This window comes from Bufo bufo, chromosome 5 (assembly GCF_905171765.1).
Source record: "Bufo bufo chromosome 5, aBufBuf1.1, whole genome shotgun sequence".
Lineage (NCBI taxonomy): Eukaryota > Metazoa > Chordata > Amphibia > Anura > Bufonidae > Bufo > Bufo bufo.
In genome coordinates, this window is record NC_053393.1 from 531238511 (window position 1) to 531310599 (window position 72089).

General features: G+C 44.8%; 1 protein-coding gene across 1 annotated transcript; it reads left to right on the top strand.

The window, feature by feature from the left end:
• Positions 1-4090: 4090 nt before the first annotated feature.
• ASNS (asparagine synthetase (glutamine-hydrolyzing)) lies at positions 4091-55400 on the top strand. Its single transcript, XM_040431221.1, has 12 exons — positions 4091-4214; positions 7142-7398; positions 16946-17183; positions 21910-22095; positions 23368-23469; positions 29031-29158; positions 34604-34730; positions 43505-43611; positions 46888-46988; positions 49200-49281; positions 49365-49520; positions 55083-55400. The coding sequence occupies exons 2-12, from the start codon at positions 7150-7152 to the stop codon at positions 55284-55286; spliced, it is 1680 nt and encodes a 559-aa protein (XP_040287155.1). The 5' UTR covers positions 4091-4214; positions 7142-7149; the 3' UTR covers positions 55287-55400.
• Positions 55401-72089: the final 16689 nt, after the last annotated feature.

A 72089-nucleotide genomic window follows, 5' to 3' on the forward strand; every position in this document is an offset into this window, starting at 1 on the left:
CAAAATGGTGCGAGTTTCACTGAACGCATCTGGACCTAATCCGTCACGCTCGTGTGAAAGAGGCCTAAGGGGTTAACACTGCGGATGAGTGGGAATAATAGACCAGCCGGAGGGAGGGGGGGCCGGGTGTATAAACCTCCCCCCAGAAATGATGAAACTCTTGACTCAGGTGTCGTGAGCCAGGCACAGAGCTCATGTAACGCCTGCTGCTATTGGTCATGTGTCCAGTGCTGGGCGGAGCCACCATGCCCCGCCCTCCATGTGTGCTGTTACCAGGAGTCATCCGTCACATCACAGTGATAGGCTGAGATACACTGCCGGCAGACTGTACCACAGGTGATAGGCTGAGATACACTGCCTGCAGACTGTACCACAGGTGATAGGCTGAGATACACTGCCTGCAGACTGTACCACACGTGATAGGCTGAGATACACTGCCGGCAGACTGTACCACAGGTGATAGGCTGAGATACACTGCCTGCAGACTGTACCACAGGTGATAGGCTGAGATACACTGCCTGCAGACTGTACCACAGGTGATAGGCTGAGATACACTGCCTGCAGACTGTACCACAGGTGATAGGCTGAGATACACTGCCTGCAGACTGTACCACAGGTGATAGGCTGAGATACACTGCCTGCAGACTGTACCACAGGTGATAGGCTGAGATACACTGCCTGCAGACTGTACCACACGTGATAGGCTGAGATACACTGCCTGCAGACTGTACCACACGTGATAGGCTGAGATACACTGCCGGCAGACTGTACCACAGGTGATAGGCTGAGATACACTGCCTGCAGACTGTACCACAGGTGATAGGCTGAGATACACTGCCTGCAGACTGTACCACAGGTGATAGGCTGAGATACACTGCCTGCAGACTGTACCACAGGTGATAGGCTGAGATACACTGCCGGCAGACTGTACCACAGGTGATAGGCTGAGATACACTGCCTGCAGACTGTACCACAGGTGATAGGCTGAGATACACTGCCTGCAGACTGTACCACAGGTGATAGGCTGAGATACACTGCCTGCAGACTGTACCACAGGTGATAGGCTGAGATACACTGCCTGCAGACTGTACCACACGTGATAGGCTGAGATACACTGCCAGCAGACTGTACCACAGGTGATAGGCTGAGATACACTGCCTGCAGACTGTACCACAGGTGATAGGCTGAGATACACTGCCTGCAGACTGTACCACAGGTGATAGGCTGAGATACACTGCCTGCAGACTGTACCACACGTGATAGGCTGAGATACACTGCCGGCAGACTGTACCACAGGTGATAGGCTGAGATACACTGCCTGCAGACTGTACCACAGGTGATAGGCTGAGATACACTGCCGGCAGACTGTACCACAGGTGATAGGCTGAGATACACTGCCTGCAGACTGTACCACACGTGATAGGCTGAGATACACTGCCTGCAGACTGTACCACAGGTGATAGGCTGAGATACACTGCCTGCAGACTGTACCACACGTGATAGGCTGAGATACACTGCCAGCAGACTGTACCACAGGTGATAGGCTGAGATACACTGCCTGCAGACTGTACCACAGGTGATAGGCTGAGATACACTGCCTGCAGACTGTACCACACGTGATAGGTTGAGATACACTGCCAGCAGACTGTACCACAGGTGATAGGCTGAGATACACTGCCTGCAGACTGTACCACAGGTGATAGGCTGAGATACACTGCCTGCAGACTGTACCACAGGTGATAGGCTGAGATACACTGCCTGCAGACTGTACCACACGTGATAGGCTGAGATACACTGCCTGCAGACTGTACCACAGGTGATAGGCTGAGATACACTGCCTGCAGACTGTACCACACATGATAGACTGAGATACACTGCCTGCAGACTGTACCACAGGTGATAGGCTGAGATACACTGCCTGCAGACTGTACCACAGGTGATAGGCTGAGATACACTGCCTGCAGACTGTACCACACGTGATAGGCTGAGATACACTGCCAGCAGACTGTACCACAGGTGATAGGCTGAGATACACTGCCTGCAGACTGTACCACAGGTGATAGGCTGAGATACACTGCCTGCAGACTGTACCACAGGTGATAGGCTGAGATACACTGCCTGCAGACTGTACCACACGTGATAGGCTGAGATACACTGCCTGCAGACTGTACCACAGGTGATAGGCTGAGATACACTGCCTGCAGACTGTACCACACATGATAGACTGAGATACACTGCCTGCAGACTGTACCACAGGTGATAGGCTGAGATACACTGCCTGCAGACTGTACCACACGTGATAGGCTGAGATACACTGCCTGCAGACTGTACCACAGGTGATAGGCTGAGATACACTGCCTGCAGACTGTACCACACATGATAGACTGAGATACACTGCCTGCAGACTGTACCACAGGTGATAGGCTGAGATACACTGCCTGCAGACTGTACCACACGTGATAGGCTGAGATACACTGCCTGCAGACTGTACCACACGTGATAGGCTGATATACACTGCCTGCAGACAGTATCACACATGGCTTAGATGCACCACCTCTTCAGACAATATATTGCATAAGCATAAATACAATATCCCACAGTCTGTATCACACATGGCTGGCTTAGATACACTGGCTCAGCCGCACAGTATCACACATGACTGGCTTAGATACACTGGCTCAGCAGCACAGTATCACACATGACTGGCTTAGATACACTGGCTCAGCAGCACAGTATCACACATGACTGGCTTAGATACACTGGCTCAGTAGCACAGTATCACACATGATAGGCTTAGATACACTGGCTCAGTAGCACAGTATCACACATGACTGGCTTAGATACACTGGCTCAGCAGCACAGTATCACACATGATAGGCTTAGATACACTGGCTCAGCAGCACAGTATCACACATGACTGGCTTAGATACACTGGCTTAGTAGCACAGTATCACACATGATAGGCTTAGATACACTGGCTCAGCAGCACAGTATCACACATGATAGGCTTAGATACACTGGCTTAGTAGCACAGTATCACACATGATAGGCTTAGATACACTGCCTTAGTAGCACAGTATCACACATGGCTGGCTTAGATACACTGGCTCAGCAGCACAGTATCACACATGACTGGCTTAGATACACTGGCTCAGCAGCACAGTATCACACATGACTGGCTTAGATACACTGGCTCAGCAGCGCAGTATCACATATGACTGGCTTAGATACACTGGCTCAGTAGCACAGTATCACACATGATAGGCTTAGATACACTGGCTCAGCAGCACAGTATCACACATGATAGGCTTAGATACACTGGCACAGCAGCACAGTATCACACATGACTGGCTTAGATACACTGACTCAGCAGCACAGTATCACACATGACTGGCTTAGATACACTGGCTCAGCAGCACAGTATCACACATGACTGGCTTAGATACACTGGCTTAGTAGCACAGTATCACACATGATAGGCTTAGATACACTGGCTCAGCAGCACAGTATCACACATGATAGGCTTAGATACTCTGGCACAGCAGCACAGTATCACACATGGCTGGCTTAGATACACTGACTCAGCAGCACAGTATCACACATGATAGGCTTAGATACACTGGCTCAGCAGCACAGTATTACACATGATAGGCTTAGATACACTGGCTCAGCAGCACAGTATCACACATGATAGGCTTAGATACACTGAATCAGCAGCACAGTATCACACATGATAGGCTTAGATACACTAAATCAGCAGCACAGTATCACACATGGCTGACTTAGATACACTGGCTCAGCAGCACAGTATCACACATGACTGGCTTAGATACACTGGCTCAGCAGCACAGTATCACACATGACTGGCTTAGATACACTGGCTCAGCAGCACAGTATCACACATGGCTGGCTTAGATACACTGGCTCAGCAGCACAGTATCACACATGATAGGCTCAGATACCCTGCAGGTTATATAGGCGCACAGACTGCAGCCTTCTTGAAATGAGGCGGTGACTGGGAAAGTGAAAGCCTCTGAGGCTGCCCCCAGTGAGCACTGCCCTCCAATCAGGCCGCCTGCCCTGCACTCAATGGGATTGATGCTTACAATGGGTCATTAGCATAAAGTGTCAGTGCAGGAGCAGCGTGCAGCAGCTGGGGACACCTTCCAGACATCTGCCAGTGCAGCAATCCCAGGGACCGGCCATTGGAAAAGGTGATGTTTATTATAAGCTTATAATTGTCCGCTCCTGAGGCGGGGGCTCCTGGCACAGAATGTGGAGATTACACCACATTCTGTGACAGGATGCTTTTTATGAACATGCAACATGTCATAGAAGTGATGCACGTAACGCGTCAGCCCTGTTAATATGTAGTGATGGGCAAGACCGGAGTCTTGGAGCTACACCAGTCCTGGGAGTAGTAGAGGCGTTCTGGCAGGCAGAACTTTGAGAGTTGTAGTCCTACTGCTGTTGGGGGTCCACACCCTGAGACATGTACAGTCGTGGCCAAAAGTTTTGAGAATGACATAAATATTGGAAATTGGAAAAGTTGCTGCTTAAGTTTTTATAATAGCAATTTGCATATACTCCAGAATGTTATGAAGAGTGATCAGATGAATTGCATAGTCCTTCTTTGCCATGAAAATTAACTTAATCCCAAAAAAACCTTTCCACTGCATTTCATTGCTGTCATTAAAGGACCTGCTGAGATCATTTCAGTAATCGTCTTGTTAACTCAGGTGAGAATGTTGACGAGCACAAGGCTGGAGATCATTATGTCAGGCTGATTGGGTTAAAATGGCAGACTTGACATGTTAAAAGGAGGGTGATGCTTGAAATCATTGTTCTTCCATTGTTAACCATGGTGACCTGCAAAGAAACGCGTGCAGCCATCATTGCGTTGCATAAAAATGGCTTCACAGGCAAGGATATTGTGGCTACTAAGATTGCACCTCAATCAACAATTTATAGGATCATCAAGAACTTCAAGGAAAGAGGTTCAATTCTTGTTAAGAAGGCTTCAGGGCGTCCAAGAAAGTCCAGCAAGCGCCAGGATCGTCTCCTAAAGAGGATTCAGCTGCGGGATCGGAGTGCCACCAGTGCAGAGTTTGCTCAGGAATGCCAGCAGGCAGGTGTGAGCGCATCTGCACGCACAGTGAGGCGAAGACTTTTGGAAGATGGCCTGGTGTCAAGAAGGGCGGCAAAGAAGCCACTTCTCTCCAAAAAAAACATCAGGGACAGATTGATCTTCTGCAGACAGTATGGTGAATGGACTGCTGAGGACTGGGGCAAAGTCATATTCTCCGATGAAGCCTCTTTCCGATTGTTTGGGGCATCTGGAAAAAGGCTTGTCCGGAGAAGAAAAGGTGAGCGCTACCATCAGTCCTGTGTCATGCCAACAGTAAAGCATCCTGAGACCATTCATGTGTGGGGTTGCTTCTCATCCAAGGGAGTGGGCTCACTCACAATTTTGCCCAAAAACACAGCCATGAATAATGAATGGCACCAAAACACCCTCCAACAGCAACTTCTTCCAACCATCCAACACCAGTTTGGTGAAGAACAATGCATTTTCCAGCACGATGGAGCACCGTGCCATAAGGCAAAAGTGATAACTAAGTGGCTCGGGGACCAAAACATTGACATTTTGGGTCCATGGCCTAGAACCTCCCCAGATCTTAATCCCATTGAGAACTTGTGGTCAATCCTCAAGAGGCGGGTGGACAAAAAAAAAAACACTGATTCTGACAAACTCCAAGAAGTGATTATGAAAGAATGGGTTGCTATCAGTCAGGAATTGGCCCAGAAGTTGATTGAGAGCATGCCCAGTTGAATTGCAGAGGTCCTGAAAAAGAAGGGCCAACACTGCAAATACTGACTCTTTGCATAAATGTCATGTAATTGTCGATAAAAGCCTTTGAAACGTATGAAGTCCGTGTAATTATACTTCACTACATCACAGAAACAACTGAAACAAAGATCTAAAAGCAGTTTAGCAGCAAACTTTGTGAAAACTAATATTTGTGTCATTCTCAAAACTTTTGGCCACGACTGTAGAAGGCGAGAGCAGCCGTAGGCGGGTAAGTCGGTTCCCTGCCGCTGTCCGCAGAATCTGGGTACTATTTACGGGCTGTCGTGGCCGTAAGCACATTGAGACTACCTAAAAAAAAGGCTGCAAAAATCCCTTGCCCCCCCCAGTACTCCACGTTTAAAGGAAATGTCCAGAATCACTTGAATGGGACTGAGATGCAATACCACAGGCAGCCTGCGGACGAGAGTGGCGCTGTTTCTGACAAAAACAAAACAGTATTACAGTCTTATTAGGCACTTCCTCCCTTTGCCTCCATGCCCAGCACTGTATGGTACTGCCCTCTCTACCCACCTGGCGCACAGCAGGTGACCACTTATAGGCACTGCTCCATGCTACAGATATAGCTGGGCCCTAGGCTGCTGCCTATTCCGTCTGCCCCTCATTCTGTCTAGGATTGTAACAGGCCCTCTGACCTCTCCACCATGGCGACACAGGGCATACAATTCCCAGATGGTGCCATACTGCACCCATATAGTGCTCAGTTAGCGCCATACATTGTCCAGGTACAATTTCAATACTGCATATAATTTGTGTTATATAATGTCAACATAAAGCCAAACAGCTACCCACAGTCTCATTCTGCCCGAATACCGCCATGTGGTGCCCACTGTGGGCCAAACAGTGCTCATAGATTGCCATGAGTCTAGAAAGAGTGCATGCAGGGCTCGTCTAGTGCTGTTTGTATACTGCCAAATGGTGCCCATATAGCATCATATAGTGTCCCGATACTGTCACACCGTGCCCAGCGAGCCACACATAGCTGAACGTATATTGTCTGACTGTGCCCGCATAGTACATACAGATACAGGGCCGTATAGCGCCATATAAGGTGCACATAGAGCCTTACAGTGCCCATATAGTGTTATATGATGCCAGTACACAGAAAGCGACACAATGTCAGGAGGCTGTGCCTGATAAACAAGTGGGGGGGGGAGGCCGGGAGTCAGACCCCCACCGTGCTAGGTCCTCAGTATGATAGTCCCGGAATACCCCTTTATAGTACAGATAAATGGTGACCATTCTATATGTGACCGCTTGTCTCCCCTTCAGCCTCCAGGATGTGCGGTATATGGGTACTGTTTGGCAGTGATGAATGCCTTTCAGTGCAGTGTGTCAGCGCCATGAAAATCGCACACCGCGGACCTGACGCATTTCGGTTCGAAAATGTGAACGGATTCACCAACTGCTGCTTCGGTTTCCACCGTCTGGCGATTGTGGATCAGTTATACGGCATGCAACCGCTGCGGGTGAAGAAGTTCCCTTACCTATGGCTGTGCTACAACGGGGAGATTTACAACTACAAGCAGGTACCTACCTCCACTGATAAGTGACTTCTAGGTGATAACATAGGTATATATCCTCTATCTATCTATCTATCTATCTATCTATCTATTATCTATCTATCTATCTATCTATCTATCTATCTATCTATCTATTATCTATCTATCTATCTATTATCTATCTATCTAATATCTATCTATTATCTATCTATCTATCTATCTATCTATCTATCTATCTATCTATTATATATCTATCTATTATCTATCTATTATCTATCTATTATCTATCTATCTATCTATCTATCTATCTATCTATCTATCTATCTATCTATCTATCTCATATCTATCTATCTATTATCTATCTATTATCTATCTATCTATCTATCTATCTATCTATCTATCTATTATCTATCTATCTATCTATCTATCTATCTATCTATCTATCTATCTATTATCTATCTATCTATCTATCTATTATCTATCTATCTATCTATCTATCTATCTATTATCTATCTATCTATCTCATATCTATCTATCTATTATCTATCTATTATCTATCTATCTATCTATCTATCTATTATCTATCTATCTATCTATCTATCTATTATCTATCTATCTATCTATCTATCTATCTATTATCTATCTATCTATCTATCTATCTATCTATCTATTATCTATCTATCTATCTATCTATTATCTATCTATCTATCTAAAAAAAAATGTAAAAATGAAAAGAATGGCAGCACCGTAACAAAGTAACACAGAGAACAGCAGAGGTTAAAGCCTAAAGGCCTCGGATTATAGTCCAACTAATCAACAAATAAACAATCAGCCGATCTCTCATAAAGCAAAAAGGTATAAAAAGAGGAGTTTTATTCCCCCATGTGGACGCCACGTTTCGGCTCAAACACTAGAGCCTTTCTCAAGAAACATGTAAGCTGCGTACGACATATGTAATCATAAAGCGCATGTGCAAACAATAATTCATCAATCAGCATCATTTCATAAATTTAATAAATTACAGATGATATAAAGTGCAATCAAAAGCATAGAAATACATAATTGGGTATATTGAATAATGCTCCATGATTACAAAATCCACGTGTTAAAGGTAATACATATACGTGATACATATACGTGATACAGTGCAGTTTCATTGATTTGGTCCCCGATGAATAATAATAAAGAAGATCTGAGAATAATAGTGAGGAGTGGGACTCACCCAGGGGAAACCACACGTGTAATCTCGCCAAATATCGGCGTTCAGCAGTGGCCACCTAGTCAGAAAGCACGTATACTCACGAGATTTGCGCGTACAGAATAGAAACTCCAGCGGCCATATTGAAACAGGGAAGGGCATCCCAGCTCCCACACAGACGCAGAGAAGCTATGTAGCACACAGCGACATCCCGTGTGGGGCTGGGTAATGCAATATGTAGCAGGGCTTTTAAAATACAGCATAGCCTTTAAGATCTTTAAACCTATGGATCCAATCAGTGATCTCCCAATGAGGCCATAAATCTCATGTCAGACGCCTATGAAAGGAATGGGAGCAACCGAGCATGCAAAGGATGCAAATACCCGCGCCCATGGTGAGGCACAGGCACCATACTCCCACATAAGTGGTGCCACCCAGCTCCACCATCACCATACCAATAATGCCAGCATCTCACAGCATATATCACACATATGAAGTAGGCCGAAAAAAAAAAAAAAAAAAAGGGAGATTTCTCCAGTTCCATAGATACTCCTATAAACTGGCCAACAATCATGTCAATAACAGTTCATAACGTATAGATGGATCCCCGGCGAGTCCAGCTTCACAATCATCAAAATGCATGAAAGATGAAAAAGAAAGAAGAGAAACAAAAAAAAAGAGAAGAGAAATTTTTTATAAAAATGACCTTGGTACTGGAGAAACATATTGATGTAGTTGGTGTTGCTGAGACATGGCTGGAGTCTTCTCGTGATTGGGCTGTGAATCTTCAAGGTTTTACACTCTTTAGGCTCCATTCACGCGTCCGCAATTCTGTTCCCCATTTTGCGGAACGGAATTGCAGACCCATTCATTTCTACAGGGCTGCACGGATTTCCGTTCCCGAAAAAAATAGAACATGCCTTATTCTATTAGTGCCGGCGATGTGCGATCCGCAACATGAGGAACGCACATTGCCGGTATCCGCGTTTCCGCAAAACACACACGGACGTGTGAATGGACCCTTAGAAACGGGGATAAGGGCTAAACGTGGTGTATGTCTGTATCCAGGAGTGATAGGAAAGTGAGTGTGAAAGAAACAATTGTGGATGAAGGTTGTGAGGATGTTGAAACCTTCTGGGTGGAAATTCAGAGGGAAAAAAATAATGAAAAAATACTTCTTGGTGTGATCTATAGACCCCCCCCCCCCAATATCACTGAGGAGATAGAAGATCAACTGTATGTGCAAATGGAGCGGGGGCGCAGGCTGGCACAGTGGTCATAAAGGGAGGTTTTACCTATCCAAACATAGATTGGGAACATGGTTCTGCCTCTGCTGCAAAGTCAGGAAAATTCCTCAGCTTTTTGCAGGATTGTAGAAGATCCTGCTAGGGGCGATGCTCTTCTGGATCTAGTCATTACTAACAATGCAGAGCTTGTAAGAAAGGTCACTGTCCATGAAAACCTTGGTAACAATGACCACAATATAATTACGGTATATTCCAACTAAACTGTAAAAAACTAACTTAGGTCGGTAGGGCAAAAACACTTAATTTCAAAAAGGCGAATTTCCCAGGGTTGAGGGCTGCACTTCAGGACATAGACTGGCAGCAACTATTGTCACATAATGACACTAAGGCTACATTCATACGTCCGTAGAATGGGTCCGGACGTTTAAAAGCAGACATAGCATTACTTCAGGAAACACACTTGACCAGGGCAGACTTTTCCCGCGTGCAGCGACTATGGTTTGGTCGTGTGCTGGGATCGTCCTCTAGGGGCTCCAAAGGGGGAGTGATACTCCTGCTCCATAAAAATCGGAGGATCAGGGGGAAATACTACTACATGTTCACCTCTGTTCCCCGTCCAAAGTATTTATAATATTTTTGAGGACCTGAGAAACAGGCTAATTAAAGACCCAGTACCTCTCCAAATAGTTGCGGGAGATATGAATACGGTGATGATCCACGAGGAGGATAACCGTAGTTCCCTAGGTCGGCAAATAATACCCAGACATAGAGACAGAGCTTTCAAAACATTGTCCTCTGAAGCTGGTTTACATGACTCATGGCGTCAGTTCCACCCGGAGGGAAGAGAACTCATTTCTCAGCAGCACATGTTTCCTGGTCACGCCTAGACTACGTTTTGGTGACAGAGGGCACTATTCAAATAATGCTCTCTATAGGCATAGATGACCTAGTCATCTCTGATCATTCCCCAGTAACTATGGAAATTGCAGATAGTACCCAAGAGGGACAGACTTCATTTGGAGATTTCCATCCGATTTGGCCTCAAATGAAATTTTTTTCAGAAATGCTAAAACATTGGTGGGGGGAATACTAGGATACCAATTCACCCTCCTGCGAGCCCCAATTGGCCTGGAGAGCGGGGAAAGCGGTGATACGGGGAAAGATCCTGTCATACACAAAGGGGCTAAAAAAAATAACACTCAAGAAACTAAAAGAACTAACTAACACTCTAAGGGATTCTTATACAGAATTTCAATTGCGCCCATCTGCTCAATCTAAACAAAAATGGAGCAAAACTAAAGCGAAACATGATGAATGGCACAGACAAAAAGAGGAGTTAGATGGGACACGGAGGGAAGCTCGTTTAATCAGATTCGGGAACAAATCAGGTAAACCCTTGGCGTCTTTAGCAAAGGGGATGAAATCCTCTTCATTAATCTCTTCATTAAAAAATACACAAGGTATACTCTGCCATCAACCGAAAGAAATAATTGAGATACTAAGAGATTATTATAAAAACCTTTATACAATGCCAAAAGAGGGTTTTAGGGAAGGGAAATTATGGCTAGAAAGTCTCTTAATGCCCCGAGTCACACCTGAAGATCTGACATCCCTGAATCAACCCATCGCTGAGGAGGAAGTGCAGAGGGTAATCCGCCAATCTGGAAACGGAAAATCTCCTGGACCAGACGGCTCTACGAATGAGTTCTATAAAATGTTGGCCCCAAAAATCTCTTCAGTCCTTATACAACCAAATACTACAAGGCCAACCAATACCACACGGCATATATCAAAGTACTCTCAAAACCGGGCAAAGACAGCACTTTGGCATCATCCTACCGCCCAATCTCCCTCATAGACAGTGATCTTAAATACCTCTCAAAAATATTAGCAGACATAGGAGATCGGCTTTCTTACCTAAACTTATAACCTCCCACCAGGTTGGCTTTATACAAGGTAGAGCAGCGCTTTATAATATACGCAAGGTACTGGCTGTGCTTGACGAGATCAAAATACGTCCCCTCCTCCACCCATTTCCAGCTCTCCTCGCCATAGATGCGGAAAATTAGTTTGATGATGTGAGCTGGGGATGGCTGAATGAGGTATTAGACATCATGGGCTTCACGGGCCAATTTAGAACATATATCACATCCCTCTATTGCCCCCCCTTAGCTAGGATCTCCACAAGCTTTTAGCTTACAAAAAGGCACTAGACAGGGAATGCCCCCATTCGCCATTATTATTTAACCTAGCCCTGGAGCCACTTTCTAAAGCCATAACTCTTTCTAAACATATCGAAGGTATTGCCATTGGGAAACAGGTGCTCAACCACGCTTTATCTGTTGATGATCTGTTGTTGTTTCTAGCAAATCCCCATAGGGACCTTCCAGCTTTAGTCAAACTTCTCTCCCAGATGGCTCAATGTCAGGTTTTAAAGTGAACATGTCCAAATGCGAACTACTTGACCTGTCGACATCTCAATCCTTTCATAAAAGAAAATTTCATGACATAACGGGCACCATAGCGACCCAAAGTATTAAATACTTGGAAATTCGAATAGGAAGGTCTCCAGAATCCCTATATACACTAAATTACCCCCCATTATTAAAAAAAATATTCTCACTACTTGAATCCTGGCCTAACCCGCCAGTTTTATTCCTGGGAAGATGTCACTTACGGAAAATGATGGGTTTTAGTAAACTCTTATATCCCATGCAAACCTTACCAATCCTACTGAAACATGCTGATATCCAGTTACTCCTAAAGGCTTTTCCATCATTTGTTTGGCAGTCCAGACGATGCAGAATATCTGTAACTACATCGACCAGGCATTGAAGCAGAGGTGGCATGGGGCTTCCTAATATCAGAAACTATAACCTGGCAAGTTTACTGAGACATGGTCTGGACTGGATAAATAAATGCTCATACTACTCAGTACTATCCATTGAAGAGGAAATGGCTAGACCCTGGAGCTTGAATGCTATCCTACATACTAAATACACAGTCTTACCTGGCCAGATAAAACACAGCGTATTGCTAAAGCGGTCAGAAGGCTATATAATCTCCCATTTTTAATATGTAAAAGAATGGCGCTATGGAAACATCCGGAATTCCATGCAGCCTCTATAAACAAACAGTTTCAGAAATGGCCAGGGAAAGGTATAGATGAAGTTAGGCACATCTGGAACCAGATAAAGCGGAGATTCCACACCTTTCAGGAAATGCAAAATCTATATCATTTGCCTGCAGATCATTTCCTGGCATACCATCAATTTTGGGTATTTTTGCGCCCCAGAGTGAAAGATTTGTCGCCAGAATTCTCTGCCAACCCCTTTGAACCTTTTCTATGCTCTTCTAGAATCAAAAAAGACTTGGCAACAATATATGGCTCCCTGAGAGAGTTAAGCTTCCAGGAAAGGAGATCCTTCCTTGTTCAAGACATGGCTTAAAGATTTCCCAGACCTAAATCTCCCGGACCAATTATTGGAGGGATGGGCCCTAGTTCCAAAAATTGTGAGCAGCGAGGTTTGGAGGGAGACTTATTTTAGAATAACACATAGAGCTATATATGGTTTCCATGCTCCACGTGATGGAATAACTCACTGTCCCAAATGCCAGATACCTAACACAGATCTAACTCATGGGCCCGAGGGTGCAAGTCTTCTGGCAGTCCTTCCTATCCCTGATGGAAACCAAATGTCACATAAAACTCCCAATGGATCCAGCGACTCTTCTGTTTCATACAGGGAGAAGTAAAACTAAAATTTGCAGCAGCATTCCATGTAATTATCCTGGTAGCTAAAAGATGTCTCCTAACCTACTGGATCAAACCAGATACCCCACCGCTGAAGGAGATTATCCATCAGACGACAAAGGGCCTTACATTAGAGCGCATTGAGACAGAGTATCGCAGATCGACATTAACAACCTCCTTCTTTAGAAATGGAGAGAATTTATGGTAGCCTTCTCCACTGAATCCGAAATGTTGGTGACTAGCCGCCCATTTCTTCATACTGAGTGGTAGGCAAAGTTGGGGCCATCAGACCCATGGTACAAGATACACAAAAAACAGGAAAATAAATAACTCAATTAACAAACAAATCAAAATATTTTATTTTCTTTAGGTTGACCGATAGACTGCACAAGATTACATTTCTTATACTTCTTTACACCTTTTGCATTTGTCTCTACACCTGAGATGAAGGGGGGATGAGGGAGGGATTTAGAGGGGTATGTTATGTTCTAATGCTATATTGTAAGACAAAAACTGCGTTGTATGATTGTGTACCATTATATGACAAAAAACTAAATAAAAAGATGGTTTATAAAAAAAAAACGGTAACGGTGTGTCTATCACGTGGCATCACTAGAAAAGTGAAGAAAGGGGGACATCACTCCAAAACTGGAGAGACGACCCTTAACTGTAGGGAAACCAAACGGTTGGACAACCCCACAACTGCAGAGCGCCCCCCTCCAGGCTCCCTAATATACACTCATACCTAGCTTGCACCACAATGTCACACCACCTAAGAAAAATTATGTGAAAGAGTGTCGCCCCAGTAATGGATATTTCCTCTGTCACCTCTATCAAAAAGAAGGCACTGTATATAAAAAAACATTGATATTTTATTAAGGCTGCATTCACACAACTGTATTTTTTTTTTCAGTGGGGCCACAAAAGATGCAGACATCACACTGTGTGCTGTCCGCATCCGTCGTTCCGATCCACGGCCCCACAAAAAAAGATAGAGCATGTCCTATTCTGCGGACGAGAATAGGCATTTTTGTCATACGGCCGGCTACATTCACACGGCCGTTATCTGTGTTTTGCGGATCTGCAATTTGCGGACCGCAAAACATATACGGTCGTGTGAATGTAGCCTAAACCGCATAAAATAGTGTCAGTCTCCCGGCGAGTCGAATGATGTCAAGATACATCAGCAGATACCGAGATTCCCGGATCGTCAATAGGACAATAAAGGAGGAGTTGTACATTCAGGAACATCCTCAATACACCCAGAGAGCACAGACCAATGGTGTATAATGATAGAGCCGAGACGTAAACTATACTCATTGTGAGTGGAAATGAGAGGAATGCCAGATCCAAGAGGGGGTCCAGCTGCCCATTGTAACGTCTGCCGTCTACCGAGAGAGAGTACTTTGGGTTTATGTGGTTGTAATATTGACTTGGGATAACCCCCCTTTCGAAATGTATGAAATATATTATCCAAGATACTCATCAAAGTCCTGTCATCTGACACAATACGTTTCCCACGTAAGAACTGACTGTACGGCAGATGTCGAATCCTATTTCTAGGATGAGAACTGTCGTATCTAAGCATCAAGTTCTTATCAGTTTGTAATCTGCCATTCAGTATCCTTACAGCGGTATCAAGAAATTCTGTGTGACTGGAGGAATGTGCGACGGTAAACTTCACCCCAGGATCAATGTCAGGATCAAGTATGAAAAGAAAGCAAAGATTCAGGGGTCCCCAACCAAATGAGGAAGACTATCAATTATCTATCTATCTATCTATCTATTATCTATCTATCTATCTATCTATCTATCTATCTATCTATTATCTATCTATCTATCTATCTATCTATCTATCTATCTATTATCTATCTATCTATTATCTATCTATCTAATATCTATTATCTATCTATCTATCTATCTATCTATTATCTATCTATCTATCTATCTATCTATTATCTATCTATCTATCTATCTATCTATCTATCTATCTATTATCTATCTATCTATTATCTATCTATCTATCTATCTATTATCTATCTATCTATCTATCTATCTATCTATCTATCTATTATCTATCTATCTCATATCTATCTATCTATCTATCTATCTATCTATCTCATATCTATCTATCTATCTATCTATCTATCTATCTATTATCTATCTATCTATCTCATATCTATCTATCTATCTATCTATCTATCTACCTAAAAATATAAAAAATCTAATGGAAAGCAGCACTATATAAACAATAAAAAAGATATGCAGGGCACCAGCCACAGGGGAATAGACTCTAATATTTCACAAAAAAAATAAAAACTGTCAGCACTTCCTGGAAGTTAGTGAACAAAACCCGACCTTCACCCATGTACTACTAGCCTAATACATGGGAGAATAAAGGTCACTTTCTGTTCACTGAATTCCTGAGTGCTGCCAGTTGTTATGTATCCATCTATTTATCTATCTATCTATTATCTATCTATTATCTATCTATCTCCTATCTATCTATATATCTATCTATCTATCTATCTATCTATCTATCTATCTATTATCTATCTATCTATTATCTATCTATTATCTATCTATCTCCTATCTATCTATATATCTATCTATCTATCTATCTATCTATCTATCTATTATCTATCTATCTATTATCTATCTATTATCTATCTAATATCTATCTATCTATCCATCTATCTATCTATCTATCTATCTATCATCTATCTATTATCTATCTATCTATTATCTATCTATCTATCTATCTATTATCTATCTATCTATCTATCTATCTATCTATCTATCTATCTATCTCATATCTATCTATCTATCTATCATCTATCTATCTATCTATCTATCTATCTATCTATCTATCTATCTATCATCTATCTATTATCTATCTATTATCTATCTATCTATCTATCTATCTATCTATCTATCTATCTATCTATCTATCTATCTATCTATCTATCATCTATCTATTATCTATCTATTATCTATCATCTATCTATCTATCTATCTATCTATCTATCTATCTATTATCTATCTATCTATCTATCTATCTATCTATCTATCTATCTATCTATCTATCTCATATCTATCTATAATCTATCTATCTATCTATCTATCTATCTATCTATCTATCTATCTATCTATCTATCTATTATCTATCTCATATCTATCTATCTATCTATCTATCTATCTATCTATCTATCTATCTATTATCTATCTATCTATCTATCTATCTATCTATTATCTATCTATCTATCTATCTATCTATCTATCTATCTATCTATCTATCTATCTATCTCATATCTATCTGTCTGTCTATCTATCCATCCATCCATTATCTAATGTGTATTACTTGGTATCTTGCAGCTGCAGAAACATTTTGGCTTTGAGTACCAGACTATGGTGGACGGGGAGGTGATTCTCCATCTCTACAGTAAACTTGGCATTGAACAGACGGCCGCTTTGCTGGACGGGGTTTTTGCGTTCACCCTCTTGGACGTAGCCAATAAGAAGGTCTTTCTGGGAAGAGACTCTTATGGAGTCCGACCGCTGTTTAGACTGCTCACTGACGATGGCTTTTTGGCAGTTTGCTCTGAAGCGAAAGGTACCATATAATCCACCCAAGATTTTTCACAAATATTAAGGGATTCCTCAGTTTTATGTCATTAAAACTTGTCACCAAAAAATGGAATGCAATCCGACAGCACCATGTTGTAGAGCAGGAGGACCGATCAGATTGATATATATATATATTTAGGGGAAAAGATTCTGTAAAATGTATACATTTATATCTGTGCTTTTCCTACTTCCTGTGAACAGCATCAGTACAGGGAGGCGGTGTTAGGACACAGGGGCAGACTGGGAACTTAAAGTGGCCCTGAAAAAAAAATAAAATAAAAGTGGCCCCATTTTGTAGACAGGTACAAATTAACAGAAGGCAAGGTAACACAAGTAGCGGGGTCAACAACACCATAGTGCAAAATACCATCCCAGCAGAACCAAATAAGATGGTGTAGAACAATATGGGTGTATGGAGTGGGCTCAGCAGGGTGTATGGAGTGGGCTCAGCAGGGTGTATGGAGTGGGCTCAGCAGGGTGTATGGAGTGGGCTCAGCAGGGTGTATGGAGTGGGCTCAGCAGGGTGTATGGAGTGGGCTCAGCAGGGAGTATGGAGCGGGCTCAGTAGGGTGTATGGAGCGGGCTCAGCAGGGTGTACAGAGGGGGCTCAGTAGGGCGTATGGAGCGGGCTCAGCAGGGTGTACAGAGGGGGCTCAGTAGGGCGTATGGAGCAGGCTCAGCAGGGTGTATGGAGCGGGCTCAGTAGGGTGTACAGAGGGGACTCAGAAGGGTGTACAGAGGGGGCTCAGCAGGGTGTACAGAGGGGGCTCAGCAGGGTGTACAGAGGGGGCTCAGCAGGGTGTACAGAGGGGGCTCAGCAGGGTGTATGGAGTGAACTCAGCAGGGTGTACAGAGGGGGCTCAGCAGGGTGTATGGAGTGAACTCAGCAGGGTGTACAGAGGGGGCTCAGAAGGGTATATGGAGTCGGCTCAGCAGGGTGTACAGAGGGGGCTCAGTAGGGTGTATGGAGTCGGCTCAGCAGGGTGTACAGAAGGGGCTCAGCAGGGTGTACAGAGGGGGCTCAGCAGGGTGTACAGAGGGGGCTCAGCAGGGTGTATGGAGCGGGCTCAGCAGGGTGTATGGACCGGGCTCAGCAGGGTGTATGGACCGGGCTCAGCAGGGTGTAAGGAGTGGGCTCAGCAGGGTGTACAGAGGGGGCTCAGCAGGGTGTACAGAGGGGGCTCAGCAGGGTGTATAGAGTTGGCTCAGCAGGGTGTACAGAGGGGGCTCAGTAGGGCGTATGGAGCGGGCTCAGTAGGGCGTATGGAGCGGGCTCAGCAGGGTGTACAGAGGGGGCTCAGTAGGGCGTATGGAGTGGGCTCAGCAGGGTGTACAGAGAGGGCTCAGTAGGGTATATGGAGTTGGCTTAGCAGGGTGTACAGAGGGGGCTCAGCAGGGTGTACAGAGGGGGCTCAGCAGGGTGTACAGAGGGGGCTCAGCAGGGTGTACAGAGGGGGCTCAGCAGGGTGTACAGAGGGGGCTCAGTAGGGCGTATGGAGTGGGCTCAGCAGGGTGTACAGAGGGGGCTCAGTAGGGCGTATGGAGTGGGCTCAGCAGGGTGTACAGAGAGGGCTCAGTAGGGTGTATAGAGTTGGCTCAGCAGGGTGTACAGAGGGGGCTCAGTAGGGCGTATGGAGCGGGCTCAGTAGGGCGTATGGAGCGGGCTCAGCAGGGTGTACAGAGGGGGCTCAGTAGGGCGTATGGAGCGGGCTCAGTAGGGCGTATGGAGCGGGCTCAGCAGGGTGTACAGAAGGGGCTCAGTAGGGCGTATGGAGTGGGCTCAGCAGGGTGTACAGAGAGGGCTCAGTAGGGTGTATAGAGTTGGCTCAGCAGGGTGTACAGAGGGGGCTCAGTAGGGCGTATGGAGTCGGCTCAGCAGGGTGTACAGAGGGGGCTCAGTAGGGCGTATAGAGTTGGCTCAGCAGGGTGTACAGAGGGGGCTCAGTAGGGGGCGTATGGAGCGGGCTCAGTAGGGCGTATGAAGTGGGCTCAGCAGGGTGTACAGAGGGGGCTCAGTAGGGCGTATGGAGTGGGCTCAGCAGGGTGTACAGAGAGGGCTCAGTAGGGTGTATAGAGTTGGCTCAGCAGGGTGTACGGAGGGGGCTCAGCAGGGTGTATGGAGCGGGCTCAGCAGGGTGTATGGAGTGGGCTCAGCAGGGTGTATGGAGTGGGCTCAGCAGGGTGTATAGAGTTGGCTCAGCAGGGTGTACAGAGGGGGCTCAGTAGGGCGTATGGAGTCGGCTCAGCAGGGTGTACAGAGGGGGCTCAGTAGGGCGTATGGAGTCGGCTCAGCAGGGTGTACAGAGGGGGCTCAGTAGGGTATATGGAGTTGGCTCCGCAGGGTGTACAGAGGGGGCTCAGTAGGGCGTATGGAGTCGGCTCAGCAGGGTGTACAGAGGGGGCTCAGTAGGGCGTATGGAGTCGGCTCAGCAGGGTGTACAGAGGGGGCTCAGTAGGGCGTATGGAGTCGGCTCAGCAGGGTGTACAGAGGGGGCTCAGTAGGGTATATGGAGTTGGCTCCGCAGGGTGTACAGAGGGGGCTCAGCAGGGCGTATGGAGTGAGCTCCGCAGGGTGTACAGAGGGGGCTCAGTAGGGCGTATGGAGTCGGCTCAGCAGGGTGTACAGAGGGGGCTCAGTAGGGTATATGGAGTTGGCTCCGCAGGGTGTACAGAGGGGGCTCAGCAGGGCGTATGGAGTGAGCTCCGCAGGGTGTACAGAGGGGGCTCAGTAGGGCGTATGGAGCGGGCTCAGCAGGGTGTACAGAGGGGGCTCAGCAGGGTGTATGGAGTGAGCTCAGCAGGGTGTAATACAATGTTGGTAAAAACATAAAACACTGCAATACAGAAGGGTTCACAGGTTCCCCCAGGAGGAGTATAAAGTTTAATAAAAGTGTTTAAAAATAAAAATATGTATAAATATAAACAATAAAAAAAAACTACATATGTGGTGTCGCAGCATCTCAACTATTAAGATATGTATCCTGTACGGTGAACAGTGTAAAAAAACATTTACAATTGCTGTTTTGTTTTGGTCACACTCAAGGTGTTCCATTCACTGCAATCCAGCAGAGATCTTAAAAATTGTGAGAAATAAGATAAAGAAAGATGTAGACCTTTTCATTATACTATCCTTTATTGATGCAGAACATCTGCTTAAAGGATTTGTCTGGTTTAGAAAACATCTTTTCAAGGCGATCATCAGGGAATGTTCCCGGACGCCGAGCAAAAGAACAAATACAAGACCGAAACCTCAATAATCAAAACTGCCTAATAGTACATTCATCTTTTGTGCCCATAGCAACCAATCAGAGATCGGCTTTCATTTCGTATTCTGCTCTTGAAAAATGAAAGCTGCTCGGTGATTGTTCGCTATGGGCAACGGTTGGTAAGATGGCCTGTGTCCAAAGCATCCAATCACAGCACAGCTCTCATTTCATAAACTGCTCTGGAAAAATGTAAGCTGTGCTGTGATTGGCTGATATGTACAAGAAAGACAGTCTTACTGGTAGACAGTTTTGATAAATGAGGCCTAGTGGGGCAGATTTATAAAACTGTCTTAAAGAAAAAAAAACATGTCCATAGCGACCAATCACAGCGCAGCTTTCATTTTTCAAGAACAGAATACAAAATGAAAGCTCTGCTCTCATTGATTGCCATGGGAAACAAATCCAGTTTTTTCTTTTAGACAGTTTTCATAAATCTGCCCCTGTTTTGTGTCTAGCGTAAGACCTGAGGGGGTGAAGCATCATGACAAAGGGATTTAACCCCTTAAAGAGCTTTCATGTTTTTTTTTGTTTATTCTAGATAAATACCTTTACTTGTGGGGTTTTGTGTTTTTTTTCAATTTAACCCCACAACAGATTTTTTCCCCCGTTTTCCAATACAAGACACGGTAAATTAAATGGTGCCATTAAAAAATACAACTTATCCCACAAAAAAATAAGCCCTCCTATGGCTTTATGAATGGAAAATTTAAAAAGTAATGGCTATTGGAACTTGGGGAGGGTAAAACAAAAATTTTAAAATGAAAATGGGCCCGGTACTTAACAAGGACCTTTCATGTTTTTTTATTTTTTATTCTAGATAAATACTTGCGGGGTGACCCCCCCCCCTCCCCCCGCTGATGCTGCCACCCTGCCTGTTTTTTTAAATATCGCTCCTGTGCCCCCCTGTAGTTTTCCCGTTCAGTATGTTAATACTGAGCATCGGTACAGGGAGGAGGAGACGCCACGGTTTCTCAATGGGCGTCTCCTTCTCCCTGGCTGTGCCGCGATCCAATCACAGCAGAGAGCGTCACAGCCAGGGAGAAGGAGACGCCCATTGAGAAACCCTGGCGTCTCCTCCTCCCTGTACCGATGCTCAGATCTGTGACTCCACAGATGCCATGATCGCTATTGAACGCGGCATCTGAGGGGTTAAATGATCGGGTTCGGCATCATCGCCGATCCTGGTCATTGTGGCGGGGTGCCTGCTGTACAGCTGGCACCCGCCGCATATAGAGCGGGCTCAGGGCAGCAGCCTGCTCCATACAAGCCCTTAACCACTGTCACATACGGGTACATCATGGTGGCTGAAGGGGTTATAGGACACCGAAGGGGGAATCCCTGTGTCAGGCTCCACCCCTGCACCAGACAGGACAATTTCTGGAGTGTTCCTTTAAACAAACAATCATGTCAGTACTTATGTGTATTTGATGCTGCCGTTCACTACAGGCCTCATCAACCTGAAACATTCAATGATCTCAACTCTGAAGATTGATCCGTTTCCCCCCGGACACTGTGAAGTTTTCGATTTGAAGGATAGCGGAAAAGTTGCCTCAGTGGAATTGGTAAAGTTTCGCAACTTCAAGGATGAACCCCAGCACGCAGCGTACGATTCTCTGGGAAAGCTGCAAGCAGGTAACGGGATCAGCCTGAACCTATTGTATTCTGTAACCATGGCGACACGACCCTACGCAGATGTGCCCAGGAGCTGCCAACCAAAAACGCCAGGCGATTTTCATCTTGCCTTATTTTAGATGCACTGGAACAATATAAAATAGGTGCAAAAGTTTACATACCCCTAGGCTAATTTCAGATGCACGTGTCATGTGCGGAAAACATGAGTGTGATTTCCCATTATGGACAGTGCTCCTCTGCATGATAATGATTTATAATACTGTGTGTCTCTGCCCGACTTGGAATCTGCTGAATTAGACCTGTTTCGTATTTGCGTCAGGCGTTCCGGCAGAGATCTCTGGATCCGACATTGCCGGACGTTACTGGAATACCCTCTGGACCCATTGACTGTAATGGGGTCCGGCGGAGATCCGACCGCTACCTGGCAATAATGCCGGAATTCGGCCAGTATATGTCTGTACAATTCAGTAGATCCGAGCTCGGCCAGAGACATACAGTATTATAAATGATTATAATGCTGTGCAGAAGCAGTGTCCATATCTGAAAATCACGATCCCACACTGAGCTTGTTTCCCGCAGTGGGCACGCCCATCTAAAATTAAAGGGGTTGTCCCATCTTGGACATTGGGGGTGTAGTGCTAGGATATGCCCCCCAATGTCTGATGTCCTTAGATCGGAGCCTGCAAAGTGACGGAGGGCGCACAGTACATGCAAAGCCGCGCTCCATTCATTTTTAAGGAAGTGCCAAAAATATCCAAGCGCTGGCTCAGCTATTTCCGTAAGCCCCATAGAAGTGAATGGAGCGGTGTCTGCGCTTGCGCGGTGCGCTTCCCATTAATTTCAATAGTACTTCCAAAATTAGCCAAGCGCGCTGCTCTGCTATTTTTGGCAGTCCTATACAAATAGAGGGCAGCCGCGCAAGCACAGTGTGCCCTCCATTACTTTGCGCGCTCTGTTCACCTATGGGACCCACACCTATCAGATACTGGAGGCATATCCTACCGATATGCCCCCAATATCCAAGATGGGATAAACTCTTAAAATAAAACTTGGCTGCTTTCTTCCAGAAACAGCGCCATAACTGTCCATCGGTTTGCGCCTGGTATTGCAGCTCAGCTCTATTGAAGTGAAATAGGCTGAGCTGCAATACCACAAGCAACCTGCAGACGGGGGTGGCGCTGTTTTCGAACAACGAAAGCAGCCATGTTTTACAACCACTTTAAGGATAATTGCGCAGGATCTGAGTTAACTTTTGTTCCTTCTCGTTTTCAGGGCTAGATCGCGAAACGGTTAAAAGAAACATCTGCCTTCTTTTTGAGAACGCGGTCAGGAAGCGATTAATGTCGAACAGACGGATTGGCTGCCTGTTGTCAGGTACTTGGACAGGTCCAATAAATTTAGTGAGGCTGGCTTTTGTCTCACGTGCGGGGAGGTTCTCTCAGGGCCCGGCACACTTTCGTCTTAGGTAGTCTGCCATCCAGGCCCCGGGCAGGAGCTCATTTATTATATGATTATAATCTATTCTAATTCATTGTGCCGTGATGCATGCATCATCACGAGTACAGGGCTGGTGGCATCCTGTCCTAGACTAGCCGGAGTATTGTGACGATATAACATACAGGCTTGGACTGGCCCACCGGGGAGGCGGGGGATTCCTCGGTGGGCCAGTGTTCCCTCTAAGCCTTGGCAGCTGCTGAGCGGGGTCGGCTCAGAGCTGGGCACAGCGCCATCAAAGGTGGGCGATAGGAAAACCTAAGATAATTGTCACATCAGAGAGCATACAGTATAACCCCTGCGCCATCCCGTACAATACAGTGTAACCCTGGCACCATCCCGTACAATACTGTATAACCCCTACACCATGCTGTGTAATATACATTATAATCCATACACCATGCTGTACAGTATACAGTATAATCCATACACCATGCTGTACAGTATACAGTATAATCCCTGCACCATGCAGTACAGAATGCATTATAAAATCCCTGCCCCATGCCGTACAATATACAGTATAGTTCATACACCAGTGGGCTTATGCCTTTAGATCAAAATGTACACTAATCCCTCTTGTACAGCATGCAGTATAGGGGGCTGTACACTTTAATATAGCGCTGAGAAGCGAGTTTAATTAGATCTAAGCATAGCATTGTGGATGTGCGATGCAGTTCTGTTTCTCCCCTTGGTATGTACCATGCTGTACAATATACATTATAATCCCTGTACCATGCCGTACAATATACAGTATAATCCATACACTATGCCATACAATATGCACAATAACCCCACAGTGTAGGTGTTATACTGTATATTGTACGGCATGGTACAGGGATTATAATGTATACTGTAGTCATCTATAGTGCCATTAGTTTTAGGACAATATTGTATAGCGCCATCACGCTGTTGTTCCTGGCAAGATTAAATGACACGGTAAATGGGGATGCTATAGGTGATGGCACTGTGGATGAAGGTGCTATAGGTGATGGCACTGTAGATGAGGGTGCTATAGGCAATGGCACTATAGATGAGGGTGCTATAGGTGATGGCACTATAAATGAGGGTGATATAGGTGATGACACTGTAGATGGGGATTCTATAGGTGATGGCACTGTAGGTGAGGGTACTATAGGTAATGGCACTGTAGATGAGGGTGCTATAGATTATGGCACTGTAGATGAGGGTGCTATCGGTGATGGCACTGTAGATGAGGGTGCTATACGTAATGGCACTGTAGATGAGGGTGCTATAGGTGATGGCACTGTAGATGAGGGTGCTAACGATGATGGCACTGTAGATGGGGGTGCTATAGGTGATGTCATTGTAGATTAGGGTCCTACAGGTGATGGCACTGTAGATGAGGGTCCTACAGGTGATGGCACTGTACATGAGGGTCCTATAGGTGATGGCACTGTACATGAGGGTCCTATAGGTGATGGCACTGTACATGAGGGTCCTATAGGTGATGGCACTGTACATGAGGGTCCTATAGGTGATGGCACTGTACATGAGGGTCCTATAGGTGATGGCACTGTACATGAGGGTCCTTTAGGTGAGGGCATCATAGCGGAGGGCAGCACCAGGGACCAAAAGGATGAAATAAACAAGTGTAACCTGCTGTAAATGTAACGCAGCCACAGCTGTGGACATGCTAGAGTGTATCAGCTAAACCAAATAACAAGAGTCCGTGAGAAGAAAAGCTAAGAAGTGTGAGGGGTTAATGTCTGACAATCCTGTGTGATCTGGGGTGTCCCAGGGTATTATATTGCTGCAGCCTGTGGGGTCCCAGACTCCCAGGGGGCCCCTGGACCCCGAGCCTCAGATGGATACATTCCTGCGCAGTCTATTATGCCTTTGTGAAAATCCATGAGTTGAAATGATGTCTTTGCTGAGCTTTTACCAATGGGTTACCCTGACAGTAAAACCACTCTAGCCTCAGGCTCTAAGATGACGCCGCCTCCACGTTACCTCGCCTGGCTGCTGCTGCTGCGTGCTCAGTCCTCCTCTCCTCTTCCGGTCAGAAAAAGAAGGAGGAGCCGCAGCAGTAGCGCGGCAATATGTGTAGGCGGAGGAGTAATTATTTCTCTTGTTTCTCAGGAGAGATAATTATTGTAGCCACTAGGTGGCAGTATCGCACAGCGATGCAGCCTCCTACTGATGTAAATTGTACAGGAGGCCCTGCAGTATCTTCTAAACTTCCCGGGCTGCTGGCAGTGAAGGAGGAGAGAACATGTCTGACCATCCTCCTGCCCTCCCTGCTGTCAGAAAACTGTGGTTGCTGGAGAGAAGGACTCCTCTGCGGTGCTGGGCTGATTTCTCAGGTGTGTGACAGGAGTGAGCTGTAGGAGACTGTAAGGGGGAAATAGAGGATTTGTTTATAGCAGACTCAGATCTGTGTATGTGACCTGCTCTCTGCAGAGTTCAGAGTGGCATTGGGGGGACTCTGCCCTAGGTCCCCCCAATGCCTCTGCTTTAGGTGCACCCCCATAAATGCTCCAGCTCCAGATGCCCCCACTCTAAATGCACCGCTAATATTGCCTCTTCTCCAGTTACCCCTGCTCCAGGATCCCCACTATTACCCTGCCTCATGGTGACCCTAATGCCTCTGCTTTAGGTGCACCCCCATAAATTCTCCAGCTCCAGATGCCCCCACTCTAAATGCACCGCTAATATTGCCTGTTCTCCAGTTACCCCTGCTCCAGGATCCCCACTATTACCCTGCCTCATGGTGACCCTAATGCCTCTGTTTCAGTTATGACCCTCCGTTTGTGCCCTTTGCTCACGTTGCTCCTCTAGCGCCTTTTTTTGGGCTTTGTTCAAGGTTGTGACCTGCAAAGGGAGTTGGACTTATGACTTAAAAATTCTGCACAGTGCGTCACATTCTCCAGTATTGACACGTATGGTTTACATGGCGGTAGTGATGATATTCTGTATTTACAGGCATCACTGCTGCCATGTAAAGAGATACTGGTGGTGGAGTAGTGGAGGATATAAAGGGGTTGTCCAGGTTTTCAAGTTATCCTCTCCACACCACAGGGCATAACTATATGATTAGTGGGGTCCGATTCTGCTAACCCCCCCACTGATTCCCGGAACGGGTCCTTTTCCCCTTTTTGATGGTGTGGCCACACATACGCCCTGCTGCTCCATTTATTCTCTTTGGGACCACTGGAAATAGCCAGCGCTGTACTCCGCCATCTCCAGCGACCCCATAGAGAATGGATAGAGAGGCAGGGCATATGCTCGACCTGCCACTGAATCAAGAAGGGGGATCAGTGGGGGCTCCAGCGTTCAGACCCCCACGGATCACTTAGTCATCCCTGATCCTGTGGATAGAGGATAACTAGAAAAGTGGACACCGGCCCTTTAACAGGCGAGCATTTCTATTTTAGTTTGACACATATTTTGGGCCAGATTTTAATTTAAATTTTATTTTTTTACACCCAAAGAAAACCTTTAAGGATAGGGAATGTGAAAGGGTCCAACAGCTATGACACGACAGGTGATAAGTGTCTGATTGATGGGGGTCTGACTGCTGGGACCCCCATGATCAGGGGAACGTGGTCTTAAGACCCTTGTGTACATAGATTGGTGGTAATGTAAGTGAATGTCTCAGGACCCCTTTTTTCATGATCAGTGGGTGTTCCAGCAGTCAGACCCCAGCAATCTGATATTTATCACCGATCCTGTAGATAGGCGATAGGTCATTATGGTAGGACAACCCTTTTAATTATACTGTAGATTATGTGCAATCTGAGGAGATTACGATCTGGTAAATTTCATGCCAGACATTTATACTTAAAGGGGTTAAAGCAGCGGTTCTCAACCTAGGGGTCGCGACCCCTTTGGGGGTCGATCGGCCCTTTCCGGGGGGTCGCCTGAGGCTTCCTATTGTGGGTCGCCCGCACAACGGCAGCGGCCCCTTATCCTCGCGCACAGGAAGTGATGTCCTATCACTGCCTGTGCTTGAAGGAGCCTGACGTCTGGACGGGTAAGTCGGGCCGCCTGTCTGTAGAGGTCCGAGTTTTTTCGTTAATGACACCGCCGCTGAGCACCACTGCCACCAATGATTTAATTGAGCCTGGCTAATTTTATTTTAATTATTTGGCTGAGCAAGGCTTAATTTATTTGGGGGGACCCTGAGCACCATTGATTTATTTATTTGGGGGGGGACCTGAAGCACCGCTGATTTATTTATTTGGGGGAGACCTGAAGCCCCGCTGATTTATTTATTTGGGGGACCCTGAGCACTTCTGATTTATTTATTTGGGGGACCCTGAGCACCATTGATTTATTTATTTGGGGGGGGGGCCTGAAGCACCGCTGATTTATTTATTTGGGGGTACCCTGAGCACCGCTGATTTATTTATTTGGGGGTACCCTGAGCACCGCTGATTTATTTATTTGGGGGACCCTGAGCACTTCTGATTTATTTATTTGGGGGACAATTATGTTATGTTCAATTTGTAGCAATAAAAATACATCCTGCATATCAGATATTTACATTACAATTCATAACAGTAGCAAAATTAGTTATGACGTAGCAAGGAAAAAAATTTAATGGTTGGGGGTCACCACAACATGAGGAACTGTATTAAGGGGTCACGGCTTTAGAAAGGTTGAGAACCACTGGGTTAAAGGGTTTGTCTCACTTCAGTAAATGGCATTTATCATGCAGTTAATACAAGGCACTTACTAATGTATTGTGATTGTCCATATTGTCTCCTTTCCATCACATTATACACAGCACGTATCCGTTATTACCACCGTGTAATCCAGCAGTGGTGGCCGTGCTTACACACTATAGGGAAAGGCTGTAAGTGCTCATAGGCCGACACCTTTCCCTATAGTGTGCAAGCACGGCCACCGCTGCTGGATTACACAGTGGTAATAACGGATACGTGCTGTGTACAATGTGATGGAAAGGAAGCAATATGGACAATCACAATACATTAGTAAGTGCCTTGTATTAACTTTCTCTACATGATAAATGCCAATTGCTGAAGTGCCAATTTTGCAGAACGGCCATGCGGACATACAGACATGGAATGCACACATTTTTTTTTTTGCAGCCCCATTGAAGTGAAGGGAACGGTACGGACATGGAAAAAAAATAAGTTTGTGTGCAGGAGCCCTAAGGTGGGCCCCCAGAATCAGTTACACTGGTGGGCCCTAAGTACCCCAGTCCGACACTGATAACATACATAGGGGTACAGCATTTGTCCCCTTCTAGGATTGGATTTTTTAACCCCTTAATAGCCAGAATACCCCTTTAAGGTATAGGCTCAGAATTAGTCAGGCTAGTACAGTGCCCACTGGTATAACGACTTGGCATTGGGGCATTTTTTGCTGATAAAGATGAAAGAAATAAACGTGCCTCATTATGACGACGCTGGCACCACCACTTACACATGTGGATTATTTTTTGGTATCCTCAGGGGGTCTGGACTCCAGCTTGGTTGCTGCAACTCTTCTGAAGCTGATGAGAGAAGGCAACGTACCTTACCCCCTGCAGACATTTGCAATTGGAATGGAAGATAGCCCTGATTTACAGGCTGCAAAAAAGGTAAGACAACTATACCGCCAGCTACTGCCACAAGAAAATACCGCTGTATCGTCCAAACATTTCACAGAATGCCACCCAACTAGTGTCACAAGGAAACACTGCTACATACAGACAAAATAATGGCACCGTAGAGTGCCAGAGAATGATGTCCTGTCCACAGAAAACCGCTATGTAGTTCCCTCATAACACTGAGTGGTTTTACTTTTTCCTGGGGTACTTGTTCTTAGGGTGCCTCTGAGTCCCGTATATGGAGACTTTAGGCAGTTGCCAAGTTTGCCCACTCCCTTTTTGGCCTATATGGGAGCAAGACGTAGCTGGCATTATATAAAGGTACGTGTGTGATGGCACACTTTGAGAACATACAAGCTTATACTATATTGAGGCATACTGGCACTGTATGGGGACACATTTTGATTGACACACTAGTTAGCACTGTATGGGGGCAAACTGTCATTGGCACTGGATGAGGGTAGATCAAATACCACTATCTGGGGATTAACATGGCTGACATAGTCTGATGACACACTAGCTAGCACTATATGAGGGCACACTATCATTGGCACTGGATGAGGGTACATTAATTATTACATGGTTGGCACTGTCTGATGACACACTAGCTGCTGTATAGGATACACTAGCTGGTGCTGTATAGGGCACACTATGGCTGGCACTCTATAGCACACACTGTGGCTGGCACTGCAAGGACACATTATGGCTATCACTATATATGACACACTGTGGCTGGCACTGTAATGGACACACTATGGCTGGTGCTGTATAGGGTACGCTGAGGCTGGTGCTGTATAGGGCACACCATGGCAGGCACTGTATAGGGCACGCTGTGGCTGGCACTGTATAGGTCACGCTGTGGCTGGCACTGTATAGGTCACGCTGTGGCTGGCACTGTATAGGGCACACTGTGGCTTACACTATATAGAACACAATGTATCAGGTGCTGTATAGGGCATGCTGTGGCTGGCCCTGTTTAGGGCATGCTGTGGCTGGCACTGTATATGGCTCTGTGGCTGGCACTGTATAGGTCACGCTGTGGCTGGCACTGTATAGAACACAATGTATCAGGCGCTGTATAGGGCTCTCTGTGGCTGGCAATGTATATGGCACACTGTGTCTGGTAACCAATGTTACTGTGTCATCCAGGGTGAAGTCATGTCAGCTGCCATCCCCATGGACAAGGCGATACCACGCATGTATGCTAACACAAATTACCAGAAAATCACTCCCATCATTGGCAATCCTGAGATTGTGTCCCGATGTTCAGATGTACACTGACCAAAAATATAACTGTAACACTTTCGGTTTTGCTCCAATTTTGCATGAGCTGAGCTTAAAGATCTGAAACATTTTCTACATACACAAAAGACCCATTACTCTCAAATGATGTTCACAAATCTGTCTAAATCTGTGTCAGTGAGCACTTCTCCTTTGCTGAGATAATCCATCCCACCTCACAGGTGTGGCATATCAAGGTGCTGATTAGACAGCATGAATATTGCACAGGTGTGCCTTAGACTGCCCACAATAAAAGGACACTCTGAAATGTGCTCAGTTTTGCCTTACGGGGGGGGGGGGGGGATGGGGGGAAGGGGGACCAGTCAGTATCTGGTGTGGCCACCATTTGCCTCACGCAGTGCAGCACATTTCCGTCGCATAGAGTTGATCAGGTTGTTGTTTCTGGCCTGTGGAATGTTGGTCCACTCCTCTTCAATAGCTGTGCGAAGTTGCAGAATATTGTCAGGAACTGGAACACGCTGTCGTATACGCCGATCCAGAGCATCCCAAACATGCTCAATAATAATAATAAATAATAATAATAAAATGTATTTATATAGCACCACCATATTCCGCAGCACTTTACAAATTCATAGGGTTCATGTACAAAACAAACGTAACTGGCTAATATACAACTGAAACACTAGGAGTCAGGGCCCTGCTCGTAAGAGCTCACAATCTATGAGGAATTGGGGGTGACACATAAGGTAGTTGATTGTGATAAGTAGGATTCGAGCCATTATTGAACTGACAGGAGCGGTGCCGGCCGATCTGCTTTGGGTTTGGGACTACTAGAGGATCGAGTTTAGGCCAGAGGAGTTGGTGGGGGAGAGGTTTACTCGGGGAAAAGTCATTTTAGGTAGCTTGATAAGCCTGCCTGAAAAGATGTGTTTTTAAGGCATTTTTGAGGCATATTCCGGGGCAGAGTATTCCAGAGAGTAGGTGCAGCTGGATAAAAGTCTTGAAGACAGAAGAGGTACGAACTATGGAGGTTATTAATCTTAGGTCGCTAACAGAACGGAGAGCACAAGTAGGGTGGTAGATGGAGATGAGGAGGAGATGTATGGAGGTGCAGGAGTAGGGTGGTAGATGGAGGTGAGGGAGGAGATGTATGGAGGTGCAGCACTGTGGAGAGCTTGGTGGGTGACACGTTTGAACTGTATTCTGTGGTGGATGGGCAACCAGTGAAGTGACTGGCACAGGCTAGTAGCATCAGTGTAGCGGTTGGATGGATAGATGAGCCTGGCTGCAGCATTTAGGACAGACTGAGGGGGGAGAGTTTAGTGAGAGGGAGACCGATTAGTAATGCGTTGCAGTAGTTAAGACGAGAATGAATCAAGGCAACAACAAGAGTTTTTGCTGTTTCCACCGTAAGAAAAGGGCGGATTCTGGCGATATTCTTGAGGTGCAGATGACAAGAGCGTGTAAGTGATAGAATATGGGGAACAAAGGAAAGATCAGAGTCAAATGTGGCCCCAAGACAGCGGGCATGTTGCACAGGAGTTATGATAGTGCTGCAGACCGGGTTAGTAGATGGGGGGGAAAGACAAGAAGTTCAGTTTTTGAGAGGTTCAGTTTTAGATACAGAGAGGACATGATATTAGAGACAGCTGCCAGACAATTACTGGTGTTTTGGAGTAAAGAAGGGGTGATGTCAGGGGATGAAGTGTATGGTTGGGTGTCGTCAGCAAAGAGGTGGTATCGAAAGCCAAATCTAATCAAAGTCTCTTCGATGGGGGCTGTATAGAGGGAGAAGAGTAGAGGACCTAGTACTGAGCCCTGAGGAACACCAACATCAAGAGGAGGAGGAGAAGAAGAAGAGCCAGCGAATGATACACTAAAAGAGCCGCCAGAAAGATAGGAAGAGACCCAATTAGAGAGCAGTGTCCTTAAGGCCAATTGAGTAGAGCATGGTGAGAAGGAGTTTATGGTCTACGGTATCAAACGATGCAGAGAGATCCAGCAGAATCAGTAGAGAATAGTCACCATTTCTTTTTGCTGTTAGGGGATCGTTAGACACTTTAGTAAGGGCAGTTTCTGTCGAGTGAAGAGGGCGAAAGGCAGATTGTAAGGGGTCAAGAAGAGAGTTTGCAGAGAGATAGCTTATTAAGCGAGAGTAGACAAGACGTTCAAGGAGTTTAGAGATGAAGGGGAGGTTAGAAACAGGTCGGTAGTTAGCAGCACAGGTCGGGTCAAGAGATGGTTTCTTTAGTAGTGGGGTTATAATAGTGTTTGAAAGAGGAGGGAAAGATACCAGAAGAGAGAGAGAGGTTAAAAACTGTAGTTAAGTGAGTGATGACAGCCGGGGACAGGGACTGGAGGAGGTGTGATGGAATAGGATCACTGTTACAGGTCGTGGGTCGAGAAGAAGAGAGAAGCCTGGAGACTTCTTCCTCTGTTATAGGGTCAAAAGAGGAGAGAGAGCATGTGGAGGAATTGGAGGGAGGAGGATTGAAATTATTTGGGGACTGGGAGATTATTTCCTGCCGGATACTGCCAATCTTTTCTCTGAAGTAAGTGGCCGTGCCATCAGCGCAGAGGTCAGTGAGAGGTTCTGGAACTTTAGGGCTTAGAAGGGAATGAAAAGTGTCAAAGAGTCGTTTTGGGTTATTTGAGAGTGAGAAGATGAGAGAGGTGAAGTACTTTTGTTTGGCAATGTTGAGAGCTGAATTGTATGTTTTGAGCATAAATTTATAATGGAGGAAGTCTGCTGATATTCGCGATTTTCTCCATAAGCGTTCTGCACATCTGGAGCAGCGCTGGAGAAAACGTGTTTCAGGTGTGTGCCAGGGTTGCCGTGTTCTGTGTCGAGAGGGACGGATTGATATTGGAGCTACTTCATCTAGGGTGGTTTTGAGGGTCTGGTTGTAATGATTGGCAGCTGAGTCTGGACAGGGGAGGGAAGTGAAGGGAGCTAGTTGTAGGGTGTTAATAAGGAGTATGGGTGACATGTCTGGTGAGTATGCTGGTCATGCAAGAACTAGGATGTTTTCAGCTTCCAGGAATTGTGTACAGATCCTTGCAATATGGGTCCGTGCATTATCATGCTGCAACATGAGGTGATGCTGCAACATGAGGTGATGGTCGTGGATGAATGGCACAACAATGGGCCTCAGGATCTCGTCACGGTATCTCTGTGCATTCAAAATGCCATCAATAAAATGCACCTGTGTTCGTTGTCCATAACATACTCCTGCCCATACCATAACCCCACCGCCACCATGGGCCACTCAATCCACAACGTTGCCGTCAGCAAACCGCTCACCCACACGACGCCACACACGCTGTCTGCCATCTGCCCTGAACAGTAAAAACCTCTCCACCGTGCCAGACACCATCGAATGTGAGCATTTGCCCACTCAAGTCTGTTACGATGACTAACTGCAGTCAGGTCCAGACCCTGATGAGGACGACGAGCATGCAGATGAGTTTCTCACAGTTTGTGCAGAAATTCTTTGGTTTTGCAAACCGATTGTTGCTGCAGCTGTCCGGATGGCTGGTCTCAGACGATCATGGAGGTGAACATGCTGGATGTGGAGGTCCTGGGCTGGTGTGGTTACACGTGGTCTGCAGTTGTGAGGCCGATTGGATGTACTGCCAAATTCTCTGAAACGCCTTTGGAGACGGCTTATGGTAGAGAAATGAACATTCATTGCACGGGCAACAGCTCTGGTAGACATTCCTGCAGTCAGCATGCCAATTGCACCTCCCTCAAACGTTGCGACATCTGTGGCATTGTGCTGTTTGATCAAACTGCACATTTCAGAGTGTCCTTTTATTGTGGGCAGTCTAAGGCACACCTGTGCAATATTCATGCTGTCTAATCAGCTCCTTGATATGCCACACCTGTGAGGTGGGATAGATTATCTCAGCAAAGGAGAAGTGCTCACTAACACAGATTTAGACAGATTTGTGAACAATATTTAGGAGTTATGGGTCTTTTGAGTATGTAGAAAATGTTTCAGATCTTTGAGTTCAGCTCATGAAAAATGGGAGCAAAACCGAAAGTGTTGTGTTTATATTTTTGGTCAGTGTAGATAAGCAATCAGATGGAGGGCAGAGCGTTACATCTCTCACATTCACGACTAACACAAGATTACGTATACCTATATGCCAACAGTATGTATAGATGCTCACTCTGTATTACTGTTCCAGGTCGCCAACTACATTGGTAGTGAACATCATGAACTCATTTTTGATGCTGAAGAGGGGATTCAGGCGGTGGATGAGGTCATCTTCACACTAGAAACCTATGACATCACAACCGTAAGAGCCTCTGTCGGTAAGAAACACCCTTATAACAGTATAAATAGGCGGCACACAGAATATTCTTTGCAATTTAAAGGTAATTTTATTTAGTGATTTAGAGGTTCATGATCCAGTTTAAAGGGAAATGAAATGCTGCGTAACCACTATCCATATATCAGCCGGACGTTTCGGTCCATAGGGACTTTCTTCAGCGGCTTGGAGTTTCTGTGGTCAGAGATAAAAGGATATCTGGATAACACCCCGTCCTGTCTGAAGACTTCGCCTTCTACAGTCATTCTTACAGTACATACGATGGATGTGGCACTCTCATAAATGTCCTGCATGTGGCGCGCTGTTGGCACGATCTTATATGCACTGTATGTGGCACACTCATACATGCACAGTGTGGGCACAATCATACATGCAACACATGTGACACACAATGGGCATAATCATACATGTACCATAGGTGACACACTGTGGACTTACTCATACATACACTCTATGTGGCACACTGCGGAGACACTCACACAAGCATTGTATTTGGCCACATTTTGGGTGCATTCATACATGTGTTTATGTGGCACACTCATGCATGTCCTGTATATGGCACATTGTGGGCACACTTACAGTATAACAGCACAATACTTGCACACAGTGGGCACACTCATACATGTACTGTATTTGGCGCATTGTGGGCACACTCATACATGTACTGTATGTACCATACTGTGGCAAACTGATATGTATTCTATATAGCTCACTGCGGGCACACTCATATATACAGCGTACAGGAGCAAATTTAAAAAATTACAGTAAATGGGAAGTTAGAGGGGTTCTCTGGGAGATGACATTTTTTTAAAGGGCCAGAAAGAGTTAAAAATAAAAAAAATAGGCAATACTCACCTCACTGATCCCCTGCTACAGCTGTTCCGACACTGCTGTGGTCCCCACGACTCTTCACTTGTCCCCTATCAACTAACAGGAAATGTAAGAGACCAAGAACAAACCTGCAGCCACCACTAGAGGGAGCTTACTGTTTTATTGAGCTCAGTGGGAGCTGTATGCACAAAGCTCCTGAGCTCCCCCTAGTGGTGGCTGCAGGCTGTCAGAATTTTATCGTTTAACTCTTATATTCATGTTAGGGATTTGAGGCTATGTAGACTTTAGACGGAAAAAGAAACTAAAAAACCAAAATGGATCAAATTTACTTTAAGCAATTTCCTAAAATTTTCCATCAAAGTAGTTCTGTACTGGAACGTTTTGATTTATTTTCCTGCTACAGAAAGAAAAGCCTCTTCTCTTAACCCTCCATTGAAGAGTGACCCTCTAGCTGTGGGTTTTTGGGTCCTTTGTCACCTTTCTGTTCTTTAAACTATAAAAAGAACCTTCCGAATTGTTTTACCTTTTACTTCCAAACACTTTTTTTTCATGTCAGCTTTAAAAACCAAAAATATCTCCCCCCAGTGACTCCCAACCCTATGAACGGTAAGACAGCGCACAGAGGCAAAAATAAGTCTCGATCTTTTATCTTTGCTTTATACTTTCTTGCTTTGATAGAAAAAAATAATTGATAGCTCTGAGGCCAACATAGCAAAAAAAAAAAAATGATATGAAGCAGATTTCTAAAAATTTATATTTTAGCGTCTTTCATATATCAAATCAGCGAGGTGTAGGAGATAGGGCAGGGGCGTAACTAGAATATCCTGAACCGAAGGACCAAATCTGTAACAGGGTGCCTCACCTCTCATGTGCATTCTATAATACTGATGTCTTCTTATGTGGCAGTTTCCCAATACGCATGCAACAATCTCAGGGACTTCTGACAAATTTATGTTGTTTTTTTTTTTTTTAGTTAAGCCGAAGAAATTAATAAAATAGAATAAAAAAGTCTCCTTCCTCTTCACCCACTTTATCCGACTTCGAAAAAAGTAGAACAGGTGCTTAATAAATATGGTGCTCATTCTGATCACAATATTTTTCAATGTATTTACAGAAAACGGCACAAATACATTGATAAATCTGCTGCCTGCAGCCACCACTAGGGGGAGCTCCATGTATAGGAATGTCTGCAGCTACAATTTACTGGAAACTGAAACAATCTCTTTGTATTGATCTCGCCCTAGTAGTGTCTGTGTGAACATGCAATGGTTTTACATTGTAAAGAGAAAGGAGTTCAGCACGGGGCCTCCACTCCCCTCAGACCCCATAGACCACATAACTGCTACCTCTATTGAAGGTACGTCACTCGTGTCATGAAATCTAAACATGGACGGCTACAGACTGGAACTGTATCGTCTTTAGCGATTAATCCAGGTTCTGTTTGGCATATGACAACAGTCAGGTTTTCGTATGGTGAGCGCTTCAATCTTCAATCCTGCCTTTGCTGTGGAGGACACACTGCCCCAACGGCTGCTGTGATGATGTGTGGAGCCATCGCATACGACAGTAATGATACGAGGGACACTACTAACTCAGCAATATGTGCAGGACCAGTGGCATAGCGTGGGTCGGCAGTACCCGGGGCGAGACAATTATTGCGCCCCCCCCACCTGTCGAGACACAGATACAGAAAATGTAGTAGATGTCAAGTGCAGTCCTATGTAACACCACACGTAACACAGTGATAACTCTCTGAGTACAGATAATAGATGGATGGGAGGCCCTAGAATTCAGAACACGCACAGTGTGGCCTGAAGTCCCCCTCAACCCTAGCATAAAAGAAATATGTGGATGGACATTACATATATTGGTACAAAAAATACAGGAGAATACAGCAGCACATACCTCTTACATCCAGTCACGTCTCCTCAAGGTCTTCATTCGGAGATAAGACTGCCATGATATCTTCTTTCAGCCGCGTCTCGTCTCTGCAGAGTTTATCACAGAAAATATTTCTAGATTCCTCACTTTACTATCGTCCTCTCCCTCCTGGCGCCTCAACACTGTCATCCTGCTGCTAAGAAAAAAAAGGGGGTCAGTCAGCACATCCCAAAGCGCAGGGGCACGTTGCTATGGCTGAGAACAAGACTGTTAAAAAAACAAGCAATGTAACAGCTCACTGCAAACCAAATTAAGTACAAAATTGCATCATAATTGCAAATGCTGAACTAATAAGTTAGAGATACTTGGCAAATCGTTTTGTACAAAATTATTTGAGCCCGTCTGCCGCACGTCAAGGCGATCTCTGTAAGACGGGTTCCTCACACTAAATATACCTGTTATGTGCCATAGCGGCTATCATATAATTCAGAAAGTGCAGGTTCCTGCTGCTACCCCCAATACTGTGCTGGTACCATACAGATAGTCCCCCATAATAATAAACTCCCAAAATGTCCTCAATGGTCATAGTGTTCCCTGCATCACCCTCAATAGCAACCCCATTAGTAGTAATGTCCTCCATATTGCGCTCAATTATAAAACCCCCTCAGCACCCCAGTATTAATAATGCCCCCATATGGGGTCCTAGTAGAAATAAGGCCTCCTATAGTGCCCCCAGCAGTAACAAGGTCCCTCTATAAGGTACCCCTATAGAGCCAACAGTAGCAATGAAGTCCCCTATAGTGTCTGAAGTAGTTATAATACCTCATACAGTAGTCCAAGTATTTATAAAGACCCCTGTAGTAGCCCCAGTATTTATAAAGACCCGTCGCAGTGTCCCCTCGGTATTATTAGTATATTGGCCCCTCTGTATTATTATTATTATTATTATTATTATTATAATATATAATAGCCCCCTCTGTATTGTTATTATAATGGTCCCCTCTGTATCATTATGGCTCCGATGAGGTACCACTTGGAACCGAACCCGAGTTCGGGAAATGTTTTTTTACAGTAGAAATCAATTTATGAAGTTATTACCCAAAGTCTCGCGAGACTTCGCGAAGTAATAACTTCGGCACATAGGAGCCAATACATTCTAATACTGTACGGAGCGCTTGCTCCGTACAGTATTCAAACTAAGTTTTATGCGAATCGACTTCGGATGTTTCATCCGAAGTCGATTCGCTTATCACTAATTAGGGCCCCCTCTGTATTATAAGTATGTTGGCCCCCTCTGTATTAATAGTATAATGAACCCCTCTGTGAGCTGTGTGAGTGCTGTTTTTTGTGGGGTCATTGGGGAGCTTTATTTTTTTTTATTCGGGGGGGGGGACGACATTATTTTTTTGCTACATTTTTTGGGAAGGCTAAAAATGTTGAATCATGCAATTGGCAAAGACGCGCATTTTCCCCACAGCAGTACTAGCAGTGCACTCCAGTCCTAACTGGTCTGAGCAGTACTAGCAGTGCACTCCAGTCCTAACTGGTCGGAGCAGTACTAGCAGTGCACTCCAGTCCTTACTGGTCTGAGCAGTACTAGCAGTGCACTCCACTCCTAACTGGTCTGAGCAGTACTAGCAGTGCACTCCAGTCCTTACTGGTCTGAGCAGTACTAGCAGTGCACTCCAGTCCTAACTGGTCGGAGCAGTACTAACAGTGCACTCCACTCCTAACTGGTCGGAGCAGTACTAGCAGTGCACTCCAGTCCTAACTGGTCTGAGCAGTACTAGCAGTGCACTCCAGTCCTAACTGGTCTGAGCAGTACTAGCAGTGCACTCCAGTCCTAACTGGTCAGAGCAGTACTAGCAGTGCACTCCACTCCTAACTGGTCTGGGCAGTACTAGCAGTGCACTCCAGTCCTAACAGGTCGGAGCAGTACTAGCAGTGCACTCCAGTCCTAACTGGTCTGAGCAGTACTAGCAGTGCACTCCAGTCCTCACTGGTCGGAGCAGTACTAGCAGTGCACTCCAGTCCTAACTGGTCTGAGCAGTACTAGCAGTGCACTCCAGTCCTAACTGGTCGGAGCAGTACTAGCAGTGCACTCCACTCCTCACTGGTCGGAGCAGTACTAGCAGTGCACTCCAGTCCTAACTGGTCTGGGCAGTACTAGCAGTGCACTCCAGTCCTAACTGGTCTGAGCAGTACTAGCAGTGCACTCCACTCCTAACTGGTCTGAGCAGTACTAGCAGTGCACTCCAGTCCTAACTGGTCTGAGCAGTACTAGCAGTGCACTCCAGTCCTAACTGGTCTGAGCAGTACTAGCAGTGCACTCCACTCCTAACTGGTCTGAGCAGTACTAGCAGTGCACTCCAGTCCTAACAGGTCGGAGCAGTACTAGCAGTGCACTCCAGTCCTAACTGGTCGGAGCAGTACTAGCAGTGCACTCCAGTCCTAACTGGTCGGAGCAGTACTAGCAGTGCACTCCAGTCCTAACTGGTCGGAGCAGTACTAGCAGTGCACTCCAGTCCTAACTGGTCTGAGCAGTACTAGCAGTGCACTCCAGTCCTAACTGGTCTGAGCAGTACTAGCAGTGCACTCCAGTCCTAACTGGTCTGAGCAGTACTAGCAGTGCACTCCACTCCTAACTGGTCTGAGCAGTACTAGCAGTGCACTCCAGTCCTAACTGGTCTGGGCAGTACTAGCAGTGCACTCCACTCCTAACTGGTCTGAGCAGTACTAGCAGTGCACTCCAGTCCTAACTGGTCGGAGCAGTACTAGCAGTGCACTCCAGTCCTAACTGGTCGGAGCAGTACTAGCAGTGCACTCCAGTCCTAACTGGTCTGAGCAGTACTAGCAGTGCACTCCAGTCCTAACTGGTCTGAGCAGTACTAGCAGTGCACTCCACTCCTAACTGGTCGGAGCAGTACTAGCAGCGCACTCCAGTCCTAACTGGTCTGAGCAGTACTAGCAGCGCACTCCACTCCTAACTGGTCGGAGCAGTACTAGCAGCGCACTCCAGTCCTAACAGGTCGGAGCAGTACTAGCAGCGCACTCCAGTCCTAACAGGTCGGAGCAGTACTAGCAGTGCACTCCAGTCCTAACTGGTCCGAGCAGTACTAGCAGTGCACTCCAGTCCTAACTGGTCTGAGCAGTACTAGCAGTGCACTCCACTCCTAACTGGTCTGAGCAGTACTAGCAGTGCACTCCACTCCTAACTGGTCGGAGCAGTACTAGCAGTGCACTCCACTCCTAACTGGTCTGAGCAGTACTAGCAGTGCACTCCAGTCCTAACTGGTCGGAGCAGTACTAGCAGTGCACTCCACTCCTAACTGGTCGGAGCAGTACTAGCAGCGCACTCCAGTCCTAACTGGTCGGAGCAGATTCATCAGGGCGTGCACGTTCCTTCTGCTGAAACTGCTCCTCTCTCTGCACAGTGCAGCAGGGCAGAATTCGGTCAGTTCACATTTGGCGCCAGCAGCCAGCGCCCCCTGCAGTCTGGCACCCGGGGTAACGCCCCCCCCCCCCCCACGCTATGCCACTGTGCAGGACATCCTGCCACCACATCCCAACTGATTTTTCAGCAGGATCATGCTCGCCCACACACTGCAAGGGTTTCCCATGAATGTCTCCTCCAGATTACAACACTTCCTCGGTTGCCCGGTCACCAGATTTATCGCCAATCCAGCATCTATGGGACCAGCTGGGACAGCAGCTTCACCAACCACAAGTGTGCAAGATCTACAGGTCCAGCTACATCATCTGTGGGCAAATGTGCCGCAGGATACCAGGAACCTGTATGCCTCCATGCCCAACCGTATCTCTCTTGTATCAAGGCTAGAGGCCATATCTCATCTTGTATCCAGGCTAGAGGCCGTATCTCATCTTGTAAGCAGGCTGGAGGCTGTATCTCATCTTGTATCCAGGCTAGAGGCTGTATCTCATCTTGTATGCAGGCTAGAGGCCTTATCTCATCTTGTATCCAGGATACAGGCTGTACCTTATCTTGTATCCAGGCTAGAGGCCGTATCTAATCTTGTAAGCAGGCTGGAGGCTGTATCTCATCTTGTATCCAGGCTAGAGGCTGTATCTCATCTTGTAAGCAGGCTGGAGGCTGTATCTCATCTTGTATCCAGGCTAGAAGCCGTTTCTCAGCTTGTATGCAGGCTAGAGGCCGTATCTCATCTTGTATCCAGGCTAGAGGCCGTATCTAATCTTGTATCCAGGCTAGAGGCCGTATCTAATCTTGTATCCAGGCTAAAGGCCGTATCTCATCTTGTATCCAGGCTAGAGGCCGTATCTCATCTTGTATCCAGGCTAGAGGCCGTATCTCATCTTGTAAGCAGGCTGGAGGATGTATCTAATCTTGTATCCAGGCTAAAGGCCGTATCTCATCTTGTATCCAGGCTAGAGGCCGTATCTCATCTTGTAAGCAGGCTGGAGGCTGTATCTCATCTTGTAAGCAGGCTAGAGGCACCCAACAGGGTATTGGTACAGTGAGCCTCCAGGGGTGAGTGCTGTGAGGAGGATGGGAGTAGTGGTAGCTAAACTGGTAGTAGTAGTAGTACTCACAGTTCAGTGTCAATCCCCTCCTCTGACATCCCCTGGGGCCGTGCAGCAACTACAGGGGTGATACACGGTGGAGTCAATAACCAGGCTGTTAATTTCAATAAGGTCTGTCTTTACTGTAGTGCAAATTGGAGGAGTAGTAGTACATACGGCAGTACAAAGCACTGTTCCAAGGCATATCACAGTGCAATCCTTTCCCAATAGCAGAGTATGGACAGCAACAGTGATGGAAGTTGTAGTACTCCCTCTCTCTCCTAAGTCTGTCAGCAAAATCACAGGCATTCAGTGAGGTTCTTGTTAAATGCTTCTGCAGTTCCCGGACTGAGAGGTGCAGATTTTAGATATGGGAGGCCAATCCATGTCAAAATGTGGTAGGTGCTTTTGGAATATTCCCTCTCACAGCAGCAAAGTCTTTCTGTCATAAACAAGCATAATACCTTGCTGTCTGAATCTGATGCGCGGCCTTGTGGGTTCTGGACCTTCTAATCTCCTTCTCTCTGGGGTTCTCTGGTAGAAGGGTTGTTCCTTGGAAGTTGTAGTCTCAGAGACTGAGGTTCTCTGAACTTGGGCCTAGCTCTCAGGAGCTTGTAGTTCTTCACTGTATCTTAGCTAGACTCAGACTCTTTAACTAACCAGGGGGCGGACCAGGTCCATCTCCTGGTAACCTTACACATTATGCCAAGATGTTAACCATTAGGTTGACCATACAGTGCCATTAGGCACATGCAAAACATAGTAAGTCACAACATATAACTTAATATCACTGCATTAACTCTTTAGCAATATTTACCCGTTTGCAGTTCATTCTAACAACTCCTTCTTGGTCCGTTATTTTCTTTAGAAAATCGGTGTATATAATATTGTTATCAGTGTCCAATACCACTATACAGTGCCCCATAGTAACATGCTGTGATTTTGCTATATCATTGTGTTTTTGTGCCCACGTGTCCTATAGCGCTGTCATGGCTAACCTCCGACACTCCAGCTGTGGTAAAACTACGACTCCCAAGATGCACACTTGCTTAGCTGTTCTCAGAACTCCATAGAAATGAATGGAGCGTGCTGGAAGTTGTAGTTTCACCATAGCTGGAGTGACGGAGGTTAGCCGTCACTGCTATGGCAGCTGAATGGTCAGGCATCTACCACTATGCACATGGCGTTGTTGTCTGCATGTATCTTGTAGGCACCGTATACTGCCCTGGGAGCAATGATTCTGGGATAGAATACGTCCACAATACGGCATCTGAAAAAAACACCTTAGTACGCCTCTGTCTAAAATAATCAGTCTGTAATATGGGAATGGGTATGAGGCCTGCCACCTGTCACCCTATAGAAAAACCTATAGGGGTCTGCAAGCTGTGGCTCTCCAGCTGTAGCAAAACTACAACTCTCAGCATTCATCTTTGGAGCTTCACATTGAATATCAATGAACAAAAATTTTATATTAAATAATAATAATAGATTTTTTTTCGCCATCAGGGATGTATTTGATTGCCAAGTACATACGAAAGAAGAAGGACAGCGTGGTGATATTTTCCGGCGAAGGCTCCGATGAGCTCACCCAGGGCTATATCTACTTCCACAAGGTTAATATTCTCTCTGGTTGGACAATATGATTACATTTCCCATTAGAATAACATTTAAAGGGGTTGTCTGCTTTTTTTTTATACTGATGGGTCATCAATATCAGATCAGTGGGGGGTCTGACTCCCGACACCCTGGCTGATCAGCTGTTTTATAGAGAAAGCAGTGCTCCCCGATCGCCCAGCACCCCCGCCGATCTGACATTGATGACCTATCCTTAAGATAGGTCATCAGTATAAAAAAAGTGAACATACCCTTAATCCATTACATTCATTTTGTTGAACATTTGGATGGTGACAAATGATCGTCCTGTGGACCATGAACATGATTCAGTACTGTCTCCGCCTATACGGTATTACCCGGCACAACTGCGCCGTGTCCACTCGCTATGCACAGAAACTACAGCACAGCTCCATCCTAGTGAATAGCTGGGTGACTAGGAGCTTCTGTGAAGGGAAAAACTGTGAAAGGGCTACAGCCTGTCCCTTCTCAGGATTAATGGGGGTCTCAGAAGATGGACCCCTGCGAATCATAAAGTGATGGCATGCCCTAGTGATATGCCATCACTTTGTGAGAAGGGAGTACCTCTCTAAGGCTAATTAGAGTAGTATTTAAAGGCTATGTACACCTTCAGGGCATTTTTTGTTTATGATTGCATTTTACTCATTTTTGGCTACAAATCATTTTTTCAATTGGCCTTTATTAAAACATTTTTACAAGGAGTGGTAAGCAGGTGGCTCACTCTGATTAATCACGATAGGTGCACAGGTTCAAAGAAACACCCCCTGGTTCTGATTAGTATATATATATAGATTGGATGGAACCGGCACTCAAAACAATAGAAATTCATGTGGAACTTGAGTAAAGTATTTAAAATATTTATTAAACAGTAAACAATGTATTCTGTGTGCACCAGATTAAAATTAATCTAAAAAAGCATGTAAAAAAGTATATATAATCATATGTATCAAAACAGATAAATGCAGCCAGAACACAAAAACTGTAAACTACGACACAGAGGGCTGCATCCGTGTCCCCCCTGTTGGGTATGGCTATTGGATCGCAGCCGTCTGTGGCAGAGTAAAACAGGACTAACTATATGGCCGTGCTCCAGATATACTCAATTGCGTACAATTACCATACAGATTTCATATACTCTAAAATGAATACCAATAAAATCTTATGCCACCTTATAGGATATAGGGTAAAAAGGTATTCAGAGATAGTCCGTAATTCACACAATGTGTGGGTTATCCGTCTGCTAAAATCGTCTCAAAGGTCTGAGTACGCTGTATGTGAAAAGTCAATTGTCCAGCAAGTATATTGCCTCCGTACTTATATCGCCTTTCGTTCAGCGATTCGGTGCAACTTCACTTAAGTTTGTATTGTATCTTTACTCACTGTGTCCCATGTAGGCTCACTAAGTTGATTCCGCGGAAGGGTTACTGCCGTGGCGTCCCACGCTTCAGCCTTTCTCCGCTTTGTTTGTATCAGGTCAAGTCGTGGCTTAGATCCCGTCTCTATTCTCGCGGGAGACCTATGTCGGATATTTCACTTTCGTGAGTCCTACACCAAAACTTGGTCTTACGTGAGTTTAGAAGTGGATGAATTTTTCGTCCTTTAAGACATGGCCATGCACCGCTGAGATGGTTGTTTCACAGGTAGTACGCCCGGACGCGTTTCGAGATATCTTATCTCTTCCTCACTGAGGATGAGATAAGATATCTCGAAACACGTCTGGCGTACTACCTGTGAAACAACCATCTCAGCGGTGCATGGCCATGTACTAAAGGACGAAAAATTCATCCACTTCTAAACTCACGTAAGACCAAGTTTTGGTGTAGGACTCACGAAAGTGAAATATCCGACATAGGTCTCCCGCGAGAATAGAGACGGGATCTAAGCCACGACTTGACCTGATACAAACAAAGCGGAGAAAGGCTGAAGCGTGGGACGCCACGGCAGTAACCCTTCCGCGGAATCAACTTAGTGAGCCTACATGGAACACAGTGAGTAAAGATACAATACAAACTTAAGTGAAGTTGCACCGAATCGCTGAACGAAAGGCGATATAAGTACAGAGGCAATATACTTGCTGGACAATTGACTTTTCACATACAGCGTACTCAGACCTTTGAGACGATTTTAGCAGACGGATAACCCACACATTGTGTGAATTACGGACTATCTCTGAATACCTTTTTACCCTATATCCTATAAGGTGGCATAAGATTTTATTGGTATGCATTTTAGAGTATATGAAATCTGTATGGTAATTGTACGCAATTGAGTATATCTGGAGCACGGCCATATAGTTAGTCCTGTTTTACTCTGCCACAGACGGCTGCGATCCAATAGCCATACCCAACAGGGGGGACACGGATGCAGCCCTCTGTGTCGTAGTTTACAGTTTTTGTGTTCTGGCTGCATTTATCTGTTTTGATACATATGATTATATATACTTTTTTACATGCTTTTTTAGATTAATTTTAATCTGGTGCACACAGAATACATTGTTTACTGTTTAATAAATATTTTAAATACTTTACTCAAGTTCCACGTGAATTTCTATTGTTTTGAGTGCCGGTTCCATCCAATCTTTATTAAAACATATTGAGCAGTTCTGTCACAAAGAGTTAACTGTTTGTCTAGCTGTGTGACTGGTACTTTCACTTTGTGCAGGTCATCTAATAAACCTTATCTCTAAACTACTAGGAGGTCATAAACACTTATTTAAGCCACATTCTTATCAGTAAGATAAGAACTGAGCTATAATGAGCGTTTATAAGGTCAGAAAGCAGAGATAAGGAGCACGTCAGCTCCCCAACTGGCGAAAAGAGATAAAAAATACACAGGCTGCTACTAGAGCATCTCAGCTCAGTACAGAAAAAATGGCTCCATATTTATAATAAAGACCAATTGAAAAAATGACTTGTAGCTCAAAATGAGTACAATGCAATAATAAAAAAAATTGCCCCCAAAGGTGTCCATAGCCTGTAAGCCCTTAAATGGTTTCTTTAGAACTTTAACTTGATAGGCCATGAATGGTTAATCATGGAACAGCTCACATGAACTGAACACAACACCGCAGGACTAGCCGTTCCACCAGACCCCGGAGTGCAGGGAACTGCAGTTCTGTGGCAATGTTACTGAGGAGGAAGGTCCTGGCAGGGCACTGGCCGGATGTTTACTACTGCAATGCCTGAAGATCCCAAATCCTGGAACAGTCTACTCATGCGGTTGCATACACTAAATACACATACATATTCTTTCTACAGGCCCCTTCTCCTGAAGAGGCGGCAGAAGACAGTGAGCGCTTACTGCGGGAACTCTACATGTTTGATGTTCTTCGTGCTGACAGAACAACCGCTGCACACGGGTGAGTGCCACTGGAGGACCTACTGAGACAACAAGAGGCATTCAGAGAAGCATTGCCCCTGATCATACCATCTACTAGGGCCACAATATACTCGAGGACCGCACACAAGCTCGACTGATTCACTCTCAACTCTATTCTCCTCAAAGGCAAAGTGGGTATAGTTATCAGCATATACTGGGACCACCCTGTCCAGAACTCCCAGGAAACTCCCATAGATCACCTACATTTGCTCAACCCCTGCCCCTTCCCTTTACAATCTGCTCCCCCCTTTTAAGGGACTGTTGGAAACTATAAATGAGGGATACACGACCCTGATCTTCTGATGCCCACCAGTGGTACCCCAACCTATCAGGATATGCTATAAGGCCCCTTTCACACGGACAAATTTTCAGCGCGGTGCGATGCGTGAAGTGAACGCATAGCACCCGCACTGAATCCTGACCCATTCATTTCAATGTTCTATATTATGAGTTTTTCACGCAGCCCTGGCCCCATAGAAGTGAATTGCATCCGGATGTAACCTGGATGCAGTCCGGATGTAATGCGTTTTTCACTGATGGTTGCTAAGGCCCCTTTCACACGGGCGAGTATTCCGCGCGGATGAGGTGAACGCATTGCACCCGCACTGAATCCCGACCCATTCATTTCTATGGGGCTGTTCACATGAGCGGTGATTTTCACGCATCACTTATGCGTTGCGTGAAAATCGTAGTATGCTCTATATTCTGCGTTTTTCACGCAACGCAGGCCTCATAGAAGTGAATGGGGTTGCGTGAAAATCGCAAGCATCCGCAAGCAAGTGCGGATGCGGTGCGATTTTCACGCATGGTTGCTAGGAGACGATCGGGATGGAGATCCGATCATTATTATTTTCCCTTATAACATGGTTATAAGGGAAAATAATAGCATTCTGAATACAAAATGCATAGTAAAACAGCGCTGGAGGGGTTAAAAAAATAAATAATTTTTTTTTACTCACCTTAGTCCACTTGCTCGCGGCCCGGCATCTCCTTCTGTCTCCTTTGCTGAACAGGACCTGTGGTGAGCATTCATTATAGGTCAAGGACCTTTGGTGACGTCACTCCGGTCATCACATGGTACGTCACATGATCTTTTACCATGGTGATGGATCATGTGATGACCACAGGTCCTGTTCAGCAAAGGAGACAGAAGGGGATGCCGGGCCGCGATCAAGTGGACTAAGGTGAGTTAAAAAAAATTATATTTTTTTTAACCCCTCCAGCGCTAGTTTACTATGCAGTCTGTATTCAGAATGCTATTATTTCCCCTTATAACCATGTTATAAGGGGAAATAATACAATCTACAGAACACCGATCCCAAGCCCGAACTTCTGTGAAGAAGTTCGGGTTTGGGTACCAAACATGCGCGATTTTTCTCACGCGAGTGCAAAACACATTACAATGTTTTGCACTCGCGCGGAAAAATCGCGGGTGTTCCCGCAACGCACCCGCACATTTTCCCGCAACGCCCGTGTGAACCCAGCCTAAGAGATGTTGTTTGTAAACCTTCAGTTTTTTATCACGCACGTGAAAAACGCATCAAAACGCATTGCACCCGTGCGGAAAAAACTGAAACACTGAGCGCAAATGCAGACAAAACTGACTGAACTTGCTTGCAAAATGGTGCGAGTTTCACTGAACGCACCCTGAACACAATCCGTATCATTCGTGTGAAAGGGGCCTAAGTGTCTATTATTGGCATACTCCATACTCCTTTGCTTGCACCTCCTAACTCACTGGTTAGTCCCACTTGGCTCCCAGGACCCCCAGCTACCATGACCCATCCATATTGATGGTGTCCTCTTATGTGACACAGGGGACTTTGGGTCCTCTCAGGCACCATAACTAGGGTGTGACTGCTACATCTGTACCCACTATAGCTACACCAGTGAGCCTGCCCCTGCCACCATAACGCATGTATGTCTAAATGTAAAATGTTTAAAGTCATGTAGTACTTCAGCGTCACCACCAGATGGCAGCATTGCACCAGTGCTTCAGATTATACAGCGCAAGTTGCAAACAGCTCCGTCTGCAGGATCAAAGCTTATCAATCTGCACAGGTCATGTTATGTGGCTTGCATTGAATTCATGTGGAAGAGTTGCAAATTAATGGTTTATCTATAAAAATTGGGGGCTTGGGGTGTGATCTTCTCTAAATAAGAGTTTTGCATTGGTTATTCTTTATAAAAGGCTTGAACTGCGAGTGCCTTTCCTGGATCATCGCTTTACTGCTTACTACCTCTCTTTGCCCCCCGAGCTGCGGACGCCTAAGGTGCGGTACTGAGCTTTCATATATACATTATACTTGTTAGCCTTGAGCTCTGCTATTTTCTAACTTTGGTTTATTCTGCACAGAATGGCGTCGAAAAATACCTCCTGAGAGAAGCCTTTGAGGGCTCCGGCCTCATACCCAAAGACATTCTGTGGAGACCCAAGGAAGCGTTTAGTGATGGCTTGACATCTGTAAAGAAGTCCTGGTTCTCCATTTTGCAGGACCATATAGATCAGCAGGTATATGCTCTGAGACAACACGGGGATGTTCATCTGTGGCGCATAGGTGGCGGATTTCTGCTGTGCAAATGTGGACGTAAAACTGAGAACGTTCTACGGTTGCAGCAAAGAAAAGATCTTGCCGTAAATTGACCTGCAGTGCAGATGCTAAATTTGCAGCTTGTCAGTTTATGCAAAACATTTCTTTGCAATGCATCAAGTGAAATCCACAGTAAATTATCATCAATGTTTGCCGCCAATTCACAGGTAACACATATTTGTCACGGATTTTGCAGCAGAATCAGAAATTCCGATGTAAAAAATCTGCCCCATGTAGACCAACGTACAGTTGTTTAGGTGCACAGCGGCCCAAAGGGCAGGGTGGTGCTTGGCCATGTCTTGGGCTGGTCTGAGGCAGCGTAGCCTCAGTCCTAAAGGATTACCCCCTCCTCTCAGTGAGCAGCCAGGGATTTTTACAACCTCCCACACTCTGGACCTCCACTCGGCTACAGAGCCCAGTCTAGAGCTACTGTATGTTGGGCCATTCCTCCATTATTCCTCCTAAACGTTCATGAAGGTGCAGCTCCCGGATTCACCTGATTGGTACGGGTGCCGACAGTCAGCCTACCACTGATCAAATACCCAACCTAATAAAAGGTCATCAATAGTAAATTTGAGAAAATCCCACTTAAAGCGGTTCTCCTGATGTACACTATTGATGACCTATGCTCTGGTAAGAGCTGTGGCCTCTTCACAACATACCAAGCAGACCACCATTCACCGTATAGTGCCAGTGTCTGCTACTGCAACCCAGACCCATTCACTTGGTTGACGGGAGTCTGACCCTCCACCCATCAGATATTGATGAGCTATCCTGAGGTTAAGCCATCAATACTGAACTCCTATAAAATCCCTTTAAAGCTTTGGCTCCATGGCATCAAATCCAGATACGTTTAAAATAAAGTACATTATTGGTTAATCAGTTGAAGCAGTGCACATTCTGTCAATTCTGAGTTGTATTAGTCCAAACCTCCACTAGGGGGAGCTGTTTCACTGTTCTCTCATACCTTACCATAACCATCCTCCTATTATTTTCGAGGCTATTGTTTGTTGCCTTGTGCATTACCCATGCACTGACTCAGATGTACATGTTCCTCAGGACAACGACATCCTAAATGATCTCTCTTAAATAATACTTTTACTACATGGATAAACACTTCATAGAGTTTGGGATGTGGCAGTTTTTTGACAAAGCTTTAAGAAAATTCTGTTGTCCTCCATTGGACCTGTATTCATTGCTAAACCAGAGCATATATGTAAAGTTTACACCTCACCATCAGCAAGCTACATCTGAAGAATTTTAATAAGAGTCTTAAATGATAAATTCCTGATGTCAGCATTATAAAGTTACATTCTCCATATACAGTACAGACCAAAAGTTTGGACACACCTTCTCCTTCAAAGAGTTTTCTTTATTTTCATGACTATGAAGGCATCAAAACTATGAATTAACACATGTGGAATTATATACATAACAAACAAGTGTGAAACAACTGAAAATATGTCATATTCTAGGTTCTTCAAAGTAGCCACCTTTTGCTTTGATTACTGCTTTGCACACTCTTGGCATTCTCTTGATGAGCTTCAAGAGGTAGTCCCCTGAAATGGTCTTCCAACAGTCTTGAAGGAGTTCCCAGAGATGCTTAGCACTTGTTGGCCCTTTTGCCTTCACTCTGCAGTCCAGCTCACCCCAAACCATCTCGATAGGGTTCAGGTCCGGTGACTGTGGAGGCCAGGTCATCTGGCGCAGCATCCCATCACTCTCCTTCATGGTCAAATAGCCCTTACTTTCAAAGTTTTCCCAATTTTTCGGCTGACTGACTGACCTTCATTTCTTAAAGTAATGATGGCCACTCGTTTTTCTTTACTTAGCTGCTTTTTTCTTGCCATAATACAAATTCTAACAGTCTATTCAGTAGGACTATCAGCTGTGTATCCACCTGACTTCTCCTCAACGCAACTGATGGGCCCAACCCCATTTGTAAGGCAAGAAATCCCACTTATTAAACCTGACAGGGCACACCTGTGAAGTGAAAACCATTTCAGGTGACTACCTCTTGAAGCTCATCAAGAGAATGCCAAGAGTGTGCAAAGCAGTAATCTATGCAAAAGGTGGCTACTTAGAATATGACATATTTTCAGTTGTTTCACACTTGTTTGTTATGTATATAATTCCACATGTGTTAATTCATAGTTTTGATGCCTTCATAGTCATGAAAATAAAGAAAACTCTTTGAATGAGAAGGTGTGTCCAAACTTTTGGTCTGTACTGTATATCTAAAGTAAGAAAGAACCCTTAAATAATGTCCCTGATATACCCTAGGTTACACAGATAAATGCACCTAACTACTATAATACTGCCCCCTATGTGCAAGAATATAACTACTATAATACTGCCCCCTATGTACAAGAATATAACTACTATAATACTGCCTCTTATGTGCAAGAATATAACTATTATAATACTACTCCTATGTGCAAGAATATAACTACTATAATACTGTCTCCTATGTACAAGAATATAACTACTATAATACTGCCCCTATGTGCAAGAATATAACTACTATAATACTGCTCCTATGTACAAGAATATAACTACTATAATACTGCTCCTATGTACAATAATATAACTACAATAATACTGCCTCTTATGTGCAAGAATATAACTATTATAATACTACTCAAATGTGCAAGAATATAACTACTATAATGCTGCTCCTATGTACAAGAATATAACTACTATAATACTGCTCCTATGTACAAGAATATAACTACTATAATACTGCTCCTATGTACACGAATATAACTACTATAATACTGCTCCTATGTACAAGAATATAACTACTATAATACTGCTCCTATGTACAAGAATATAACTACTATAATACTGCTCCTATGTACACGAATATAACTACTATAATACTGCTCCTATGTACAAGAATATATCTACTATAATACTGCTCCTATGTACAAGAATATAACTACCATAATACTGCCTCCTATGTACAAGAATATGACTACTATAATACTGCCTCCTATGTACAAGAATACAACTACTATAATACTGCTCCTATGTACAAGAATATAACTACTATAATACTGCTCCTATGTACAAGAATATAACTACTATAATACTGCCTCCTATGTACAAGAATATAACTACTATAATACTGCTCCTATGTACACGAATATAACTACTATAATACTGCCTCCTATGTACAGGAAAATAACTACTATAATACTGCTTCTTATGTACAAGAATATAACTACTATAATACTGCCTACTATGTACAAGAATATAACTACTATAATACTGTCTCCTATCTACAAGAATATAACTACTATAATACTGCTCCTATGTACAGGAATATAACTACTATAATACTGCTCCTATGTACAAGAATATAACTACTATAATACTGCTCCTATGTACAAGAATATAACTACTATAATACTGCTCCTATCTACAAGAATATAACTACTATAATACTGCTCCTATGTACAAGAATATAACTACTATAATACTGCCTCCTATGTACAGGAAAATAACTACTATAATACTGCTTCTTATGTACAAGAATATAACTACTATAATACTGCCTACTATGTACAAGAATATAACTACTATAATACTACTCCTATGTACGAGAATATAACTACTATAATACTGCTCCTATGCACAAGAATATAACTACTATAATACTGCTACTATGTACAGGAATATAACTACTATAATACTGCTCCTATATACAAGGATATAACTACTATAATACTGTCTCCTATCTACAAGAATATAACTACTATAATACTGCTCCTATGTACAGGAATATAACTACTATAATACTGCTCCTATATACAAGAATATAACTACTATAATACTGCTCCTATGTACAAGAATATAACTACTATAATACTGCTCCTATGTACAAGAATATAACAACTATAATACTGCTCCTATCTACAAGAATATAACTACTATAATACTGCTCCTATGTACAAGAATATAACTACTATAATACTGCCTCCTATGTACAGGAAAATAACTACTATAATACTGCTTCTTATGTACAAGAATATAATTACTATAATACTTCTCCTATGTACAAGAATATATCTACTATAATACTGCTCCTATGTACAAGAATATAACTACTATAATACTGCCTCCTATGTACAAGAATATAACTACTATAATACTGCCTACTATGTACAAGAATATAACTACTATAATACTGTCTCCTATCTACAAGAATATAACTACTATAATACTGCTCCTATGTACAGGAATATAACTACTATAATACTGCTCCTATATACAATAATATAACTACTATAATACTGCTCCTATGTACAAGAATATAACTACTATAATACTGCCTCCTATGTACAAGAATATAACTGCTATAATACTGCTCCTATGTACAAGAATATAACTACTATAATACTGCTCCTATGTACAAGAATATAACTACTATAATACTGCTCCTATGTACAAGAATATAACTACTATAATACTGCCTCCTATCTACAAGAATATAACTGCTATAATACTGCTCCTATCTACAAGAATATAACTACTATAATACTGCTCCTATGTACAAGACTATAACTACTATAATACTGCTCCTATGTACAAGAATATAACTACTATAATACTGCTCCTATGTACAAGAATATAACTACTATAATACTGCTTCTATGTACAAGAATATAACTACTATAATACTGCCTCCTATGTACAAGAATATAACTACTATAATACTGCTCCTATGTACAAGAATATAACTACTATAATACTGCTCCTATCTACAAGAATATAACTACTATAATACTGCTCCTATCTACAAGAATATAACTACTATAATACTGCTCCTATCTACAAGAATATAACTGCTATAATACTGCTCCTATGTACAGGAATATAAGTACTATAATACTGCCTCCTATGTACAGGAATATAAGTACTATAATACTGCTCCTATGTACAGGAATATAAGTACTATAATACTGCTCCTATGTACAGGAATATAGTGAGCTGATACAGCTCACTCAGAAATCACGTATAGAGAAGGTGTAGCTTTTCTACAGGCAAATGGATAGAAAGCTCGGGCTGCACACAGTTTTGGTAATACTGCATGTAATATGTAGTATGACTGTGACTATTTTCCTTTGTTACCATAGCTACACTTGAAATGACAAACTTAGCGCTACTACATCTCTATTACCCTTTGATGCTATGCATAGTCCTCGAGTAAAGTCCCAGAACCAGAGGAATATATAGCAGTATGCCTCTATGAGCCACACTTTGTGATTCTCAACAAACTCAGCTCTACTATTCCTGCAGTCGCAGTTCCCAGCCCACCAAAGAACTGGTTACAAGAACCAAGTAATTTTTCCAGGTCGTGGTGTATCGTTCTTATATTCGTGGGAGAACCCATTGTCCGTGTGGAGGACGGATGGAGCCTTCATTTGATACATTGTTGCTTATTGAATGACTATTGTTTCCCTCCATTTTATCTCCAGGTTGATGACATGATGCTGGAGAAGTCTGCCGAAAAGTTTCCATTTAATCCTCCCAAGACAAAGGAAGGTTACTTCTACCGTCAGATCTTTGAGAAGTACTACCCGGGGCGTGCCGACTGGCTGACTCATTACTGGATGCCTCGATGGATCCACGCCACCGACCCGTCGGCCCGAACACTCACACATTACAAATCTGATGCATGAAGTTCCTCCAACCTTCAGGAAGAAATCATTAATTCCCTCTTTCCATAAATTCTCTTTTTTATAAGATGACGGTTCACAATAAAAACCCAGTGCAGAGGATTACACAGAAATGTTCCCCGGACTGATGGGTGATTTTACTGGAGGACTTAATGCATTCACCTCCACCTCCTGATTGACAGATCCTCTTATTAGAGGGAATTTTACAGGTTCTTCTCTAGGGGTCCCGACACCGTGAATCACACAGAAACCTGTCAACTGTCTGGAGGAGCAGCACAATAAATAATTCTCTAAACATAGAGCATGCATAGCATAGAAGCAGCCCCTGTGGGTGCTATGGACGGGGGATCCTAGCTTAGGTGGTTTCCTTCCCCATGGGTGATGTGCATCAGTGGACTGGATTAGATGTAGGGCCATTATGGCCTTGGGCAGTTGATGGGGCAGGCATGTGCTTGCCCAAGCTATAGATTCTATAGAGGCAGTCCCTGTAGATACGATGGGCCTATGGGTGATGCAGACCTGCCAGGCCTACCCTTTTTTAGAAAAATGGTGATTTGACACAGGTGGAAGGTCCTAATGACCTTCCCTACAAGGTGTGAGCAGCTGCTTGAGCAAACAAGTGCATACTATTGAGGCAGTGGATGTGTTGGACCAGTGGATATTTGGTAACTCCAGCTGAGGAGGTGATGTGGACCATCCAGGCCTTCCCTCTTCAGGAAATGGTAGTGTGAACCAGTTGTAGAGTCATGAAGGTCATCTTTCCTACAAGGGCAAGTAGGAGATGAAGCAACCAAGTGTGGGTCAAGGCCATACAAACTATAGCGGAAGCCTCTGTGGATGCAATCTGGCTTTAGAAACGGTAACCCCAGCTTAGGAGTTGATGTGGACTTGTGAACCGAGAGCAAGGCAGGTGATTTGACTCCGCCACCAGAAAAGAGTGCGTACGCAGAAGTCAAGATTAAGAAAATTGCATTTACTATAAATTATTAAAAGCAGGTTAACAGTGAACTTACAGAGGTGAAGACAAGCAAAATATTCAAAACAGTATAAACAATACAAGTTAAACACTGCAACAATTTTCACCTTTGCTGTGTCCGTATTTGCAGTGCGGACACTAAAAACTAATAGTCCCAGAAACTGTCCCTAACTGACCCTAACTTTCAAGCGGGTGCGCACCCCCCTTATCCCAGTGGTCCAAGTGGACCGCTTACAGTTTGTGGAAGTGCTCGGTGGGGCCCGATGTCGTCCTTTTCCTTTAACCAGCGCAGGATCCGCAACAAAGTCCTCCTCAGCAGGCCAGAAAACCAGTTGAATATAATCCAGGATTATTACAGTTACTGTCCTGTACCACGACAGCACTGTGAGTCTCTTTACTGTTTGTTGCAATCCACTCAGCCCAATGTCGGCTCCACAGGTTAGTTGCTGCACACAGTCCTTTTTAACTTGGCTTCACTAAATGCACGGTTTCTTTGTACTCCATCCGTCTCTAGACCGAAGTTCACACAGCTTGGCCACACAGGGACGTCCTTTAGTATCTCCACACACGTCTTACACAACACAGAACTTGTTTTCTATCTTGCCAATATGGCGGCAGTTGCAGTTCAAGTCTCTCTTCCTCCTTCTTCCTGCTCACACTGAGGCAGGCTGACATCATAAGGGGCGTGTCACTTCAACACTTAGCTGCTGCCTTAAAGAACCAGTATCAAAGTAATACACTTTCTCTATAGTAAACTCCAATGCAAATTGGTCCTATGCTGCCATCTGCTGACCAAACAAATACTGCGGGCATTTTACATTAAATTTTAACACAGTTTACCAGGATAATGAAACTTAGAGACATTACATGACTGTTTCTTACATATTTTCCAGGTGTCCCCTCTTCAGGAAATGATGGTGTGAACCAGCAGTAGGGTCAAGCTACAGTATCTTTCTTATAAGGGTCAGTAGGAGTTAGGGCAAACAAGTGTGGGTCAATGCTATACATACTATAGGGTCATCCCTTGTGAATGCCATAGGCCAGTGGAAATGAGGGAACTCCAAATTAGCAGATGAAATGAACCTTCCAGGCCTCCCCTCTTCAGGAGATGGTGGCACGAACCAGCAGTAGGGTCATGATGGTTGTCTTTACTACAAGGATCAGTAGGAAATTGGGCAAACAAGTGTGGGCCAAGACTATACATACTATAGAGGCATTTCCTGTGGATGCTATGGGCCATTGGAAATGGGGGAACCCGAATGTAGCAGGTGAAGTAGACCTTTCAGGCCTCCCGTCTTCAGGAGATGGTGGCATGAACTATCTGTAGAGTTATGATGGCCATTTTTCCTACAAGCATGCTTAGGAGATAGGATGGTGAAAACAAGTGTGGGCCAAGACCACACAAGACCTATAAAAAGGGGCATCACTGCTTGACAGTCTAGGCTGGTGGAGACCATTGAGAACATGAACCTGTTGGTGGAGACCATTGAGAACAAGGAATGGGAAGGAGTTGGGTAGGGTAACAAGTTCTGAGCCCTCCTTTGACCCTGCCATAACAGGGAAACCAGTTTCAATTTTTGCAGTGGATCCACCTCTGCTCTATAGACTGGCCATAAAGAAAGGTGTAGGCTGTAAGAACCAGCAGCAGGTGGTGGTGGTGGAAATCGGTGTAATTTAGTGTTTTTATTATACATCCCCCCCCCCCCCCTACTTAACCAAGTACTTGATGGACCCTTAAAATGTTGGCATAATCCATTGAGCGACAATATGGTATTTGTCCCACACTAAATTATCAGAAATTAAAGGACCTTTACCATAGATATCTACAGTGAAAGGAGCTCTTCACCCCCTCTGCATTCTAGGAGAGTTCTGCGGGTAATAGTAAGTTCTTGGCTTATATACCTATAGGTGTCTGGTACACAGTAACCAATGCATTGTCCAGGTTCCTCATAAATATCCCCCCACCTACCCAATTCTTACCCTTGGTTGAGTCCCAGCCCACCCCCAGAGAACTGTCTTCTTCCCCTCCATGCTTTTACCCCCTAGGGGAGATGTGATTGGTCACCATGTTCCTGGGATCCCAGATCTAATTGCGATGTACATTGCAACAACATTTGTCATGACCTTGGGTTGAAGCGTCCTCTAGTGACTTTTGCTTCAACCTTCCATATCTCTGAAGACCAGGACAATCTTATTATTTGCCTGCTCTAAGCTTTTTTTCTGCTCTCTCAGTTTCTAGCATAAGTCAGCCATCCAGATGGTCTGCAGAGCTTACTTGCTCGTTTTCTGTGTGGAAAGTTTGACCAGCAAAGCAGAAATGTCACTTATTGCTCTGCTTGGATTTTTAGAAATCACATGTGAGAATACACATGGAGACCCCAGCATTGTCCTCATTTACCTGAGCTCCTACTATATATCATCTTGTACTTGCTGTAATTCATCTCTCCATCTAGTAATCCTAGTCCTGGTGAGTTTGTGTTTGTGGTATTTGTGCTACAGTGTAAAGCACAGGGGAGCATCCTGGTCCTCTATTGAGATAGGAGGAGGGTTCCAGACTACCTAGAAGTAAACAGTGCAACCACTACTGCAAAAAGTATCTGAGGTCTTCTCTTGAGGTTCTCAGAAGTACAATTGTTTCAGATTAGGTATACCATGAAGCTGCAACCTGGTCTCCTTCCCAGCCTACAAGTCTAAGATTGCATCAGCATGTTCCCTAGGCTCTATTCCTTCCTCCCCTGTGCATCATGTCCCCATGGGACTATAATCTCAATGCCACCCCCCCCACCCCCACTGCTTCCTATTTGATGCATAAAGACATGTAAAATTTATGACAGATAAAAGCATGATCCTCACTGTGAACAGCCATGTACCCAAAGCACCAAGAAATGCAGAGAGCCATGGTCTCAGGCTAGGGCTTCATGGTGAATTTTAGTCACATTATAGTTCTTAATGTTCAAAAATAGTAAAATGTTATGGGCACGTTGTGACAATTGCAAGAGATCAAAGCCTATCATGCACATTTTCCCCATAAGGAACCATTAAACAGTGGTCGTGGTAGCCTGCAATTCTCCAAAAGAAGAAACGTCACAGTGGAGCCCTAATCTTATGATCATGGGGTGGAAGGTCCTGGCAGGGCACTAGTGAGATATATCTTATTACACACAGGAGAGCTGACAGATCCTCTATACTACACTACACAGGAGACCTGACAGATCCTCTATACTACACCACACAGGAGAGCTGACAGATCCTCTATACTGCACCACACAGGAGAGCCGACAGATCCTCTATACTACACCACACAGGAGAGCTGACAGATCCTCTATACTACACCACACAGGAGAGCCGACAGATCCTCTATACTACACCACACAGGAGAGCCGACAGATCCTCTATACTACACCACACAGGAGAGCCGACAGATCCTCTATACTACACCACACAGGAGAGCTGACAGATCCTCTATACTACACCGCACAGGATAGCTGACAGATCCTCTATACTACACCACACAGGAGAGCGGACAGATCCTGTATACTACACCACACAGGAGAGCTGACAGATCCTCTATACTACACCACACAGGAGAGCTGACAGATCCTCTATACTACACCACACAGGAGAGCCGACAGATCCTCTATACTACACCACACAGGAGAGCTGACAGATCCTCTATACTACACCACACAGGAGAGCCGACAGATCTTCTATACTACACCACACAGGAGAGCTGACAGATCCTCTATACTACACCGCACAGGAGAGCTGACAGATCCTCTATACTACACCACACAGGAGAGCCGACAGATCCTCTATACTACACCACACAGGAGAGCCGACAGATCCTCTATACTACACCACACAGGAGAGCCGACAGATCCTCTATACTACACCACACAGGAGAGCCGACAGATCCTCTATACTACACCACACAGGAGAACCGACAGATCCTCTATACTACACCACACAGGAGAGCCGACAGATCCTCTATACTACACCACACAGGAGAGCCGACAGATCCTCTATACTACACCACACAGGAGAGCCGACAGATCCTCTATACTACACCACACAGGAGAGCCGACAGATCTTCTATACTACACCACACAGGAGAGCCGACAGATCCTCTATACTACACCACACAGGAGAGCCGACTGATCCTCTATACTACACCACACAGGAGAGCCGACAGATCCTCTATACTACACCACACAGGAGAGCCGACAGATCCTCTATACTACACCACACAGGAGAGCCGACAGATCCTCTATACTACACCACACAGGAGAGCCGACAGATCCTCTATACTACACCACACAGGAGAGCCGACAGATCCTCTATACTACACCACACAGGAGAGCCGACTGATCCTCTATACTACACCACACAGGAGAGCCGACAGATCCTCTATACTACACCACACAGGAGAGCTGACAGATCCTCTATACTACACCACACAGAAGAGCTGACAGATCCTCTATACTACACCACACAGGAGAGCTGACAGATCCTCTATACTACACCACACAGGAGAGCTGACAGATCCTCTATACTACACCACACAGGAGAGCCGACAGATCCTCTATACTACACCACACAGGAGAGCCGACAGATCCTCTATACTACACCACACAGGAGAGCCGACAGATCCTCTATACTACACCACACAGGAGAGCTGACAGATCCTCTATACTACACCACACAGGAGAGCTGACAGATCCTCTATACTACACCACACAGGAGAGCTGACAGATCCTCTATACTACACCACACGGGAGAGCCGACAGATCCTCTATACTACACCACACCGGAGAGCCGACAGATCCTCTATACTACACCACACCGGAGAGCCGACAGATCCTCTATACTACACCACACCGGAGAGCCGACAGATCCTCTATACTACACCACACAGGAGAGCCGACAGATCCTCTATACTACACCGCACAGGAGAGCTGACAGATTCTCTATACTACACCACACAGGAGAGCTGACAGATCCTCTATACTATACCACACAGGAGAACTGACAGATCCTCTATACTACACCACACAGGAGAGCTGACAGATCCTCTATACTACACCACACAGGAGAGCTGACAGATCCTCTATACTACACCACACAGGAGAGCCGACAGATCCTCTATACTACACCACACAGGAGAGCTGACAGATCCTCTATACTACACCACACAGGAGAGCTGATAGATCCTCTATACTACACCGCACAGGAGAGCTGACAGATCCTCTATACTACACCACACAGGAGAGCCGACAGATCCTCTATACTACACCACACAGGAGAGCCGACAGATCCTCTATACTACACCACACAGGAGAGCCGACAGATCCTATATACTACACCACACAGGAGAGCTGACAGATCCACTATACTACACCACACAGGAGAGCCGACAGATCCTCTATACTACACCACACAGGAGAGCCGACAGATCCTCTATACTACACCACACAGCAGAGCCGACAGATCCTCTATACTACACCACACAGGAGAGCCGACAGATCCTCTATACTACACCACACAGGAGAGCCGACAGATCCTATATACTACACCACACAGGAGAGCTGACAGATCCACTATACTACACCACACAGGAGAGCTGACAGATCCTCTATACTACACCACACAGGAGAGCCGACAGATCCTCTATACTACACCACACAGGAGAGCCGACAGATCCTATATACTACACCACACAGGAGAGCTGACAGATCCACTATACTACACCACACAGGAGAGCCGACAGATCCTCTATACTACACCACACAGGAGAGCCGACAGATCCTCTATACTACACCACACAGGAGAGCTGACAGATCCTCTATACTACACCGCACAGGAGAGCTGACAGATCCTCTATACTACACCACACAGGAGAGCCGACAGATCCTCTATACTACACCACACAGGAGAGCTGACAGATCCTCTATACTACACCACACAGGAGAGCCGACAGATCCTCTATACTACACCGCACAGGAGAGCTGACAGATCCTCTATACTACACCACACAGGAGAACGGACAGATCCTCTATACTACACCACACAGGAGAGCTGACAGATCCTCTATACTACACCACACAGGAGAGCTGACAGATCCTCTATACTACACCACACAGGAGAGCTGACAGATCCTCTATACTACACCACACAGGAGAGCTGACAGATCCTCTATACTACACCACACAGGAGAGCTGACAGATCCTCTATACTACACCACACAGCAGAGCTGACAGATCCTCTATACTACACCACACAGGAGAGCTGACAGATCCTCTATACTACACCACACAGGAGAGCCGACAGATCCTCTATACTACACCACACAGGAGAGCTGACAGATCCTCTATACTACACCACACAGCAGAGCTGACAGATCCTCTATACTACACCACACAGGAGAGCTGACAGATCCTCTATACTACATCACACAGGAGAGCTGACAGATCCTCTATACTACACCACACAGGAGAGCTGACAGATCCTCTATACTACACCACACAGGAGAGCTGACAGATCCTCTATACTACACCACACAGGAGATCTGACAGATCCTCTATACTACACCACACAGAAGAGCTGACAGATCCTCTATACTACACCACACAGGAGAGCTGACAGATCCTCTATACTACACCGCACAGGAGAGCCGACAGATCCTCTATACTACACCACACAGGAGAGCTGACAGATCCTCTATACTACACCACACAGGAGAGCTGACAGATCCTCTATACTACACCACACAGGAGAGCTGACAGATCCTCTATACTACACCACACAGGAGAACGGACAGATCCTCTATACTACACCACACAGGAGAGCTGACAGATCCTCTATACTACACCACACAGGAGAGCTGACAGATCCTCTATACTACACCACACAGGAGAGCTGACAGATCCTCTATACTACACCACACAGGAGAGCCGACAGATCCTCTATACTACACCACACAGGAGAGCTGACAGATCCTCTATACTACACCGCACAGGAGAGCTGACAGATCCTCTATACTACACCGCACAGGAGAGCTGACAGATCCTCTATATTACACCACACAGTAGACCTGACAGATCCTCTATACTACACCACACCACACAGGAGAGCTGACAGATCCTGTATACTACACCACACAGGAGAGCTGACAGATCCTCTATACTACACCGCACAGGAGAGCTGACAGATCCTCTATACTACACCACACCACACAGGAGAGCTGACAGATCCTGTATACTACACCACACAGGAGAGCTGACAGATCCTCTATACTACACCGCACAGGAGAGCTGACAGATCCTCTATACTACACCACACAGGAGAGCTGACAGATCCTCTATATTACACCACACAGTAGACCTGACAGATCCTCTATACTACACCACACCACACAGGAGAGCTGACAGATCCTGTATACTACACCACACAGGAGAGCTGACAGATCCTCTATACTACACCACACAGCAGAGCTGACAGATCCTCTATACTACACCACACAGGAGAGCTGACAGATCCTCTATACTACACCACACAGGAGAGCTGACAGATCCTCTATACTACACCGCACAGGAGAGCTGACAGATCCTCTATACTACACCGCACAGGAGAGCTGACAGATCCTCTATACTACACCACACAGGAGAGCCGACAGATCCTCTATACTACACCACACAGGAGAGCCGACAGATCCTCTATACTACACCACACAGGAGAGCTGACAGATCCTCTATACTACACCACACAGGAGAGCCGACAGATCCTCTATACTACACCACACAGGAGAGCTGACAGATCCTCTATACTACACCACACAGGAGAGCTGACAGATCCTCTATACTACACCACACAGGAGAGCTGACAGATCCTCTATACTACACCACACAGGAGAGCTGACAGATCCTCTATACTACACCACACAGGAGAGCTGACAGATCCTCTATACTACACCACACAGGAGAGCTGACAGATCCTCTATACTAGACTACACAGGAGAGCCGACAGATCCTCTATACTACACCACACAGGAGAGCTGACAGATCCTCTATACTACACCACACAGGAGAGCTGACAGATCCTCTATACTACACCGCACAGGAGAGCCGACAGATCCTCTATACTACACCACACAGGAGAGCTGACAGATCCTCTATACTACACCACACAGGAGAACTGACAGATCCTCTATACTACACCACACAGGAGAGCCGACAGATCCTCTATACTACACCACACAGGAGAGCTGACAGATCCTCTATACTACACCACACAGGAGAGCTGACAGATCCTCTATACTACACCACACAGGAGAGCTGACAGATCCTCTATACTACACCACACAGGAGAGCTGACAGATCCTCTATACTACACCACACAGGAGAGCCGACAGATCCTCTATACTACACCACACAGGAGAGCTGACAGATCCTCTATACTACACCAGACAGGAGAGCCGACAGATCCTCTATACTACACCACACAGGAGAGCTGACAGATCCTCTATATTACACCACACAGGAGAGCTGACAGATCCTCCATACTACACCACACAGGAGAGCTGACAGATCCTCTATACTACACCACACAGGAGAGCGGACAGATCCTCTATACTACACCACACAGCAGAGCTGACAGATCCTCTATACTACACCACACAGGAGAGCTGACAGATCCTCTATACTACACCGCACAGGAGAGCTGACAGATCCTCTATACTACACCACACAGGAGAGCTGACAGATCCTCTATACTACACCACACAGGAGAGCCGACAGATCCTCTATACTACACCACACAGGAGAGCCGACAGATCCTCTATACTACACCACACAGGAGAGCTGACAGATCCTCTATACTACACCACACAGGAGAGCTGACAGATCCTCTATACTACACCACACAGGAGAGCTGACAGATCCTCTATACTACACCACACAGGAGAGCTGACAGATCCTCTATACTACACCACACAGGAGAGCTGACAGATCCTCTATACTACACCACACAGGAGAGCTGACAGATCCTCTATACTACACCACACAGGAGAGCTGACAGATCCTCTATACTACACCACACAGGAGAGCTGACAGATCCTCTATACTACACCACACAGGAGAGCTGACAGATCCTCTATACTACACCACACAGGAGAGCTGACAGATCCTCTATACTACACCACACAGGAGAGCTGACAGATCCTCTATACTACACCACACAGGAGAGCTGACAGATCCTCTATACTACACCAGCACCTTGATCAGAATATATTTGTCATTGCCTATAATCAAATAAATTGTATAGCCACTGATTTATTCACTGAAATCTCTATAGCGCCACCTGCTGTTTGTCTGTTTTTCTAAATTCTCTGCTCAGCTCAGTGAGAAGGAAGCACATGCTCAGTTCTAACCTTCAGCTGACATCAGCTACAGTAGTAAGGACACCCCCCTGGAGAAAGGAACCCCCTTCTGACCTGACAGCTTGAAATAAATCTAGCAGAGCAATAGGAGCAATGAATGGAGGGAGGTCTGGATCCATGTGAGGTGCATAGCTGGTTAATTTGTTTACATTACTCATGGGACAACCCCTTTAAGTTCACTGTACAGCTTCATGTAAATACTACCTGCTCAAACATCGGCAGGCACCAGCAAGATGCTCAAGATGATTGATTAGGGAGGTCCTTGCTGCATCTTCAAGATGGTGGGTCCCTGAGGAAAGAAGGTACTGGCTGGCTTGCTGCTGTAGCTAGAAGTCATCTCAGCCACCCGCTTAGTCTATAATAAAAAACTGGATTATTATTATTTTTTTTAGAGGTGCTAGCTTATTTCGGATATTGATGGGAGGTGCTGTAAATTGTATGTAGTGCAGGCAATCTATTGTGCTATGGGCCGCTCATGTAATAACAATTCTGGAGCATCTATTCCTATGATTTCATGTTGTGCCATTCCTCTATTATTCCTGCTAGAAGGTATGAATGAATGGTTTGTAGTTTGCAGTGAAGGTCCAGATGGGTGTTACCAGTGTATGGGAAAGTGGCAAAGTTGCGTTAATAAGTATATTATACCCCGCCCCCCACATTGATGTAACATGTAACAGTGATGGATCTGGATGCACACGCAGGGCCGGCTTTATCAGTTCACATAAGACGGTGATGCCATTAATTGCTCATGGAGTAGCTGAAGCTCCTCGCTCATTCCCGTCACCTCCTCCTCCGCCACCTATGAATTAATGCAATCTACCAGACCTGTAACAATGGGGAATGGATTAAAATATCTAAAGGAATCAGGGGAAATGGAGGGATTCATTTACTCAGATTGCTGCAGAAGAAGCCGTTACAGGAACAAAGTGACACGGTGACAATGCCACCTGACAACGCCGCCAATCAGATCTAAATGACGACTACTTATCTACCACGCCGGCACTTTAATGACAAATTGTACAAAATCTACTTGGTTAATGAGGCAAGTGACAGGTGTGAGGAGCAGATGCTTGATGGGACGGACTGGTAATAAGTCTTAAGTGCGATGGATTAAGGAGTAATGAAGGGAGCGGCCACTTACACTACTGTACACAGATGTGGGGGCCGCGATAACGAGGTTATATGCTGTCACTAGAGATGAGCGAATTTTATATGTTGAGTTCTCCCCTGCATAACGGAAAACGGGACGGATCCATTGTGCAGCCCATAGACTTCTACTATGACGGAATGAATAACGGAATACCTCTAAAGGCATTCCTTTATGCATTCCGTCATAGAATTGCGTTATGGTCCGTGGTAACGGAATCCATAACGCAATTCACCTTTTACCAGTAAACGTATCGCAAACTAATTTCATAACCGAAAATGCTCTCATCTCTAGCTGTCACCCCCCACACACTGCCCTCAGGGAAAGGCTCTGAAGTTATTGATTTACTGTGTGTCCCAATTCTTTAATAACGCCATGATCTCTGCTTGCTGTCTGTGAATGGAAACATTCCTGTTTATCTATCTATCTATCTATCTATCTATCTATTATCTATCTATCTATCTATCTATCTATCTATCTATCTATCTATTATCTATCTATCTATCTATCTATCTATCTATCTATCTATTATCTATCTATCTATCTATCATCTATCTATCTATTATCTATCTATTATCTATCTATATATCTATCTATCTATCTATCTATCTATCTATCTATCTATCTATCTATCATCTATCTATCTATTATCTATCTATCTATCATCTATCTCATATCTATCTATTATCTATCTATCTATCTATCTATCTACAGTGGGGGAAATAATTATTTGACCCCTCACTGATTTTGTAAGTTTGTCCAATGACAAAGAAATGAAAAGTCTCAGAACAGTATCATTTCAATGGTAGGTTTATTGTAACAGTGGCAGATAGCACATCAAAAGGAAAATCGAAAAAATAACTTTAAATAAAAGATAGCAACTGATTTGCATTTCATTGAGTGAAATAAGTATTTGAACCCTCTAACAAAAAAAGACTTAATACTTGGTGGAAAAACCCTTGTTTGCAAGCACAGAGGTCAAACGTTTCTTGTAATTGATGACCAAGTTTGCGCACATTTTAGGAGGAATGTTGGTCCACTCCTCTTTGCAGATCATCTCTAAATCCCTAAGGTTTCGAGGCTGTCTCTGTGCAACTCTGAGCTTGAGCTCCCTCCATAGGTTTTCGATTGGATTAAGGTCCGGAGACTGACTAGGCCACTCCATGACCTTAATGTGCTTCTTCTTGAGCCACTCCTTTGTTGCCTTTGCTGTATGTTTTGGGTCATTGTCGTGCTGGAACACCCATCCACGACCCATTTTCAGTTTCCTGGCAGAGGGAAGGAGGTTGTCGCTCAGGATTTCACGATACATGGCTCCGTCCATTTTCCCGTTTATGCGAATAAGTTGTCCTGTGCCCTTAGCAGAAAAACACCCCCAAAGCAAAATGTTTCCACCCCCATGCTTGACGGTGGGGACGGTGTTTTGGGGGTCATAGGCAGCATTTTTCTTCCTCCAAACACAGCGAGTTGAGTTAATGCCAAAGAGCTCTATTTTGGTCTCATCAGACCACAGCACCTTCTCCCAGTCACTCTCTGAATCATTCAGGTGTTCATTGGCAAACTTCAGACGGGCCTGCACATGTGCCTTCCTGAGCAGGGGGACCTTGCGAGCCCTGCAGGATTTTAATCCATTGCGGTGTAATGTGTTTCCAATGGTTTTCTTGGTGACTGTGGTCCCTGCTAATTTGAGGTCATTAACTAACTCCTCCCGTGTAGTTCTAGGATGCTTTTTCACCTTTCTCAGAACCATTGACACCCCACGAGGTGAGATCTTGCGTGGAGCCCCAGAGCGAGGTCGATTGATGGTCATTTTGTGCTCCTTCCATTTTCGAACAATCGCACCAACAGTTGTCACCTTCTCTCCCAGCTTCTTGCTAATGGTTTTGTAGCCCATTCCAGCCTTGTGCAGGTCTACAATTTTGTCTCTGACATCCTTGGACAGCTCTTTGGTCTTTCCCATGTTGGAGAGTTTGGAGTCTGCTTGATTGATTGATTCTGTGGACAGGTGTCTTTTATACAGGTGACTAGTTAAGACAGGTGTCCTTAATGAGGGTGACTAATTGAGTAGAAGTGTCTAACCACTCTGTGGGAGCCAGAACTCTTAATGGTTGGTAGGGGTTCAAATACTTATTTCACTCAATGAAATGCAAATCAGTTGCTATCTTTTATTTAAAGTTATTTTTTCGATTTTCCTTTTGATGTGCTATCTGCCACTGTTACAATAAACCTACCATTGAAATGATACTGTTCTGAGACTTTTCATTTCTTTGTCATTGGACAAACTTACAAAATCAGTGAGGGGTCAAATAATTATTTCCCCCACTCTATCTATCTATCTATCTATTATCTATCTATCTATCTATCTATCTATCTATCTATCTATCTATCTATCTATCTATCTATCATCTATCTATCTATTATCTATCTATCTATCTATCTATCTATCATCTATCTCATATCTATCTATCTATCTATCTATCTATCTATCTATCTATCTATCTATCTATCATCTATCTATTATCTATCTATCTATCTATCTATCTATCTATCATCTGTCTCATATCTATCTATCATCTATCTATCTATCTATCTATTATCTATCTATCTATCTATCTATCTATCTATCTATCTATCTATCTATCTATCATCTATCTAATATCTATCTATCATCTATCTATCTATCTATCTATCTATCTATCTATCTATCTATCTATCTATCTATCTATCTATCATCTATCTAATATCTATCTATTATCTATCTATCTATCTATCTATCTATCTATCTATCTATCTATCTATCTCCTATCTATCTATCTATCTATCTATCTATCTATCTATCTATTATCTATCTATCTATCTATCTATCTATCTATCTACCTACCTACCTATCTATCTATAGTATATTTGTACAAGCCCTTTTTCATGCATTCTTGTTCTTATTACGTAGGATCTGGAGAGGGCGCAGTACGGGGACATGCACACGGCACTGTAGTTCATGCTAAGGTTGATGGATTTCTTGATAATACGTCCCATCGATGTGACAGTAAGTCGATCGGTGCTCCTCTAGGAGGACGATAAGCAAATTAATATTCCCTCAGGCCAACGATAAGCAAATTAATATTGTTTAATTGACATCAGGGCAGTTATCGGGTACAATCGTACAAGCGCCATGCCCTGTAATAGGCCCTTTCCACTGACTTGTACCCGGAGGTCGTACTGGTGAGCAGTGCAGTGAAGACACAGATGGGGGAGGGGGCCGGTGATAACCGGAGGGTCAGTCTGGCCCTAGGGACATCTTCAGGATTATGGTCAGATGTGATTTTGCTGATTCTCTCTTTGAAGCAGGAATATTTTACTTCTCAGGCCAAGACGTAGCGTAATAAGAATATAACAACCAGCTTCATTTGAAAGTTCACGGTGATCCCCGGCAGGTAATTTGTGAAGAAGACGAGCGGCGCCGGGGCGCGGGATATCAGCGGAGAGATTTCTCTAATGGACTTAATGTGTCTTGGCTGCTGTGCAGTGTCTGATCAGAGAGGCGGCCGCGCGCTCCTCCATAATGATGGGTTTATGTCGAAGGGGGAAAAAAAAAAGATAGAATTTTGCTGTGAAAGGTTTGAAATAGAACATTCTGTCTGTAATTTACCAAATTTAATCGTCTTAAAGGAATTTATTACAAGCCAAGAATGAAGGAGATGCAAGGCAGGTCATCCCAGGCCAGGAGGAGGACGGCTCCGCTCTCATAATCATTTCAGTTGTTTTTCATACGTTTTTGCACGTATTATTTACTATTTACAATGCATTAGCAGTACACAACAACCAGCGGCACTACAAGTCCCAGCATGTCATGTTCTCGGGAGAAGCTACTTTTGCTGCATCAGGCAGACAGAATTTCAACCTTTGGATTCCCAGAGATCTCTCATTTGAGTGGAAAATGGCTATGAAGAGTGTCTCTGCCTCTGGAGGACTTGGCCTCTCCGCGCATTACACAGATGATTCTCTAAAGGGCATCTGTCAGCAGTTTTATACCTATGACACTGGCTGACCTGTTACATGTGCGCTTGGCAGCTGAAGACATCTGTGTTGGTCCCATGTTCATATGTGCCCGCATTGCTGAGAAAAATGATGTTTCAATATATGCAAATGAGCCTCTAGGAGCAACGGGGGCGTTGCCGTTACACCTAGAGGCTCAGCTCTCTCTGCAACTGCGGTGCCCTCTGCACTTGGATTGACAGGGCCAGGCTGTGTAAAAGTCATCCCGCCTGCCTGGCCCTGTCAATCAAAGTGCAGAGGGCACAGTAGTTACAGAGAGGGGCAGAGTCTCTAGATGTAATGGCAATGATGTTTTTTGGGGAAGGCAAGGTGACCAAAAACAGCAATTCCAGCACTGCATACATTCCTTTTTTTTTCTCTACAGCATTCACCATGAGGCATAATTAATGAGAAATTTTAGGGATACAAATTTTGTTTATTTTTTGGAGTTTTTATTTTATTGACATAAGAAATTTGTAGTGAAAGCACAAGTATAAAAGTATAAAAAACGAGTGGTATGCATGCCTCATGTAATCTGTGCATCCTGACAGCATCCGGGGCCTATGAAAAGAGACAGATTAGTGACAGAGACCAGCCTGCAGCCACGCTGGGTTGTTCAGCGCAAGGTCTCACTTGAGAAAATAGCCTTTATCATGTAGAGAAAGTTAATACAAGACACTTACTAATGTATTGTGATTGATCATATTGCCTCCTTTGCTGGCTGGATTCATTTTTCCATCACATTATACACGTCTCGTATCCAGGGGTTATGCCCACCCTTCAATCTAGTAGCGGATCTGGACTTCCTTTCAGGGGACCCACCAGGCGGCAACATCTTGGAGTAGTCTCGGTATGGTTGACAGCTGAACCATGGGGGTCAGAGACACTGGTGTGAGCACCGAAGGATCAGGCAGAGTTCATGCACTCATGAGAAATAGGTCCAGTGTCAGGGCTGGCTGCAGAGGATCACAACGGTAAACAGGCAATGGTCAATACGTGGGCAGACAACATAGAACAACCACCTTAACAAGGAAATAGCATGCTAGGAACCTAATTGCTCAGGAATTAGAAGCAGCTGTACACAGAGCAAGGAGGGGAGTGGTAGTGTTGGCAAATATGGGAGTAGTAGTTGTTTAATGAGTAATGTTCCTAATAAACACAGCATGGTAGAGATGGGCATGAGCAGCTGATGTAGCAGTAAGGGTGCTGCCACACGTT

Excerpts from the sequence above, each read along its gene's own strand:
- ASNS (XM_040431221.1), top strand. The coding sequence starts at position 7,150 with ATGTGCGGTATATGGGTACTGTTTGGCAGTGATGAATGCCTTTCAGTG. Across the intron at positions 29,159-34,603 it reads ATTTACAGGCTGCAAAAAAG|GTCGCCAACTACATTGGTAG; the intron begins GTAAGACAACTA and ends TTACTGTTCCAG. Across the intron at positions 49,282-49,364 it reads CCGAGCTGCGGACGCCTAAG|AATGGCGTCGAAAAATACCT; the intron begins GTGCGGTACTGA and ends TATTCTGCACAG.